Below are 72,089 nucleotides of genomic sequence, written 5' to 3'. Positions count from 1 at the left end.
AAATATTGTTATATATGATATTAATTGCATACACAAGAGAAACTAAACTTCCCATAACAACTTTATTTCTTCGAAGATTGAGAAAAAAACGTAAACAAGGCAACTTGTAATTTGGGAGACTGGGCGCATGTTGCGACCATGGTAATGACCCCGATTCATTTATACCAGCGACAACAAAACTTTGGATAATACTACCAGAACATCTAACGGGGATCGTTACAACATTTAAGAAATTGCCACACGGAAGGGGAAATAGTGGGACATACAAGGATTTAAAGTATGGAAACAGGCTATGTCCAATAATTCAGTCGCCTCAGACTTGGCTGCAGCGATCTTAACACGGATCATTAATGAAAATACATATTTTTTATACGAAAAGTTGTTTCTGTGGATATCATACCGAAGATGCCTTACATTTCATTTTTGTTCGTATAAACTACATGTACTATATTCTTCGAAATGAAATGTATTTTACCAACATGGTTACTCTTTACAAACAGTTCTATACGGAAATAATCGTATTTGAGTAAGGAAGATCAAATTAATGCAAATATTTGATTCTATTCAAAACTTCATATTAAAAACTGACAGATTTTCAATTAAGTAATAACATGATTAATATAAACTGCAAATATGTTTATCATATATACACATATAACTTGGCATGTACATTCGTTGTATACATTCAACCTTCACTGACGTATCAATTATATCATGGATCGGTATTAACATAAGCGATTCTCTTGCTTACCACTCCATTGTCATATTTTTGTGAAAATAAATATGTTTAAATCATCGAGGAACCTCAATGTATGTCAGCAGGTAGGCGGCCTCCGCAAACCCTCTGCCTGTGACTGCTGATAAACGCATGTAGTTGATAAACGCATATTGTCGAGGAACCTTTGGAAGTTATAATTTAGTCAGTCAGTGATGTCTTAGCAAGCTGGCATGCCGCTTTTGATGAAACTTCTTACTAAATGAATATATGCCGCACAAGGAAACTAATACTATTATAAAACTTATATACTGAACAACAAAAGTTCCCATGACATTGAATAAGATTTAATGCAAAGTTATGTTTTTTACCAAATCTGAAACAATTTCGGTTTGCAACAGATAAAAAACTCCTGTAAGTGTTCAAATGGTTTAATTTGCCATACTGACTCCAGAAAATGCGTGATTTCATAACAAATCATGAACATGCCAAAATGTAAATTTACAAATCAATAGCGTGTGTGTCCACCTCTGGTTGCGATGCAAGCAACGCATCTTCGTCTCATGGAATGGACCAGGCGTCGCACAAAGTCCTGTGGGATATCTGTCCATATCTGCTGGAGCATGTTTCGAAGTTCCTGGAGTGTCTGTGGGACACGTGGTTGACGTCGAAAGCGCCGATCCATCTCATCCCACATGTGCACGATTGGTGAGAGATCAGGGGAGCGAGCCGACCAGGGGATGACATTCACGTTGTTTTGTTGAAGGGAAACCTGAACAAGTCGAGCAATATGAGGCCGGGCATTGTCATGCTGAAAGGTAATGCCTGGGCCATGACGACGCAAAAACGGCAGAACAACATGGTCGATGATCTCGTCGCGGTAGGGCTGTCCATTAAGATTTCCCTCTACCACTATCAACCGGGTCCTCTGTCTTGCTGTAATCCCGCCCCTTACCATAACACTGCCGCCCCCGAACCGATCTTCTTCAATGGCACAATGATTCACGTAACGTTCACCTCGACGTCGGTACACTCGAATCCCCCATCGCTGTGGCTGAGGTGAAAACGAGACTCGTCAGTGAATAGAACTTGTCCCCACTGCATGGCCGTCCAGCGCAGGCGCTGTCTGCACCATTGTAGACGTGCTTGACGGTGGTTTCCTATCAAAATGGGACGTCTGGCGGGGCTTCTGGTGGCAATCGCTACACATCTGAGGCGACGACGTACGGTTTGTGAAGGTATTCGTCGAAGGCCAGGGATGTTTCTTGCAGTCACTGTTGCTGGCTGGAATCGATTTCGTAGATGTGTTGTTCGAATCCAGTTGTCTTGTCGATTATTGGTTACAGGTGGCCTGCCACTCCGAGGATGGTCTCTGACTGCATTCGTCTGTTGCCAACGTTGCCATAAACACCAAATGGTGTTTCTGTGGACGTTAAATTGTCTTGCAACATCACGTTGACTCGATCCTGCTTCAAGCATACCAATGGCTCGCAGACACTCATTTTCGGACAGGCGTGGCATTTCGTAATGTTGAATAATTGCGTAATTTTTTTGTTTTTCTGAGTAGTTGTTGTCAGCACGATACAAAACAATGTATATGGAATCCCGTTAACGCACATGTTTTTATACCCATTCTTGGGTTGTGAAATGCATGGGGCTTGCATAAAAGTCAACTTTTGCATGGAATGTATGCTTTTCTGTAGCAGTGACTTGATTCCATACATGTACTACAATACTGAAAACCAAACTTTACTTGTTTGAAAAATACACTAAAATATCGGTGTCACAGGAACTTTTGTTGTTGAGTATATATAAATAAAGTTCAGTGTCAGTAAAACACTAACTGCGACGACCCGTGTCATTGTGTTCCTCCATATATTGCGATTATTTAAGGACACGCCTTAATATACTTTGTGAATATGCGAGGCCATTCTTCAACAATCACTTACGTTATATACACATGAACAAAAGTTAGGCGCCGCCATATTCACAGTCTCTTGATTTCACGTGCGGGAATCAGAAATACGAAATATGATGATGTATGACTGAATTAGGCTTCCATAGTTTCATGAACCCAAATTTGTCTAGATACCACAAGGAAAGTGTGCTTTACGTTTTGCTGCAGTTCCACTACCCTATAAATAGTGAAATTCAAGTTTCAGACACGTGGTTGCATTTTGCTCCTGTGTGAGATTCCCCTTCCAATAGAGGTCGAAAATCAGCCATGGTGAGGAGAAAGTTAACGAACGCTGAAATATGGCAAGTGATAGGCACGAGAAATGCTGGCATGTCATGCAGGGCCATTGCAAGACAAATGGGTCGTCATCACAGTGTTATCACTCGTTTGATTGTCAAACATGGTCAAACCAATGATGTCAATAGCATATGTCTGGTAGGCCAAGAAAGACCTCTAACAGAGAGGATAGCGGCTTTTCAGGATAGTCAGACGGAATCTATTTGCCACTTCAACAGATTTAAGACTGCAGTGGATTACCCATCAGAGACTCTCGACGATGACCGTAAGGCGTCGCCTCAGAGCGGCTGGTTATAACGCCAGAAGCCAGTAAAACGTCCTCAACTGACTGAGAGGCGCATGCGGAATCGTCTGATATGGTGTCGTGCCCGTAGTCCATGGAACTTGGCCAACTGGAGAAGGATCCATTGGTCTGACGAGTGTCGAATGCTGCTACGAACTGTTGATGGTCGAATACGTGTTTGGAGGCAACGTAACACTCGTTTTTCGACAAGGAACATCCAGAAGACCTTAGCATGTGGCGGGGGTGGGGGTGGGATGGGGATGGGGGTGGGGGGATGGGGGGTGTTTAGCTCTGTTATTATATGGGGTTGTGTTTCCTTCGGCTGCAAACTTCCGCTGATGACAATTCGTGGAAACCTGAATGGCCAACAATACCAAGATGCCGTTCGTCGTCCAGTGGTAGTCCCTCTCTTGACAACCATCCTCTTCAGACAAGACCTGTTTACATGGACGACAATGCTAGACCACACATATCTCGGGCAGTTTGGGCTTATTTGCGTCAAGAAGCTATTGCCACTCTTCCTTGGCCGGCCTGTAGTCCGGATCTTAATCCGATTGAGCATCTCTGGGACATTCTTGGCCGGAAAATCAGACATCGTGTCACGGGTCACTAGGGGATGGTCGTAAAAATGATACACTTTTGAGGGGAGGGTCATGAGAAAATGGACATTAAATATTAAAATATAATGGGCTTTTGCATTTAGTCTTTTAAGGGTGAGTCACGAAGAACGCTGTACTAGGTTGGTTGGTTGGTTTGTTGTTTAACGCAGCACTCAGCAATATTCAAGCTACATGACGGCGGTCTGTAAATAATCGAGTCTGGACCAGACAATCCAGTGATCGATATCATGAGCATCGATCCACGCATCAACCAAGTCAGCGAGCCTGACCACCCGATCCCGTTAGTCGCCTTTTACGACAAGCATAGTCGCCCTTTACGGCAAGCATGGGTTGCTGAAGACCTATTCTACCCCGGAATCTTCACGGGTCCGCTGTGCAAGGACATCAGGAGGGTCATCTTTAAACACGACAATAGGGGAGGGTGTCTGTAGTGTATATCATGTGTATCATGTCTGTAGTATGTATCCTGTCCTGTAGTATATTGTTTCTTGTGTTATTGATTAATATGTAGTATATGAGGGATGAGGGGTAGTCTACAAACAGTGATTATTTAAAGCAATGGATCGTCACGCCCAAGACCTAGGTTCTATTCAAGTATCCCGCCAACAGGAAAATTAAAATAATATTTTATGTGGCCGAGTATCTATTGCAATAGTAATGTGCATGCATCTTAGGAAATGTCTTTTTTACGCGGACGTAAAAACTAAATTTATGTTTATGTTCCTGGGGACCGGGGATCAGCACCACAATACTTATAAGTGTACTGCTCGTGTCATCGTGCCCCGACGGCATGGGTTGTTGTTCATGCTATCATTCACCGGTTTTCCTATACTGCCTCAGCTGCTATTATTTACTGGCTGTCATGGCAAATAGGTAGAATATGGTTCACTGCAATGTTAAACAATTGTCAAAGTTCATTTGCCATTTAACTTTTCCCCAGCAGAATCAATTAGACAGCTGTTTTCTTTTAATAGAAAACGTGTGCAAACCGTCATTTCTTCTTCACAAACCGTGTTTCCGTAATTCCCCCGTACAGCATCTCGTGAATCCCGTGCGGCACGTTGAACTTGGACAAACACGAGCGAGTAAGTGAGCTTCCATAATGTGGGGCGAATAAAAGAACATTGGGAACAGGCGATTGTGACGCGAGGACAGGCCTGACGTTTACAGAGGAAACAGTATATTGACATACAGGTATATAACAGTATTGCCAACCTCCATGTTTTTAACAAGAGAGGCCCAAGCAAGGGCGGATCCAGCATTTCTAAATGGGAGGGGTCCAAAATATAAAAATTCCTCTCTCAGATAATTTCACTGCTACTAATACTACATTTGGTTTTCAAAACACACTCCCCCGCCCACACAAACACCCAACCCTGATCCGTCTATGCACAGGTTTGTTTAAAAGTAGGTGTGCATTTTATGATTTGGCAATTAGCCATTAGCCAATGGGCCATTAGCTTTACAGATCACCTGTAGCATTTCCGAATGCATAAATGTTTCGTAGCTTCAAATGTTTAGCAGGCGCATCTTTGCTCCTACCACCTGAACGCCGCGATATACCTGGAATATTGTTAAATGCGGCGTTAAACCCAACTCACTCCTACCACTTGATACACCTAACTCACTCACTCACTCACTCATCATTATCAACTGCAAAATCACGAACTGCAGTTGCCCTCTCGCACCTTTTACAGTCTACTGGTCTTGTGTTCCATTCATGTTTTATTGTATTATTAGTGTATTATTGTATGAATACAATGATATAGACTGTGTCATCGCTATATGGCTGAAATAAATGCCGATGCGACGTTAAATTTAAACTCACTTATTCACGCTATAGATTGTAAAGGTCAAGGTCATTCTTTTCTCTCTCTCTTCAGTGAACCGCCCTATTTATTAATAAGTGCCAACTGATGCAGCCATGTCTTTTTCACAGAAGTACACACACAACGGGAATCCCTATGTTATTCATATATTGTGGAGGGGGCACAGGTGGCCCAGTCGTCTAAGACGCCGCGATTCGCTGTGCAGAGTTGCGACCCCTGGACACGCCAGAAACTTATGATTGTGGGTTCGAATCCCGGTTCGCCCCGATTATGTTTCTAGGTTTGTCAGCACCATACCTGTGCTCGTGGGTTTCACCGAAGTGGTAAACGTCTGAGACCTGCATCACTTCGGGCTTTCCTCCCACATTAAGCTGACACGCCGCGATATAACTGGAATGATGTTAAAAGCGGCATTAAACACAACTCACTCATTCATATATTGTGGATGCTAGGCACCGGTTGATTGACCGGTTGATTGAGCAAGTAAACACTTTCCAAGAAGCATGACGTTGTGACATCACAAACGTATCGCCCCTGGCAGTTATTCACAATTTCTTTGACATTAATTTTTTTTTACATGATGTACAAATTGGTTCTTATAAAGGTCGGGATAATGAATGTTTGGGGAGATTTTTTATGAAATTATGTGCCGTCTTCACGGAAAAGATATATCCCAAAACATTCATATCCCTAACTATTTTTGTTCAGTATATTTCTCCAATTGTAATTACATGAGGCATTGTACACTTGTCTATTTTCTCAGAATACACATATTCACGTTTTCAGTATCGTAAATATGGACGAACTATTACCGACGTGACTTCACTCACGTTGTCATTAATTTTGAACAAATACTTAAAGGTATAATATTGTACATAGATATGCGTGTTTTGAGCGCAGCTACGATCTCCAAGTGTGCCCTACATTATACACGAGGTTTTCAGTAACGCGCCGTCCGGTCCCAAGTTGGACGTCTATTTGTTAGCCACATGAATGATTTTTTGTGGCTTGAGTGAATATGGTAGGACTTGTTGTGATATCACAAAATGGGTCACTTGTCACTACAGGATAAAAAAACCATCACTCGGGGTTACACGTTAACCCTGCCCCGGAGCCATCACGTGAGACAGTAATGTATGTTGAATGTATGTCATGCTTAGGGTCCGTCGACACAACCTTGTCTGAGCCAAAGAGACCGGTTGTGAGATTCAGAAGGTCGGGCGGTTTGTATGCTAGCAGTTACAGTGCTTATATCAGAGATACAATTTTAGGATCTTGGATCTTGCAGTCGGTACAGTTGGCAACAAGGAGCTGCAGTGGACATAGGTAGGTTATTAGGAGTTGCAGGTTTCTAGGATCTTATCACGTCTTGTGTTGCAGGTTTCTAGGATCATATCATGTCTTGTGTTGCAGGTGTCTAGGATCCTATCACGTCTTGTGTTGCAGGTGTCTAGGATCAGATCACGTCTTGTGTTGCAGGTGTCTAGGATCATATCACGTCTTGTGTTGCAGGTGTCTAGGATCATATCACGTCTTGTGTTGCAGGTGTCTAGGATCAGATCACGTCTTGTGTTGCAGGTGTCTAGGATCAGATCACGTCTTGTGTTGCAGGTGTCTAGGATCAGATCACGTCTTGTTGAAGGTTTCTAGGATCAGATCACGTCATGTGTTGCAGGTGTCTAGGATCAGATCACGTCTTGTGTTGCAGGTGTCTAGGATCAGATCACGTCTTGTTGAAGGTTTCTAGGATCAGATCACGTCTTGTGTTGCATGTGTCTAGGATCTTATCACGTCTTGTGTTGCAGGTGTCTAGGATCATATCACGTCTTGTTGCAGGTTTCTAGGATCATATCACGTCTTGTTGCAGGTGTCTAGGATCAGATCACGTCTTGTTGCATGTTTCTAGGATCATATCACGTCTTGTGTTGCATGTGTCTAAGATCAGATCACGTCTTGTTGCAGGTGTCTAGGATCAGATCACGTCTTGTGTTGCAGGTGTCTAGGATCAGATCACGTCTTGTGCTGCAGGTGTGTAGGATCAGATCACGTCTTGTTGAAGGTTTCTAGGATCAGATCACGTCTTGTGTTGCATGTGTCTAGGATCTTATCACGTCTTGTGTTGCAGGTGTCTAGGATCATATCACGTCTTGTTGCAGGTGTCTAGGATCAGATCACGTCTTGTTGCAGGTGTCTAGGATCAGATCACGTCTTGTGTTGCATGTGTCTAAGATCAGATCACGTCTTGTTGCAGGTTTCCAGGATCATATCACGTCTTGTGTTGCAGGTGTCTAGGATCAGATCACGTCTTGTGTTGCATGTGTCTAAGATCAGATCACCTCTTGTTGCAGGTGTCTAGGATCAGATCACGTCTTGTGTTGCAGGTGTCTAGGATCAGATCACGTCTTGTGCTGCAGGTGTCTAGGATCAGATCACGTCTTGTTGAAGGTTTCTAGGATCAGATCACGTCTTGTGTTGCATGTGTCTAGGATCTTATCACGTCTTGTGTTGCAGGTGTCTAGGATCATATCACGTCTTGTTGCAGGTGTCTAGGATCAGATCACGTCTTGTTGCAGGTGTCTAGGATCAGATCACGTCTTGTGTTGCATGTGTCTAAGATCAGATCACGTCTTGTTGCAGGTTTCTAGGATCATATCACGTCTTGTGTTGCAGGTGTCTAGGATCAGATCACGTCTTGTGCTGCAGGTGTCTAGGATCATATCACGTCTTGTGTTGCATGTGTCTAGGATCTTATCACGTCTTGTGTTGCAGGTGTCTAGGATCAGATCACGTCTTGTGCTGCAGGTGTCTAGGATCAGATCACGTCTTGTTGAAGGTTTCTAGGATCAGATCACGTCTTGTGTTGCATGTGTCTAGGATCTTATCACGTCTTGTGTTGCAGGTGTCTAGGATCATATCACGTCTTGTTGCAGGTGTCTAGGATCAGATCACGTCTTGTTGCAGGTGTCTAGGATCAGATCACGTCTTGTGTTGCATGTGTCTAAGATCAGATCACGTCTTGTTGCAGGTTTCTAGGATCATATCACGTCTTGTGCTGCAGGAATCTAGGATCAGATCACGTCTTGTGTTGCAGGTGTCTAGGATCAGATCACGTCTTGTTGCAGGCGCCAAGGATCATATCACGTCTTGTGTTGCATGTGTCTAGGATCATACCACGTCTTGTGTTGCAGGTGTCTAGGATCATATCACGTCTTGTTGCAGGCGCCAAGGATCATATCACGTCTTGTGTTGCAGGTGTCTAGGATAATATCACGTCTTGTGTTGCAGGTGTCTAGGATAATATCACGTCTTGTGTTGCAGGTGTCTAGGATCATATCACGTCTTGTGTTGCAGGTGCCTAAGATCATATCACTAATTGTTGCAGGTTTCCAGGATGTTATCACATCTTATAATGCATGTTTCTAGGATCATATTGCGCAGTGAGGATGGCGGGAACCACTTATACTAACGTCAAAGAAGGAAATACCTTTCTGGACCACATCACAGAGAAAGGGTTGGATAACAAGAGCATTATCAACAGGTTCGACAAAGTCAGTGGCGAGTACAATGAGGTAAAGTGCACGTCACCGACTAGTACTTTGAGCGGCACGAACAAGTATCTTCGGTATGGGGAATGTCCACCGTCTTTGGTGAATGTGTACTGTTATGTGTAAATAATGGTAATCTGGCCGTTAGAAATATATATTGCTATGTGAAACGTATTACAGCAGTACTGTGTACTGGGAAGACATACCATTATGTGTAAGTAAAATTGTCTGGTTATTTGTAATAACAGATGATGACTAGCTATATTCTATTTTTTAAATAAAGTAAATTAGGCATTAAGAAATCATGCTTTGGCATGTGCATGACCCTTGAGGATTCGTAATAAAATTGGTCTTCAGCTTGTCTTAAAAGGCGATCAACGGGATCGGGTGGTCGAGCTCGCTGACTTGGTTGATGCATGTCATCGTGTCCCATGTAATTTCGTAGATCGATGCTCATGCTGTCTGTCACTGGATCGTTTGATCCAGACTCGATTATTTATAGACCGCCGTCGTAAAGTTTGAATATTGCTAAGAGCGGGTTAAACAACAAACAAACATGTATATAAATCCCTGTAAGCGAATGCTAATAGTAGTCTTCGTAAATGAATGCATACCCTTTCGGTCCAAGCATGAACGCCTACTCTCTGTTATCCTTGTAAATGGCCTGTACCATTAACCCATGCTTGCCGTAAAAGGCGACTATGCTTGTCGTAAGGGGCGACTAACGGAATTCTGTGGTCAGGCTTGCTGACTTGGGTGATGCGTGTCATCCCAAACGCGTGGATGGATGCTCATGATGTCAATCACTGGATTGACTCGATTATTTACAGAGCGCCGTCATGTAGCTGGAATATTGCTGAGTGCGGCGTGAAACAATAAACAAACAAATAAACAAACCATGTGTGTCAGAACAACACGGATGGGTCATCTACGCTGAACATTCCATTGTGAAGTTTGTTTCAAAACAATGTACCTAGAGGTCGTTTTCATACCTCATTAGGGGCGGTCGGGTTTCCTAGTGGGTAAAGCGTTCGCTCGTCACGCCGAAGACCCGGGTTCGATTCCCGACATGGGTACAATGTGTGAAGCCCATTTCTGGTGTCCCCCGCCGTGATATTGCTGGAGTATTGCTAAAAGCGGCGTAAAACCACACTCACTCACTCACTCATATCTCATTATAGGCATTAAGGTCTGTGGATTTTATGGGTCCGAGGTCCCTTGCTGGAATCCTGGCGGAATTGCATCCCAGCGACCGAGAGAATGTCCGAGTGTTGGACTTGGCGGCAGGGACGGGATTGGTCGCGATTGAGGTAGAAACATGTAATATATGCAGGCGTAGACATGTGATATATGTACACAACATGAAGTATATCAACTAGAAACATGCTATTAATCTAGATATACAGGAGTAACATTAGGGATGTTGAATGTCAAGGTGAAGGCAAGTCCTCCTATGCTATATCTTATTATATGTAAATTCAGTCACGTAAACGTTAACCTTTGGTAGTTCAGGGCTCTGCTTTGTGTGAGAATTGGCTCAGGGTATAGCTGAAGGAGGTTATTGCAATTTGCCCCTGTAGGTAACTGGAAAGAGTAATGAAGACTCGTAAACGATTAGTTACGAAAGCCTAATGGTGCATAATTATTTTCTTAATTGAAATTTCTCATTTTAATTTTCTGCAAATTGTTTCTCGAAATTTCGAGGGTTTTTTTGTAACCTCGATTATCTTCTGTTAATTTCGATTACTTTTTCGTTATCTAAAGTTTATATTGAAAACTCGAAATTTCGAAAAGAAATCATCGAAGTAACGAGAAAAAAACTCGAAATTATTACCAATAATTGAAATAACGAGAAATTCAGATTTAAAAGAAATAAAGTTATCATACCAAAGTTGCACTATTAGGTTTTCGTAAGAAATACTAAAAGCTTCCTGATGATATACTACTTACCGTAAAATGTCCCTTAAATGCCCCTTCTCCTCCCGCTATTGAGTAGAACCCCTGAAACAACAAATGGTGGGCCTTTAACTGTCGTAAGGAAAGTATCTTTAACCAGCTAATTACGTTGAAATTTTCTATTGACTTAAGCCGGTAATATAACCTGTTTTAGGTACCAAATTGAAGATTTTTACAATGTCATCAGCAATATTTCAGCTGTGTTACGGCGGGTATAGGGGCTCATGAGCCATGAACCCACGTCGGGAACCCGCTAACCATGGGTCTAATCGACCGACCCTAAATGGTGATAGTTCCTATATATAACGAGCGTTACATATGTAATGTGACCAGTGGACGCTTGTTTCAGCTGAAGAAGAAGGGCTTCGTCAGTACTGATGGGCTGGAGCCGTCAGAGGGGATGCTGGCTGAGGCTAAAAGAAACAACTTATACGGACGCTACATCTGCGACATGGTTGGGGAAAACACCTTTGATATTGAAACTGGTGGGTGCGGTCTCTTGGGGTAGCAATTGCTACCATGCGCGGATAGAACACCCCATAATGCTGGTCAGGTCAGAGTCGGATGAGTTAATAAATGGTTAAACTGCATCAGATTACCCCACCTATTGATGGTGATAAAGACATAGTTGAGGTAGTAGGGGTTAACGTGCTGTAGCAGAATACTATATATATTGCTGATGGTATGGGCTGACCCAATGTATAATTTCTGGTGGTACGGGCGGAAGTGCTAAGCGTTAACGTGCTGAAACGGGATATTCCTTTATTGGTGAGAGTTTGGGAGAATGGTTAACGCGTGATGTATGTGCTGCTTTGTGGGAGAAATATTGCAGATGTTAAGTTAAATATTACCTCACTCACTATGCCTAATGAATTGGTGAATGTAATGGTCAGGACCGAACACAATACTGTATGGCTAATGGCTAATGGCTAATGGTAGCCTAGCAGAAAGGCGTTCGCTCGTCACGCCGAAGTCTCGGATTCGATTCCCCACATGGGTACAATGTGAGAAGCCAATTTCTGGTGTCCCCCGCCGTGATATTGCTGGAATATTGCTAAAAGCGGCGTAAAACCATTCTCACTCACTCATCGCAACACAAGGGTTTGTCAGTGTTGAAATAATACATGGCCACAGAACTAGGGTAGATTACTTCATGTATTTTTGGGTACGAAGGCAAAAATGAACAATGCTCGAATCCTAAATCTAACAATTTCTGTCAATAGAGAAAAAATTCAACAGTAGTCATATCATTTAATTATATTTATGGAAAATCAATCAAACTGTTTTCCGTGTGTTGATGGTTTTGTTTGGAAAGCAAATCTACCGTAGGGTTACGTCGGTGTCACGTTAAGAAATACCCATAATGTCTGGTATCAATTTCGTGCGTTGGGTTCAATGCCAAGACAATCATTATCTTGATTCCATAGTGTCTGAGGTGACCGTATATATTGTAAACAGGCTTTCAAGAGAACACAGAGGGCACGGGTGGCCCAGTTGTCTAAGGCGCCGCGATTCGCTGTGCAGAGTTGCGTCCCTTGGGCACGCCAGAAACCTATGATTGTGGGTTCGAATCCCGGTTCGCCCCGATTAGGTTTCTAGGTTTGTCGGCACCATACCCGTGCTCGTGGGTTTCACCGAAGTGGTAAACGTCTGAGACCTGCATCACTTCGGGCTTTCCTCCCACATTAAGCTGACACGCCGTGATATAACTGGAATACTGTTAAAAGCGGCGTAAAACCCAACTCACTCACTCACCCAAGAGAACACATGAATTGCCTTTGCATGTGGTTGTCATTTTTTAGCGAACATCTGGTAGCATCACTTTTTGACAGTGATTCATTAACTCGTGCTTTTGATACAGTCGGAATCGTACAATAGGCTCTGCTTCAGTAGATGTTTCTTGCTTTTGCATGTGTTTGAGACGGGTGCCACCGGTGGGACAGGATACGCTCACCTTTCACCATGTGAAAGTGACACATCCTCATGATATAGTCGGAATTGTACAGTGGACAGATATTTATTGCGAATATAGAAAAGGGTTTTGTAGCTTATATTCATGATGAAGTATTCCGTGTGAAAACACATGTTTATTTATTTTCTTCCAGATACCTATTCTGCAATTACTATGTCTGCGTTGAGTTTAGAGATTTTCAAGAAACTGCCAGTGAAAGCCCTAGAGGAGATGGCACGTGTCGTGAAGCCAGGTGAGCTACAAAAAACGTTGACCGGGTCGGGGCTCATCAGCCAGGACTTGATGTCCTATATATACTCGGACTACCTAGAAACAGTCTTTCTGGGGATTCCGGAAATGAATTGATATCTAGACCCCTCTGCTTGTCGTAAGAGATGACTGTAGACTGACCCGTGAACATCGGAATACTGATCAAAGCGACCTTCTTCTACGCTCAATCACTCACTTCTAATTTTTTAAATATATTAGGACATTTAGGCAAAAATGAGTTTTGTATTAGAATGTTACTTAAAGTTTAAAGCATCAATTCCCTTGTTCGCAAATTTCATGGTTTTTTTTTCTTGGAGCCTGTTTCTGGTTTGGCCAAACGTTTCAAAGCAGTATCAAGAAGTATACTGTCTACTCGACAATGGGCTCTTACTATTTGTAGATCCGTCCACCAGCATTGGTTTCTTTCAATGATACAGAATAAACTCTTGTTCTTACCGTGTGCAGTCCCAATGGTTCCTGAGGGAGAGGCAGACCCGTGAAGATTCCGGGGTAGATCAGGTCTTCTGCAACCCATGCTTGCTCTTAAAGGCGACTATGCTTGTCGTAAGAGGCGACGAACGGGATCGGGTGGTCAGGCTCACTGACTTGGTTGATGCATACCATCATATCCCAATTGCGTGGATCGATGCTCATGATGTCAATCACTGGATTGTCTGGTGAAGACTCGATTATATACAGACCGCCGTCATATAGCTGGAATATTGCTGGGTGCGGCGTTAAACAATAAACCAAACCAAAACCAAAGACTGTTGACTTCTGTTTGTGTGTCATCATGGCCCGATGGCGTGGGGCGCTGCTCGCGCTCAGTCACAGAATAGCCTGGTCAGATTCGATTATGTACAGGCTACCGTCATATAGCTTGATTATAACTGACCGTTCACAACGTACTCACTCATTCCTCATTCGCACAATACAGACCGCCTCCGTGGTCTAGTGGACAGCCATGTTGAACAGCGGCATGGTATGTCTCAAGCTCCTTCCCAGCGCGTTACACCTGCGTTACACTCTCGGTAACTCGCTGCCACCCGTGTGGGCGCGGCCATTACAAGAATCTTGAAATTTGCCCTCTCACCCCAAATGTAGTAACGTGTATACTTTTGTTTATGTCTTTGGGAATGCCATCATATTTCACTTTGAAAAGGTTTACGACTGACCATGTTTTCCAGGTGAATTTACTTTGTTGTTTTAATAATCAGATTGGTTCGAGATTGCAGACTAACGGAAAATCAACCAACTTCTCCCTTACATTCTCACTATATCAATTAAAGATGATAGTTTTAATGAAATAGAAATTCAAATTGACAAAGAAAGAAAGTAATTTATCAGCGGTAAGTGTATTCGGCGTCACGACAGTCGTCACTTGTTTGTAAACATAACGGTCATTCGGTTGCGAGTTCAACTCCAAGCATGGTTGGGGCCACCTATCATAGTGGGTAGTTTTGACTGGTGGCAGCGATAGTATAGAGAGCTCCGCGAACGGACCATCGCTGTGAGGAGCTTGGGTATGTCTGGTGGTCCCTACCAGCACGCTAGTGACCTTGACCTTTACCTTGACCAATTTGACCCACGAACACATTTCACCAACTATAAACGCTCCTAAATCTGTGACACTCTGTTTGTATTTGGGGATAATAACTAACTCGCGACGGTTATTTGTCTTGTACTAACATCTGGCTAAGTGTCGATCGAGTAATATACGCGTAACTAGGTATAAGAGACGTGTATTATATTTGAAAATTACATTGTGTCTTTTATGTATAGATGACAATATGGGTATGATATTGGTGAAAGCACGCACGCACGTCGCTTATATAAGTGCAATAATCTTGAATGCAATGTTAAAACTTACCTCACTTCACCTAACATTGTCTGGCACGGACTCTGTTTTTTACAAGACGACGTTATTTAGTTTAACTTTAAGACTGCGGCGTTCAACATTGGTTCACTTTCTCGTTGATTGTGTTTCTCTCTCTATAGGAGGTCACATCTTGATGACGCAGTATGACTTCGCCTTCGACAGCGAGGTTCTCAAGGCCAGTTTAAGTAACCTAGAAGATCGGGGCGTATGGAAGTTGATTGAAATGAGGCCAGTTCCTGACTTTACTAAGGGCAAAGACGGTCTTGTGTCGGTTCATCAAGTATTGAAGTGACAACAGGTTAAGTCAAAACAACACTCAGTAATGCATTACTCAATACTGTATTAAGTCTTAGCAACAGAAACTATGATGTGTTGATGTGTTGAACTGGAATAAACGGAGTAAAGTCAAAGTGGTATTTGTGAATTGTTGAACAGTTTCAGCAACATGATGTTGAAGAGAAACATCAAGTATACTTTCTGACTTACACCTGTACGAATAACATCAGTTTTGGTTCGATCCCCGGCCGCGTCATACCAAAAGACGTTAAAAGATGGTATTTGTTGTTACCCTGTCTGGTGCTCGGCAGTAAAGGTCTAAAACAAGAACTGGTCGGCTCGGAGTCAGTATACTGTGTCTGAGTGGGGTATTCATGTTAAACTTCGGCATGGTATCTCAGTGGGCAAGCTCTATCAATGGGCATCAGTCCGGACACACGGACGCGCACACACACACACGCACGCACGCACGCACACACACACACACGTAGCTTTATAAGTGCAATAACCTTGGACGCGACGTTAAACCCCATTTCACCTCATCTCACATCCGTTTCCCCCCTGACGAATATCTTATAATTATTGTTTATATATCTGCAATTGTGCCTTGATACATTTATTTTTCAAAAAAGGCGCAAATCGATAAAATTGTTCATGTCAGGAGATGTCACACTTTGCCTACATATAGTCGGGGGAAGGGCGGCCCTGTGATCTCTGTAGAGCTGCGTACAGGTTCCGATCAACCTGGGTTCGAATCCAAGATTAGTCCCGATTATGATCTGTTGTCTGTCTGCACTATACCCTTGCTCGTTTGTTTCTGCGGTCTGGTAAACCTGCATCACTCCGGGATTTACTGTCACACTGAACAGTCACGCAGTGATACAATAACTGAAATACGCTAGAAATCGACGTCAAACCCAATTTACTCCCTGATACAAGACCCGTGAAGATCCGGGTTAGAATTGGTCTTCAACAACCCATGCTTGTCGCAACAGGCGGCTCACGGGATCGGGAGGCCAGCTTCGCTGACTTGGTTGATGCATGTCATCGTACCCAAATTGCGTAGACGATGCTCATGTCCTCATTCACTGGATTGTCCCCATACTTGCCGTAAAAGGCGACTATGCTTGCCGTAAAAGTTGACTAACGGGATCGGGTGGTCAGGCTCGCTGACTTGGTTGATACATGTCATCGATCCCAATTGCTTCGATCGATGCTCATGTGGTCAATCACTGGATTGTCTGGTCCAGACTCGATTATTTTACAGACCGCCGTCATATAGCTGGAAAATTGCTGAGTGCGACGTTAAACAACAAACAAACAAAACAAACACTGGATTGTCTGGTCCAGACTCGATTATTTACAGACCGCCGTCATATAGCTGGAAAATTGCTGAGTGCGGCGTTAAACAACAAACAAACAAACAAACTGACGCATAAACGAGAATACTAAGGTTCCAGGCCGCTGATAGCAATAACAGCAACAGCACCAAGCTGATAATGGGTTCACTGTACTGAGAAGTACATACATACACTGTGACACAGACACGCCGACCTGTCCCCCTCATGGGTGTAGTGTTTCTGTTTCACACCGTACAACATGCATACACACGACACAAGCGTCAGACTCGGTAAAACCTACCTCACTTTGGGCCTTTCTCACACATTATTAGGGGCAGTACCGTTGTTCCCCCTCCGTTTAAGATGTAAACTTGTATACATAACATGATAGTTTCGTAAACAATTTTTTCCAGTGATGGGAATAAAAATAACAAACGATATTGTTAGGTACGGGGTATTCCTTGCCGTGGGCCGTATTGGCTCTCTTAGACTAATCCCAATTAGAATTCATCGTTCTCATTTGGAGCCAAACGGTTGGTTGGTTGTTGTTGTTTAACGCCGCACTCAGCAATATTCAACCTATATGACGGCGGTCTGTAAATAATCGAGTCTGGACCAGACAATCCAGTGATTGACAACATGAGCATCGATCCACGCAATTGGGATCGATGACATGCATCAACCAAGTCAGCGAGCCTGACCACCCAATCCCGTAAGTCGCCTTTTACGACAAGCATAGTCGCCTTTTATGGCAAGTATGGGTTGCTGAAGACCTATTCTACCCCGGATCTTCACGGGTTGGAGCCAAACGGACTGTACGGGCTGTACGACTCTATCCGTCGAAATCATCGCATGTCTCTTGCTTCAATTAGGTGAAACATTTCAATGGAAGGGACTTTGTATGGCAGTACTTCTCAAGGGGTATGCAATATCGGACGTCTAGACATTCCAGACTGTTCTTTTGTTCAATTTTCAATTTTGAATCGAGAAGTTTCAAATTGACAAAATTCTCTTCAAACCGAAGTCGCCAATTTCGCCCGCAATACCCTATGTGAAGCTTTTCGAGGTTGAATGATTGGAAAACACTGTTACTTTCCTGATATGGCAAGCGACGCTCTAGTCAGTGACCCCTAATGGGATGTCCTTAGATCTTTGTTGAGCGACTGCGAGAACTAAGATCTTATTTTCATACGATTGTTACTATACTAATAAAAGACATAAAACAATGAATGATAACCGAGTTCTAACCGAATATCGTCATCATCACCTCACTTGACCTCGAAACACATTCCTGGATCAGTAGGACGAAGGAAGTTTACAGGACCAACTGACCGTGACTTTGACCTTGACTTTCACGTTTGCTACAAGTATCACATGACATGTTTCTCCATTACCTGGGCAACTCGTGTCACTATGTGGAGATGATTTGTCACTGTAGGTTTCTACATTTGTCACCCCCAGGCTTAACTAAGAGCTGATGACACGGTGCGTCATCTTTCTACTTCTTCTGGACCGCCTCCGTGGTCAAGTGGTACAGCGTCCGCCCGGTGAGCGGCCGCGTCATACCAAAAGACGTACTTGTTACCCTGCTCTGCATTAAGGGGATAAAACAAGGACTGGTCGGCTCGGCGTCAGTATACTGTGTCTGAGTGCGGTGTTCATGTAAAGCTGCATCATGGTATCTCAGTGGGTTAGCACTATAAATCAGCATCAGTCCGGACTAGTACAAGCAGCCACGCACGCACACACACACACACGTCGCTATATACGTGCAATAATCTTGGAAGCGACGTTAAGCCCCATTTCGCCTTCTTCTTCTACCTTGCTGACGGGAAGAAGGGGAATGTTTTGGAGGATTTCCAGCAACATATGTCCAAGACCTGTTCGTTAAAATCAATATAATTTCATTTCATAAATACAAATCGAAATTGTGTACAATCCTAAATAACCCTTAGTTAGACTGCTGAATCAATTTGAAGAACGTAGTGAAGTTAATTAAAGTCCCCTCTCTTTCCGAAGTTGGGAAGTTACTTTTGCATACACCTGTGTAGTTTTTTTTCTAAATCCTTTATAAATTTTACAAATTGAAATATATGCTAAACATTTGCCTATTTTTAAAACTGTTGTTGCTTTTGCTTCCATTCACGCAAATCGTTATATCATCCACACTCATTCTTCTTGAAACGTTTAAAATCAGGCACAAAATGTCAGAAATTCCACGATCTAATTTGCACATATTTATTCCAGACAAATACGACGGGAATTTTACATTCAAAAGTGACAGTAAATTGTGTTTATCTGCATTTGGGGCAAGGGATAATCAAATATACCACATAACAGAAAGAACGGATATGTCAAATCAAATAAATGCATCAATCATAAATCACTCTATCTAAACATGTCAGTTTATCAAAATAAGTTATTGCCCCTGCTGAATTTGGGTATGCCATATGTCAGCTCCCTGCATGACAGTCGCCACACGCCGTCTCAGTGTCAGGAGAAATCAATATTACTCGACGAAACAAGGTTTGGAAAGGTCGCATGATAAGTAGTACAATGGTCAGATTGGTGCATGAAAGTAAAACAATAAAATGATCATCTTTGAAAATATTTAAAAATCCACAAGGCCTAGACAACTGAAACATGATCAGTGTATACAGGGCCGTAATGTGGTTGTAAATGCAATGAAATGAAAAGCAATTATTTGAATTCTTCAGAATTGAACAAAAAAGTATATAAATTGCATTATCTCCTCAGAAACGTCAAAGTTGTTTTAGATTGTTTCGTTTCTTTGTTATTTAACGCCGCACTCAGCAATATTCTAGTCATATGACGGCGGTCTGTACATAATCGAGTCTGGACCATACAATCCAGTGACTGACATCATGAGCATCGATCCACGCGATTGGAATACTATGACATGCATCAACCAAGTCAGCGAGGCCTGACCATCCGATCCCGTAGTTGCCTCTTACGACAAGCATTGTCGCCTTTTACGGCAAGAATGAGTTGCTGAAGACCTATTCGAGCCCGAATCTTCACGGGTCGTGTGTATTGTGATTCCATTCACCCAGGCTTCTAATTCATGACCCATTCGTGACCAACTCGTGTTATTCCGGGATAGGCCGAATAGCTTCTTGCAGGTTACGGAAAGTGGCGAGTGGTGACGAATGATTCATGACCGACGTTATTTTTACATCCTGCCAGCATCGTCACCACGTCAGCCAATCAAAATACATAAAATTAGTCATGTAGCGAATGGTATTTGCATCACAATAATGATTCCATAAAGTCAGTTTAAAGTGGTGGGCGTCTGGAGAATAAATGAATTTAATAGCCTTTCCAGGCTATTGTACGATTCCGACTATATCATAAGCATTTGTTTATGAAGCGTTATCAACTAGTGATGATACAGGGTTTTTTCGAAAAGGTGAGCGAATCCTGCCCCACCCGTGGCTCCTGCAACAAACGTAATGTAATTATAAGTAAAGTGTTTATCTGTTATTCCTGACATCATGTTGGTCACTGGCGTGTCAAATTTGGAAATGTCCTCCACATGTGTACCATAAAGTGAGTGAGTGAGTTTGGTTTAACGCCGCTTTTAACAGTATTCCAGTTATATCACGGCGTGTCAGCTTATTGTGGGAGGAAAGCCCGAAGTGATGCAGGTCTCATGACGTTTACCAGTTCGGTGAAACCCACGAGCACGGGTATGGTGCTGACAAACCTAGAAACATAATCGGGGCGAACCGGGATTCGAACCCACAATCATAGGTTTCTGGCGTGCCGAAGGGACGCAACTCTGCACAGCGAATCGGGGCGCCTTAGAAGACTGGGCCACCCGTGCCCCTGTGTACCATAAACTTTTTGGAAGCTTTACTAAGGCCTTGAATGCTGGAACCCGGACATTTGGTCTAGAGTCGTGTGACGCTCTTGGACATCTTCGTAGGAAGATCATGCTCTGTAGATAATCGAGTCTGGACCAGACAATCCAGTAATTGATATCATGAGTTTTTATGTAGGGGAAACAGACTTTTGATGACAGCTGGCTTGCACAGAATGGGTTGACTCCATTTCTGTTTCCTCTTTTTGTGCATTCTAACAATGGCAACACCACACACTGACTTAACCCACTCTAAAAGACATTCAACAGGTTCGTCTTCCCTTTTGGCCCATTTTTTTTCTTTTGCATATGCTTCGACAGCATCAATAGTGTGAGTTATGATTCCAATGGTAGAAGGCTGCTCATGATATGTTGGCCCATATTTGAATAACAGACGGAGGATGTTATTGTCAATAATACAGAGGTTACCTGTGCTTATAGGGCTTACGCGTTGGTATCGGTTTGATGAACCTTGGAGTGCACAGGTAGTGGACTCTTCATCATGAGCTGTCACCACGATCTGCAACAATTTCCTATAACTGAACAACCCGAATAAAATTGTTGTTGGTTCCTGAAATTTGAAATAATCTGGAACATTTTGTAAAACTGATTTTTGACTGAGAATGTTACTTAAATTTAAGGCATCAGTTCACCTGTTTGCAAATTTCAAATTCAAAGCATGCGGTCTTTGTCTGATGTAGGGGAGGCTGTTTCTGCTTTGGCCAAGCGATATCAAGAACTATTCTTTTTAGGCGATAGTGTCGGCTCTTACTGTTTGTAGACCCACGCATCAGCAAAAGTTGCTGGAATCGTTTAATTTCTTTCAGTGACACGGGGTATACTCTTGATCAGCCCCAGTGGTTCCTGAAGGAGAGGCAACAAATCTTCCAAATGAACGGTATCATTTGGGTTTTTTGCCTTTCTTGTGACCATGGCTGCGTCGTCTTTGGGATGTCGGAAATAGACACAGTGCATTGATATTGGTAGTTTCGTTGCCAGCAAGACGGCCAACCTCTTTTATTTTGTCATTATATCCATATGGCATCGCTGTATTCAACAGTCGAATCCAATGATGTTTTCTGGACATTCTATAAGGTCGATTGCATATAGGCGATCAGTTTTATGGTATATTTTCTCTAACATCCTAATTTTCATTCAAGGATGGAATGATTTTCAGAATTGAAATGCTGGTAGGCATAGTTTGGAAACATTTCTGTTGGTGAACGATCTGTGACAGTTCACATGTGTCTCTACAACATAAATGTAATCTACAAAGGGTACAATGCCTCATACGACTTGTGCAATCAGATCAGTTCATCCACCCTTGTAGTAACACTATTTCGAAGTCCCATCCCCGTGAAGACGAGATTACTGATTCAGTTTTTCTACGTTTAGTAGAGGGCATATCTGCAAGTTTCTCGACTTGTTCATCATTTCCAAATTCGTCACCGTCCTGACCAAAGGTACTGTCGGAATCATCAAAATTCTTATTGAAAGATCGTTTGAGACATGAAAACCATCAGAAATATAAGACTTCGCAAGCTCCGACGTTCATACAGTTTGGCCCTCACTCTATGAAGGTTCATACTCCAATAAACTCACACAAAGTGAAAGTCAATTCTTAAATCGCAGCACATCACGATTTGATGGCCGACTCGCAACGGTTCATAATAGTGATTGAGGTCAGAGTCGTGGTACCCTTTTGCGTGGGGTTGTTTGTCGCCAATTTGAATGGGCGATTTGTCTGTCCCAGGTTTTGTCTAACATTTCGCTTTGTTCGTTTTTTGGCGTTATCGCAGCACTCAGCAATATTCAAGATATACGACGCCGGTCGGAAAGTAATCGAGTATGGACCAGACAATCAGTGGCTTTGTAAGCTGGTTCTAGGGCCAATGTGCGCTGCGACAACTTGTGATAACTAGAGACGGAACCAAACTTGACTGGTATCCGTTTGCTACAAGCACATATTTTGTGACGAGAGTTAATTTAGAATAGCAAGACTTGTTCAGTCGTTAACTAAAACGTGAACTGACACAATGCAAGGCAACCGAAAACACTCCATGAACAATAGTGTTCCGCGTCAATGAAATAATGAAAACCACTTTATTTGTCAACACTTGTCAGTTACTTGTCAGTTATGCCCACAACAAAAATGTCCAAACTGCGACATTCAAATTCAACAAATAGTTTACATGCAACCCTAGACTTCAATGTAACAAAGTCGGACGTGAAGAAGGAAGATGGAAAAGAATTCCGAGAGAAGAAAGATTCTGCAAATGTTACTCTTACACATCAAACATTAGCACTGTGGAACATGAAATTTAAAACATTTATTGTTTACTTGTCCGCTATGCAACAGCAATATATAAATATGTTCTAGAAGTTAAATTTCATTTTTGTTCACATACAATTCTTTATATGTGACAATGTGACGCTAAAGCTAGGAAATTGGGGGCACATCTATATTTAAGTGTAATATTAAGAAAAGATAGGATAGAAAAACGTTAAGAATAATTTTGCATAAAGTCGTTGTAACGTTATTGTGAATACGTACAAAACGTGAATGTTTGTACTGTTTTAATTTAATATGTCATAATTGTATCGTATTCGCACTAGTACAGCATAGTGGTGTCATGGACTGGGTGTCGTGATGTGTATATTCAATAGTATCTATACATCTTCCCGAGGCAAGGGAGTTAACTGACTATAAAAGTCCAGTTTCAACCCTTGCCGAACTAGGCTGGTATTATGGAGTTACATTTTGGGTGGACTAACGAGTCTATGCATAGTCCAATCAAAATCGCGCAAAGAAATCGAAATCCGGTTCGTAAACTGTCGTGCAGATTTCGGTCGAGTGCATGATTTGCAAAGCAATTGCACCGACAACTCGTTGTCAACAGATATTTTCCAAACCTTTTCATGTTTTTAATCAAGTTGCTCGCGTAATTTGATGTTTTTTGCGATGTAAGAACCGTTTTATCACGATATAGATCTTGATGATCGATCAGATCGTCTTGAGTGAGCGCCGCCATTTTGTTTGAAACAAATGCAAGTGATGGAATCGGACTGGTCCATAGGAGAGGCTTAGAAGGGACATAACCGATAATAGCCACTAGTGGCGCTACAATCGAGCCCAGGATTTCCAGCCTAGTTCGGCAAGGGTGGAAACTGGACTTTTAAAGTTAGTTAACTCTCTTGCCTTGGGAAGATGGTATCTATAGGGACATCGTTATGATCAATACTTCAGTTGTTATGAAATAACACTATGTATTATGTGAACTATGGGCTGGATGGCCTACATTCGGAATTAGTATTGTTTGAATGAAGTCGTCGATACAAAACTCAAAATATATCTACAGTACACGGACATCTTTGTAACAAGCGAAGAAGACATATTTAGCAGCATCAAAGTATTGATTTTAAATTACTCATATCAACATTTTTCCTCACAGTTTTATGACACATAATTGAAATACTCCAAATAGATGCACTAAGCATCTACCAATCAGTTGCAATACAGACATTTAGCCCGTTGTGCAGACTTTAGGGTGTGGATTTAGGCTCATTCCTTTTCTTCTTCTTTTGTTCACACATATCAATAGACATGTTTCATCTCTCCTTATTGCTTTGTCCTTCATGAATCTGTCCGTTTATTGTAATCAGTCATCCCAGCTATTAATTACTTGAGTTATTAGGTTTACCGCATGATGATCGTTTTGTCAAGACACTAAAGACATTACACTGACTTTCCAAGAAGATGCTGATTATGGTGGCTGGTTTTGTACATGATAATTGTTGGTTCCTGACAACTGTACTGCAGTGGTATTCACAGCTATTTGTGAGATAAGTTTTTAACCTGGAATGCCCAAGTTGTGGTGACATATTCTAAACAAAGTCCTTTGAAACCTGGGTAACTCGAAGTTGTCTGTGAAACCTAACATTCGTGCTTTATATGCTGGTGGGGTAATATGAGGCTTAGTTACACCAATCTTTCATTGCAGATATTGCAGCAGCTCGACCAACATTCCATGCGGTCACAGGTTGTGTCATAACAAGCTAGATAAATGGTCATGACACGAAGTCGACCTGGAACATATTAATCGCACAACCAGATTTGATGCAACCATCAAAAGAAACTGATGCCTTCCACATGAAAAAATTAGAATAAGAATTGCTCACCTGTAAATGCACAACACATCCAGGTTTAGCTACGCCAAGAACAACATGGGATGTTCCCTTGGATGCAACTGCGCTATGTCATGCCTAGACAGAAACAGACAATAGGTGATATAATTTCACAGCCCCTGACTCAGGGATAATACTACAAGTATGTTTTTAGTGTTTTTTTCCGCTCAGTTAATATACTAGTGAAATGCTCGGACAAACGTGCAGTATATCTACAATTTTGAGAGAAACTATGTCCATTTTAATTGAAATCTGGTTGGCGTCTCCATCTGGTTGGTGGAGAAAATAGCTTTTAATATATCATTTGTTTTATTGTTAGGGATCAATTTACCACAGGAGTCAGTGAATAACGTACATCACTGAAAAGACAATGTAAAAAGCTTTCATGTGACCATACATGACCATGTTGAAGAAATATGTTAGATCTTGACTTTGGAAACAGGTCGACATGGCGGCCATCTTGAAATTCCATTGAAAGTTATAGAGAAACATCATTTTTCTTTATGATTTTACTATTTTGGTGTTTTTAAGCAATGTGGCAATGATCCCACTCATCAATTACATTAACATAATCTACCACCATATCTCAATAAGCAATCTTCGTCACAATTGGGGGGATGGGGTAACATTGTATACAATATCTCAGGCCCCATGTAATATATTTTCATTTTGTTTTCTATATAGGATAGCACAATGGTTCAGGTAGATTTTGATACACAGTTATGGTGGTTTTATTGTCATCTCTCAATGGAATTTTTGTTTTACCTACTCACAAAATTTGAAAATGAAGTAAAAAAAATACAACATGTTTTCACTGAAAATTAGAATAACAGTTTTAATGTAACAAAATGTTTGCTAAATTCAGATAACCGAACATATAACCCCCTGAAAATTCACGCACACACTTGCAAGATTACTACCCCTTGGAAATCGTGTGAATCGTCCTTCATACAATAGCAAAAGTGGTTGTCCAAGATCAGTCGCTATGACGATACGATGACTCGTGCATTTGTTATCATCGTGATATGTTACAATATAGGTCTGCCTACTACCACTGAATACCATATGTGTATAAGTCCATCGGGAACTGTATTCTAGCTTCTAGCACTGTTTCAACCAAAGTGATGTCATATAAAAAATTAATGTAAATATAAAAATAATAACGAACAAGCGACCTAGTGCAGTGTTCAGGTCAGCACACGTATAGGCAGGTTGTGCTACGTTTACTAATTTTTTCGCACTAGGTCGGCATTGCTATTCAAATGCTGTTTACCACGCTTCACTTCCTACGCAGTCACCGTGTAATACATTCAGTTTAGGGGTGATCCAGTGATTCACAAGGGAATATATTGCCAGCCTCCGGAGCTTCTTTGAGCTGCTTTCAAATGATAGATTTCTTTACTGTTGCATGAAGAGACTGTTTATTAAAGTTCGTGATAACCAAGGTAATACTGAACCAACAGCCTGTGCATGCCTTCCACCCCTACACTGGTGTGGACCGTCCCGGAGCTTTTTGCTGTTTAAACAATTAACCTTATAACCTTCCCAGCAGTTCATTCTGGTTGCACAACACTTCACACTGTCTGGTATGAACGCAGACAGTTGAGGCTACCTTTCATTCCAAAACAGGACCAAATACCAGCTACCTAGCGTTCGTTGGGGTGTTCATGATCAGGGATTTCACAGTCAGGTAGGAGTCGGGTAGGGGTGACGACCAGGTACCCAACGTTCGTTGGGGTGTTCATGATCAGGGATTTCACAGCCAGGTAGGAGTCGGGTAGGGGTGACGACAAGCTACCCAGCGTTCGTTGGGGTGTTCATGATCAGGGATTTCACAGCCAGGTAGGAGTCGGGTAGGGGTGACGACCAGGTACCCAACGTTCGTTGAGGGTTTCATGATCAGGGATTTCACTGCCAGGTAGAAAACAAGCGGCCCAAACACCATGGTTCAATGTCAGTATTGTCAGTGAATGATACAATGTCTTTCGGTAGTAGTGAGAGAGTATGGTTTTACGCTGCTTTTAGCAATATTCCACCAATATCATGGCGGGGGACACCAGAAATTGGCTTCACACATTGTACCTATGTGGGGAATCGTACCCGGGTCATCGGCGTGACGAGTGAACGCTTCAAGCACCAAGCTACCCCACTGCCCCCTTTCGAATTCAGTAGTAAATGAGGGTATTGAAAGCGGTTATAGGGCATTTTTGCGTCAAGTGTTATTTACCTGGCACACACACTCAAATGTAAGCCTTGCGTTCATATTATTTATCAGGGTGTGTGTATATATATCACCCATATCTCATCATAGGTATGCACTATGTTGTGTTATACATATATCGATTGTTGTGAGATAGGTATGCAGAACGTTGTAACAAATATACCGATTGTAGTGAGACAGGTACCCGCAATACAGTGTGACACATATACCAATTGTTGTGAGACAAGTACCCACAATACAGTGTGACACATATACCGATTGTTGTGAGACAGCTACCCACAACACTGTGTGACACATATACCGATTGTTGTGAGACAGGTACCCGCAATACAGTGTGACACATATACCGAGTGTTGTGAGACAGGTACCCGCAATACTGTGACACACATACCGATTGTTGTGAGACAGGTACCCGCAATACAGTGTGACACATATACCGAGTGTTGTGAGACAGGTACCCACACAATGTGTGACACATATACCGATTATTGTGAGACAGGTACCCACAACACTGTGTGACACATATACCGAGTATTGTGAGACATGTACCCGCAATACAGTGTGACACATATACCGAGTGTTGTGAAACAGGTACCCGCAATACTGTGACACACATACCGATTGTTGTGAGACAGGTACCTGCAATACAGTGTGACACATATACCGATTGTTGTCAGACAGGTACCCGCAATACAGTGTGACACATATACCGATTGTTGTGAGACAGGTCCCCGCAATACAGTGTGACACATATACCGAGTGTTGTGAGACAGGTACCCGCAATACTGAGACACATATACCGATTGTTGTGAGGTAGGTATGGAGAACGTTGTGACACATATACCGATTGTTGTGAGACAGGTACCCACAAAACTGTGTGACACATATACCGAGTGTTGTGAGACAGGTACCCACACAATGTGTGACACATATACCGATTATTGTGAGACAGGTACCCACAACACTGTGTGACACATATACCGAGTATTGTGAGACATGTACCCGCAATACAGTGTGACACATATACCGAGTGTTGTGAAACAGGTACCCGCAATACTGTGACACACATACCGATTGTTGTGAGACAGGTACCTGCAATACAGTGTGACACATATACCGATTGTTGTCAGACAGGTACCCGCAATACAGTGTGACACATATACCGATTGTTGTGAGACAGGTCCCCGCAATACAGTGTGACACATATACCGAGTGTTGTGAGACAGGTACCCGCAATACTGAGACACATATACCGATTGTTGTGAGGTAGGTATGGAGAACGTTGTGACACATATACCGATTGTTGTGAGACAGGTACCCACAAAACTGTGTGACACATATACCGAGTGTTGTGAGACATGTACCCGCAATACAGTGTGACACATATACCGATTGTTGTGAGACAGGTACCCGCAATACTGTGACACACATACCGATTGTTGTGAGACAGGTACCTGCAATACAGTGTGACACATATACCGATTGTTGTCAGACAGGTACCCGCAATACAGTGTGACACATATACCGATTGTTGTGAGACAGGTACCCGCAATACAGTGTGACACATATACCGAGTGTTGTGAGACAGGTACCCGCAATACTGAGACACACATACCGATTGTTGTGAGACAGGTACCCGCAATACAGTGTGACACATATACCGATTGTTGTGAGACAGGTACCCGCAATACTGTGACACACATACCGATTGTTGTGAGACAGGTACCCGCAATACTGTGACACACATACCGAGTGTTGTGAGACAGGTACCTGCAATACAGTGTGACACATATACCGATTGTTGTCAGACAGGTACCCGCAATACAGTGTGACACATATACCGATTGTTGTGAGACAGGTACCCGCAATACAGTGTGACACATATACCGAGTGTTGTGAGACAGGTACCCGCAATACTGAGACACACATACCGATTGTTGTGAGACAGGTACCCGCAATACAGTGTGACACATATACCGATTGTTGTGAGACAGGTACCCGCAATACTGTGACACACATACCGATTGTTGTGAGACAGGTACCCGCAATACAGTGTGACACATATACCGAGTGTTGTGAAACAGGTACCCGCAATACAGTGTGACACATATACCGATTGTTGTGAGACAGGTACCCGCAATACTGTGACACACATACCGATTGTTGTGAGACAGGTACCTGCAATACAGTGTGACACATATACCGATTGTTGTCAGACAGGTACCCGCAATACAGTGTGACACATATACCGATTCTTGAGAGACAGGTACCCGCAATACAGTGTGACACATATACCGAGTGTTGTGAGACAGGTACCCGCAATACAGTGTGACACATATACCGAGTGTTGTGAGGTAGGTATGGAGAACGTTGTGACACATATACCGATTGTTGTGAGACAGGTACCCACAAAACTGTGTGACACATATACCGAGTGTTGTGAAACAGGTACCCGCAATACAGTGTGACACATATACCGATTGTTGTGAGACAGGTACCCGCAATACAGTGTGACACATATACCGATTGTTGTGAGACAGGTACCCGCAATACTGTGACACACATACCGATTGTTGTGAGACAGGTACCCACAATACAGTGTGACACATATACCGATTGTTGTCAGACAGGTACCCGCAATACAGTGTGACACATATACCGATTGTTGTGAGACAGGTACCCGCAATACAGTGTGACACATATACCGAGTGTTGTGAGGTAGGTATGGAGAACGTTGTGACACATATACCGATTGTTGTGAGACAGGCACCCACAAAACTGTGTGACACATATACCGAGTGTTGTGAGACAGGTACCCACAAAACTGTGTGACACATATACCGAGTGTTGTGAGGTAGGTATGCAGAACGTTGTGACACATATACCGATTGTTGTGAGACAGGTACCCACAATACAGTGTTACACATATACCGATTGTTGTGAGGTAGGTATGCAGAACGTTGTGACACATATACCGATTGTTGTGAGACAGGTACCCACAAAACTGTGTGACACATATACCGAGTGTTGTGAGATAGGTACCAACAATACTGTGTTACACATATACCGATTGTTGTGAGGTAGGTATGCAGAACGTTGTGACACATATACCGATTGTTGTGAGACAGGCACCCACAAAACTGTGTGACACATATACCGAGTGTTGTGAGACAGGTACCCACAAAACTGTGTGACACATATACCGAGTGTTGTGAGGTAGGTATGCAGAACGTTGTGACACATATACCGATTGTTGTGAGACAGGTACCCACAATACAGTGTTACACATATACCGATTGTTGTGAGGTAGGTATGCAGAACGTTGTGACACATATACCGATTGTTGTGAGACAGGTACCCACAAAACTGTGTGACACATATACCGAGTGTTGTGAGATAGGTACCAACAATACTGTGTTACACATATACCGATTGTTGTGAGGTAGGTATGCAGAACGTTGTGACACATATACCGATTGTTGTGAGACAGGTACCCACAAAACTGTGTGACACATATACCGAGTGTTGTGAGATAGGTACCAACAATACTGTGTTACACATATACCGATTGTTGTGAGGTAGGTATGCAGAACGTTGTGACACATATACCGATTGATGTGAGATAGGTACCCACAATACTGTGTGACACATACCGATTGTTGTGAGACAGGTATCCACAATACTGTGACACATATACCGATTGTTGTGAGACAGGTACCCACAATACTGTGTGACACATATACCGAGTGTTGTGAGATAGGTACCCACAATACTGTGTTACACATATACCGATTGTTGTGAGGTAGGTATGCAGAACGTTGTGACACATATACCGATTGATGTGAGATAGGTACCCACAATACTGTGTGACACATACCGATTGTTGTGAGACAGGTATCCACAATACTGTGACACATATACCGATTGTTGTGAGACAGGTACCCATGAAACTGTGCGACACATATACCGAGTGTTGTGAGATAGGTACCCACAATACTGTGTGACACATATACCGATTGTTGTGAGGTAGGTATGGAGAACGTTGTGACACATATACCGATTGTTGTGAGACAGGTACCCACAAAACTGTGTGACACATATACCGAGTGTTGTGAGACAGGTACCCACAAAACTGTGTGACACATATACCGAGTGTTGTGAGATAGGTACCCACAATACAGTGTTACACATATACCGATTGTTGTGAGGTAGGTATGCAGAACGTTGTGACACATATACCGATTGTTGTGAGACAGGTACCCACAAAATTGTGTGACACATATACCGAGTGTTGTGAGATAGGTACCAACAATACTGTGTTACACATATACCGATTGTTGTGAGGTAGGTATGCAGAACGTTGTGACACATATACCGATTGTTGTGAGACAGGTGCCCAGAAAACTGTGTGACACATATACCGAGTGTTGTGAGATAGGTACCAACAATACTGTGTTACACATATACCGATTGTTGTGAGGTAGGTATGCAGAACGTTGTGACACATATACCGATTGATGTGAGATAGGTACCCACAATACTGTGTGACACATACCGATTGTTGTGAGACAGGTATCCACAATACTGTGACACATATACCGATTGTTGTGAGACAGGTACCCACAATACTGTGTGACACATATACCGAGTGTTGTGAGATAGGTACCCACAATACTGTGTTACACATATACCGATTGTTGTGAGGTAGGTATGCAGAACGTTGTGACACATATACCGATTGTTGTGAGACAGGTACCCACAAAACTGTGTGACACATATACCGAGTGTTGTGAGATAGGTACCCACAATACTGTGTTACACATATACCGATTGTTGTAAGGTAGGTATGCAGAATGTTGTGACACATATACCGATTGTTGTGAGACAGGTACCCACAAAACTGTGTGACACATATACCGAGTGTTGTGAGATAGGTACCAACAATACTGTGTTACACATATACCGATTGTTGTGAGGTAGGTATGCAGAACGTTGTGACACATATACCGATTGATGTGAGATAGGTACCCACAATACTGTGTGACACATACCGATTGTTGTGAGACAGGTATCCACAATACTGTGACACATATACCGATTGTTGTGAGACAGGTATCCACAACACTGTGTGACACATATACCGATTGTTGTAAGACAGCTACCCACAACACTGTGTGACATATATACCGATTGTTGTCTACAGGTACCAAAAATACTGTGTGACACATATACCGATCGTTTATAGGTACCGTTATATGAGATTGGACATTGATGACTGTGGCGTAAACCAACAAAACAATCAAGAAAGACGTCATCCTGAAACATGGGGATAGAATGGTCAGACTCTGTGACTTGGCTGATGGCACGTCACCTTAACCAAGTGTCACGGATTGTTGGTCATGCTTTCAGTCACTAGTTAGTCTTGACCGGAAGTGACATCATAACACCGCAAATGACAACTTTGTTAGCTAAGTGAAGGAATGTGTGAAGGTCGATTAACGCGGCAGTCTGCAATACTCCATCAATATCTCCCGCTATTCCAATCTGGGTCAGACAAACTTGTGATTGAAAGCATGAACAATGCCAGTTGATAAGGTGCTGAGCAATAAGCCTAGTCACAGAGTCTGACCATCCGATCCCCATATGAAGTTTTTTTTTCTTTTTGGGTTTGTTTTTTTACGCTGCAAACATCAATATTCTAGCGGTATGACGATGGCCTGTGGATAATCAAGTCTGGGCCAGGCGGGGTCCAATGGCACGAAATCAACAATTTCACCAAACCTGAACACTGGATCCAAGTTTGTCGACTCTCACGGCACGCAACAGATGGCAAGGATAATCTAATGATGCTTCAGAACGGATGGAAGTAACTACATGATTATGACATTGCAGTATATATAAAAGCTGTGACCATGAATACAAATTAATGAGATAATAATGCCTGATGTTGTAGAATATAAGGTTACTAAAATACATATGACAACAATATATTACACCTGATCTGACCAACCAGCGTTCTGATAACGTACATGGTGTTCGTCTTTGTAAATGTGGGTATATTGCCAGGCGCAGATATCTGGGATGGAGAATACACGCTTTACTGAAGAGGAAGAGGCTGAGGGAAGAAGATGCTTTCAATACCTGGTAGAGAAGGGTCTTGATAATGCTGCTATTATCAAGAGGTTTGACACCATAGCTGAGAAATACGACAAGGTACAGTTGACATACAATAATATTAAAATACTAGCTCTGTAAGTTCATTGAGAACAGGGTCGGTCGGGTAGCCTAGTGGTTAAAGCGTTCGCTCGTCACGCGGAAGACCCGGGTTCGATTCCCGACATGGGTACAGTGTGTGAAGCCCATTTCTGGTGTCCCCCGCCGTGATATTGCTGGAATATTGCTAAAAGCGGCGTAAAACCATACTCAGTCAGTCAGTCATTGAGAACATCGCAGAACACCAAGCACGAACGGAGTAAGTGTTGGGTACAAGTACGAACTTCAATGCTGTGTGTAGGGCGGACACAATATAACCAGGGCTTGTCAATGGCTCAAGGAGGCACTCAAATGGTACAGGAGGCCGTATAAGGTACAGCGGAGTGTTCCGTAACAAAGACAACATATATTTATAGATCACCACTCCATTGTGCATGATATCCTTAAAAACGGTTTGTCAAGGCACAGAGTGATATATATACGAGACTTCAAATGTATCTTTCCATTTTCCCATATCAAACATGATTGTATTTGTGGTTTTCACTGTGATCACATTATGTTTTGTTAACTCATATATTTGTTCAGATGCAGGGTATAATTGGCAACAACTTGCCGAAATGGATGGGAGAGAGTCTAGCGGCTCTGTATACCCGCAACCGACAGACTGTCAAGATCTTGGATGTAGCTGCAGGAACTGGATTGGCCTCTCACGAGGTAAAATGCGACCTGTTGTGGAAGGAGTTACATGAATGTAAAGACCTCTGTTGATGCAGGTGAAATGGGGTTCAACGTCGCGTCCAAGATTATTGCACTTATAAAGCGACGTGTATGCACGTGTGTGTGTGTGTGTGTGTGTGTGTGTGTGTGTGTGTGTGTGTGTGTGTGTGTGTGTGGCTGCTTGTACTAGTCCGGACTAATGCCGATTTATAGTGCTAGCCCACTGAGATACCATGCTGCAGTTTAACATGAATACCCCACTCAGACACAGTATACTGACTCCGAGCCGACCAGTACTTGTTTTAGCCCCTTTATGCCGAGCGCCAGACAGGGTAGCAACAATACCATCCTTTAACATCTTTTGGTATGACGCGGCCGGGGATCGAACCCCGAACCCCCTTCTCCGGGCGGACGCTCTATCACTAGACCACGGAGGCGGTTCTCGGTGGATGAAGGGAATTTGTTTGGTCACAGTCTCATAACAGGCCCCTTGGTTTATGTGACATGACGAACCAAACAATTTAATTTGACACCCACAACTTACTTGTCGGCCATCCGGCATGTTTGTTTTGCGTTTTTACGGTTATCATTGCAAGGCATCGCTGATCTACAGTAACAATTCCAGTAGCACGTAGGTGAGCTATTTGAGTCTCATGATTCTCTTTGGGGCACGGGTGGCCCAGTCGTCGAAGGCGCCGCGATTCGCTGTGCAGAGTTGCGTCCCTTGGGCACGCCACAAACCTATGATTGTGGGTTCGAATCCCGGTTTCTCCCCGATTATGTTTCTAGGTTTTTCTAGCCCCGAAGTGGTAAACGTCTGAGACCTGCATCCCTCAGGTTTTCCTCCCACATTAAGCATACACGCCGTGATATAACGGGAATACTGTTAAAAGCGGCGTTAAACCCAACCCACTCACTCATTCATGATCCTCTTGGCTTTATTATGCATAAGAGCAAACTGGCAAATGTAAATACATCCATATGATCAGTATATGTTGTCTGATGTGGGAGCCAATGTCTTGTTTCTTACTAAACTGACGGCCAAAAGAAACTAAATCAACGCAAAATACACCAGCCAAACACGACACGGTGGGTTTTTTTTTTAGGAATTGCAAAAAAAGCAAAAAACATATGCCGCTTGGGCGGCTGAAACTATACCTGCAATAAGGGTAAATAAATAATACGGACGTCATGTCAGACACTCACACTCATAAAATGACACCACAAAAATACCACGACTGACACCCGGACAACGCGAGCGGGCCCTGGGTACGATACAGATGGGAGCCACCCATGCCCACATTGATAGAACTTTTGGTTGTTCTCGTGTTGTCGTAACAAACCTGATGCAACGTTACAGACAGATCGGGCAGACATCAGACAGGCCAAGAACAGACAGGCCCAGGGTAACTATGCCCAATGAAGACCGGTACTTTGTATCTCCGGAATCGATCCCTGACATTGGCGTCATCAGCGACGAATGCCTAAGTGGATATGGTTAGTCGACAGACAGTGGCCAGGCGACTCTAGGGCTCACGGGCTTACAGACCTTACAGAGCACCGTTATAGACAGCGCAACATCGTCGTCAGAGATTGATGTGGGCCCATACTGTACGTCGTTGGTAGAGACGTCGTCTTCCCTGATGAAAGCCGGTTCTGTCTGTTCACAGCTGATGGGAGGAATTTTGGGGCAGGAGAGAACACCAATGGTCATCGTTAACGGAGATTTTACAACTCAGCGTTACACGGATGACATTCTTCGTCAGATTTCTTCGTCCTACCATTTCTACAACATCTGCTACGTGGTGTGCTTTATCAGCATGGCAACGCCAGACTCCATACAACCCGAATCGCACAGAACTTCGTTGCAGCCAACAAGACATGTCACCCATCGAACACATATGGGATGTCATGGATCGTCGTGTTCGACTGCGACCACATCCTCCAGTCAACTGACAAGAACTGATCCAGGCAATCCAAACATAATGGCGACGTATCCCACGTGACGTCATCAGACGACTGACTTTTTCTCTACGCCCGAGACTTTTTCCTTGTCTTGTAGCTGGGGGTGGTCATACACGCTATTAATGTGATGTGTCATTGAACTTAAGCGATTTTAGATATGAGTGCTTTTTGTCCAGTACGTTGAAGGCTTGTTTGTGCTACTCCACCTCAATTCGGGCAACTGTCATGTCAGTATTGGATGTTTTATGACTGTCATTTCCCCGATTTCGTTGAGATTATGATCTTTTCAATCTTTTTACTTCATGCATCTACATGTTGTGGTTTTTATACAAGAGTGATTCACAACTATTGTTTGGCCGTCAGTTTATGAGTGAGTGTGTGAGTGAGTATGTTTTTACGCCGCTTTTAGCAATATTCCAGCAATATCACGGCGGGGAACACCACAAATGGGCTTCACACATTGTACCAATGAAGGGAATCGAACCCGGGTCCTCGGCGTGACGAGCGAACGCTTTAACCACTAGGCTACCCGACCGCCCCCCGTCAGTTTATGAAAAGTCGGACCATATCGGCATATGAGAAAGAAGAAGAAAACAGTTTCGCCCCAATCTTAGTCCTTGTCATTTTATGTGCTGATTAAACCTGAACTGTGGCATGCTGACAAGATAAAATTATAGAGTTCGTTTATGTCCCAGATGCGGAAACACGGATTCCTGCACATTGATGGTCTGGAACCGTCTGTCGGGATGCTTGAACAGGCTAGGAAAAAAACCTTGTATGAGCGATACATATGTGACATTCTTGCTGACAACACCCTGGATATTTCTGATGGTGAGAGTAGGAACGGTTGCATTAGACACGGTTGTAAGACAAGAAGTAGACAACATATACTGGTAGCACGGACAGCCGAGGTTAACAGAGATATGGGATAGAATAGATGTCTCTTTGTGAAGGTAGTGTCAGTTGATGTAGACGTGAATAACGCAGATATACCTGATATAAGGAGACTACCGATGAATTTGCCTTTGACGTTTGTGATAGAATATTTGTTAACATGATAAATATAACATGTTTCCCATCGTTAAAGTATCAAACACAATATCGCCAATGTCTGAAAATTAAGACATGTTTCAAATCACATTCATGTAAGTTTTGAGAACAATCTGTCACCTGATTCTTGCTTAGTATGTGTATGATAATTTTTAGAACAACAAACAAACACCCAAATATCGAGACTTGGCCATACATTTGTCCGTGGCATGACATGGTTGTTTCAAAACAGACAATCATTTTGTGATTTCAGAGCCACCAGAACGAAGGCCCCAATGCCCTTCCATAACCAGATATCACCTGCATGTGTCTTTGTTTTTTGCAGAAACATACACTATAGTAACAGTGGTCGGTCTCAGCTCCGAAATATTCAGTACACTGCCCATCAAGGCATTCGAGGAACTGGTGCGTGTCACGAAATCAGGTGAGAACAAATTGTTATGGATTTTTACCGATGGGCGTAAAAACAACATATATTAAGACATACTGAAGGATTCATGTAAGTCATCGATCTACTGTTTTTCATCAATGCTGCCTTCTGACCCGTCAAGATCCGGGTTAGAATAGGTCTTCAGCAACCCATAATTGCCGTAAAAGGCGACTATGCTTGTCGACTAACGGGATCGGGTGGCTGACTTGGTTGATGCACGTCATCGATCCCAATTGCGTGGATCGATGCTCGTGATATTAATCACTGGATTGTCTGGACCAGACTCGATTATTTACAAACCGCCGTCCTATAGGTGGAATATTGCAGAGTGCGGCGTTAAACAAGAAACCAACCAACCAACCAACCAACCAACCAACATCACATTGATTCCATCGTGTAAGCCAAATGCAAAGCATACAACCGTTCGATGTGTCCTGATATGCTATGAAACTGAAACTAATTGCAACCTTTCTTACATGACGGTAGGTTGATGTTAAATTCTGCATTTATGTCATGCTAATCATTATTTGAACATTAACTGTTTTACATTAAATGGGGCTTAAACATCGTGTAAGCCAAATGCAAAGCGGACGACCATTCGATGTGTCCTGATATGCTATGAAACTTGTCGTCTGGTCCAGACTCGATTATTTATAGAGCTTATTATTAAACAATCTTTCCTGCCTTCTAGGTGGCCATATCTTGATGAATCACTTCGACTACATCTTCGAGAGGGATGTCCTCCGTGCGAATCTCTCCAGCCTAGAAAACTGTGGGCTATGGAAACTGGAGGACAAGCAAATTATGCCCGAGATCAAGAAGGGGATTACCGGTCATCTGCATATCTATAAAGTTCTGTAGTCCTACACCAGGAGGAAACAAGGTGATGACCGGTCATCTTCATCTCTATCAAGTTCTGTTGTCCTACATCAGGAGGAAACAAGGTGATGACCGGTCATCTGCATGTCTATCACGTTCTGCAGTCCTACACCAGGAGGAAACAAGGGGATATCTTGTCATCTTCATGTCTATCACGTTCTGCAGTCCTACACCAGGAGGAAACAAGGTGATGACCGGTCATCTTCATGTCTATCAAGTTCTGTTGTCCTACATCAGGAGGAAACAAGGTGATGACCGGTCATCTGCATGTCTATCACGTTCTGCAGTCCTACACCAGGAGGAAACAAGGTGATGACCGGTCATCTGCATGTCTATCACGTTCTGCAGTCCTACACCAGGAGGAAACAAGGTGATGACCGGTCATCTTCATGTCTATCAAGTTCTGTTGTCCTACATCAGGAGGAAACAAGGTGATGACCGGTCATCTTCATGTCTATCACGTTCTGTAGTCCTACACCAGGAGGAAACCGGGTGATGACTGGTCATCTTCATGTCTATCACGTTCTGTTGTCCTACATCAGGAGGAAACAAGGGGATATCTTGTCATCTGCATGTCTATCAAGTTCTGTTGTCCTACACCAGGAGGAAACAAGGTGATGACCGGTCATCTTCATGTCTATCACGTTCTGTTGTCCTACATCAGGAGGAAACAAGGGGATATCTTGTCATCTGCATGTCTATCAAGTTCTGTTGTCCTACACCAGGAGGAAACAAGGTGATGACCGGTCATCTGCATGTCTATCACGTTCTGCAGTCCCACACCAAGAGGAAACAAGGTGATGACCGGTCATCTGCATGTCTATCACGTTCTGCAGTCCTACACCAGGAGGAAACAAGGGGATGACCGGTCATCTGCGTGTCTATCAAGTTCTGCAGTCCTACACCAGGAGGAAACAAGGTGATGACCGGTCATCTGCATGTCTATCACGTTCTGCAGTCCCACACCAGGAGGAAACAAGAGGATGACTGGTCATCTTCATGTCTATCACGTTCTGTAGTCCTACACCAAGAGGAAAGTCTATTGTATTTAATAATCATTACCCATACTACTGTTCAGCCTTTTCTTTCGCTCTATTAAAATGATGGTGAAAAGATCCCTGTTTAAGTAAGACTTACTTACTTGCATGCGTCGATCTAGTTTACTACTGACTACCTCCGAGTGTGTGCATGTGTGGGTGGGTGCATGTGCGTGCATGCGTGCTTGCGTGTGTGTGTTATAAACAATATCGCCATTCTCATAGCTCATTCTACATTAAAAATAATCATATTCACATAGTCGACAAACATTTATTTGATAAAATGGTCCACATGACACTGACTAACGTATAACAACGTGACCAAATCAAGGTGAATGTGTTCAACACAGACCTCTATATTCATAAGATCAGAAAACCAGGCTGACACAGTACCAGATTGAATCCAAGATAAAAGCAAAACTTGATGGGTTTAGACCAATGTAAGACAAAGCTATCAAATTGGCATGTACGTAGTCCGTCATGATCCGCAGAAAAAGCTGCAGTTCAGAAAAATTTCGAAGTCATAAAATGTATGAAAGAAAATCATACAAATGTTTAAATGCAAGTGTTCGCCGAATATATCACGAGTAAATTCTTTGAAAGGCATTAAGTAACGTAGAGCTTGGCTAAGTTGGCATTACTTAGAAGCATCCTTACTTGATAACGGTATAAGTATCTGTACCGAAACGTCGCTTTTACAGTAAAAAAAGTTGTTATCCATAAATTGTATCTACTTGGTCATCCGCCAACTTCTAAGTAATGCCTAGCAAATGATGTATCCGTCATCGACCTTGTGACTTGGCAATCAACACCATCAAGAGCCTCGCCCGACCAATCTTGACGGTCCAACGGTAGAAGGACCTATACCGAAACGTCGCCTTTACAGTAAGTAAAGAAGTTGTTATCCATAGCTTTTGTCACCTCTGGTATCACGAGTATATTTTATTCGGCATAATATTTAAGTGGTTTCATGTGAGCCACCAAACCGGCAAAAACACTGGGAGTCCCCGAAATGTTAATCAAGTCATTCAAACCCCACTTTATTTGTCTTCTAACTGTAAGTCTTTTGTATATGTATACACCTCTCGTCCTCTCGTTGCCACTTAGCGAGAGACCCACATACTTTCCGGGTCTGATCTTCAGCAGTCCATGCTTATTTGTTGGCTGTTGGAGATAGCCTTTTCATTTGGAGATAATTGACATGTAAACACACCTGTTATGTACATTTCGATATTGTTGTCATCCTTTCCGTTTAATTGTTTACGTGATGTTCAGAGAGGACCTTGAATTTAACGCAATTAAGAGCAATATTATATCATGTTCTATTAAAACCAACACATAATTCCTAACTTTACACATAGGACTCCTCGTATTGACGTTTTATCCTCCCACATCCATTTACCTTGATAAACACAGTTTGAGGAAGGGAATTTATGGATGTCAACTTCTTTATTTATTTCACTTCATTGACCCAAATATTCTCGCGGGTCAGCAATGCCATCAAAGCAGGCTCGAACTCTGAAATGATAGCCCCGTGTCACATCCCTGTAAGGCTGACTGTACACCTATATAAGACTGACTGTACACCTCTTAAGACTGACTGTACAGCCCTTAAGACTGACTGTACACCCCTTAACACTGACACTACAACCCTTTAGAGTGGCTGTACACCAATAACAGACTGACTGTTCATGCCTGTAAGGCTGACTGTACACTCATGTAAGGCTGTCTGTACACCCATATAAGACTGCCTGTACACCTCTTAAGACTGACTGTACACCCCTTAAGACTGATTGTACACCCATGTTATATTGACTGTACAACCCCGTAAGACTGACTGTAGACCATTTAGACTGTCTGTGCAACCATGTAAGACTGACTGTACAACCCTTAAGACTGACTTACACCCATGTAATATTGACTGTATTACTCTGTAAGGCTGAATGTACACCCCCTAAGACTGACTGTACACCCCTGTAAGACTGACTGTACACCCCTGTAAAACTGACTGTACACCCCTGTAAGACTGACTGTACACCCCTGTAAAACTGACTGTACACCCCCGTAAGACTGTGACTGTACACACCTGTAAGACAGATTTACATCCCTTAAGACTGTCTGTACACACCTAAAGACTGACTATACAACCATGTAAGACTGACTGTACAACCCTTAAGACTGACTGTACACCCATATAATATTGACTGTATTACTCTGTAAGACTGACTGTACACCCCTAAGACTGACTGTACACCCCTGTAAGACTGACTTTACAACCCCGTAAGACTGTGACTGTACACACCTGTAAGACAGATTTACATCCCTTAAGAATGTCTGTACACACCTAAAGACTGACTGTACATCCCTGTAAGGCTGACTGTACACTCATGTAAGGCTGTCTGTACACCCATATAAGACTGCCTGTACACCTCTTAAGACTGACTGTACACCCCTTAAGACTGATTGTACACCCATGTAATATTGACTGTACAACCCCGTAAGACTGACTGTAGACCATTTAGACTGTCTGTGCAACCATGTAAGACTGACTGTACAACCCTTAAGACTGACTTACACCCATGTAATATTGACTGTATTACTCTGTAAGGCTGAATGTACACCCCCTAAGACTGACTGTACACCCCTGTAAGACTGACTGTACACCCCTGTAAAACTGACTGTACACCCCTGTAAGACTGACTGTACACCCCTGTAAAACTGACTGTACACCCCCGTAAGACTGTGACTGTACACACCTGTAAGACAGATTTACATCCCTTAAGACTGTCTGTACACACCTAAAGACTGACTATACAACCATGTAAGACTGACTGTACAACCCTTAAGACTGACTGTACACCCATATAATATTGACTGTATTACTCTGTAAGACTGACTGTACACCCCTAAGACTGACTGTACACCCCTGTAAGACTGACTTTACAACCCCGTAAGACTGTGACTGTACACACCTGTAAGACAGATTTACATCCCTTAAGAATGTCTGTACACACCTAAAGACTGACTGTACATCCCTGTAAGACTGACTGTACACCCCTTAAGACTGACTGTACAACTCTGTAAGGCTGATTGTACAACTCTGTGTGTGTGTGAGTGTGTGTGTGTGTGTGTGTGTGTGTGTGTGTGTGTGTGTGTGTGTCCTTGTTTATCGCCGCACTCATAGTCTAGTTATATGACTGAGGCCCCTAGAATATCGAGACACACAGAGACACACATACACACAGACGACCCGTGAAGATCCGGGGTAGAATAGGTCTTCAGCAACCCATGCGTAGCGTAAAAGGCGACTATGCTTGTCGTAAGAGGCGACTAACTGGTGGTCAGGCCCGTTCATTTGGTTGATGCATGTCATCTAAGCCACACAGCCACAGCCACACACACCTACGCACACATAGCCACACACACAGCCACACACACAGCCACACACACATACACACACATACACACACATAGTCACATACACAGCCACACACACAGCCACACACACATACACACACAGCCACAGCCATACACACACACAGCCACACACACACATACACACGCAGCCACAGCTACACGCACAGCCACACACACACAAACACGCACATACATACACACATAGCCACACACACAACACACACATACACACACACAAACACACACATACAGCAATACACACACAACCACACACATACAGCCACACACACAGCCACACACATATACACTCACAGCCACACACACACACACACAGCCACACACACATACACACACAGCCACAGCTACACAGCCACACACATATAGCCACACACACACACAGTCACACAGCCACACACACACACACACAGCCACAGCCACACACACAGCCACACACACATACAGCCACGCACACACACAGCCACACACATAGCCACACACACATACACACACATAGCCACACACACACACAGCCACACACACATACAGCCACGCACACACAGCTTCACACACACAGCCACACACATAGCCACACAGCCACACACACACACACACAGCCACACACGTACAGCCACAGCCACATACACACACACACACAGCCACAAACACAAACACACACACACACACACACACACACACACACACACACACACACACACACACACACACACACACGCATGGTACATACAAGGTAGGTAATGGTGACATTTTCAGGGATCATGTGTAATGCCTGCTTCATTCAAGGAAACTACTTCACATTTTCAGTGGTAACAGATAGTCCCTGAAACAATCACACTTTTTAATACATATTCCCTGTATAAATATTTTATTTCTCCCACCATCAGTTAGAAATTTAGTATATTAGTTTTTAAGCAATGTTCATTTAGTAGAGAAAAATATATGATAAACGTCATATATATCTCACAAACTGCACAAACGCTAATTGTGTTCTATCTAACGCCGCACAGCTGTGCTCATGACTAAAACGTGTGCATAGATCATCACGCTAGTTGATAGGTATCTGGTAACGTGTATGTTCAAAGAACTCAAGGCATCAAAAGCGTTTTTCAACAATCTTGTATCTGACATACAATGTACAGGGCAAGGGAGAACGAATATAATTATGAAATGTTATATCAGTGATTATATAAGCACTAGTTTAGGCATAGGTATATTCCCTGAAAACTTCAAGGACTGCAATTATTACCTGATTGTGTAAGGCACCCTGAAGTATTGCGGGGTTATACATTAGCTATGTCCCAGCTATAATAGCACGGGGACTCCGATGTAGGGCTTGCCTTCGACGTGGCAACCGAACGCTTTAAATAACCGCTTAGCTTCCCCACCCGCCTCTTTTCCTTAAAGGGGGTGGCCCAGTCGTCTAAGGCGCCGCGATTCGCTGTGCAGAGTTGCGTCCCTTGGGCACGCCAGAAACCTATGATTGTGGGTAAGACAGACTGTACATCCCTGTAAGACAGACTGTACATCCCTGTAAGACTGACTGTACATCCCTGTAAGACGGACTGTATACCCTTGTAAGACAAACTGTACATCCCTGTAAGACTGACTGTACATCCCTGTAAGACAGACTGTACATCCCTGTAAGACAGACTGTACACCCCTGTAAAACTGACTGTACACCCCCGTAAGACTGTGACTGTACACACCTGTAAGACAGATTTACATCCCTTAAGACTGTCTGTACACACCTAAAGACTGACTATACAACCATGTAAGACTGACTGTACAACCCTTAAGACTGACTGTACACCCATATAATATTGACTGTATTACTCTGTAAGACTGACTGTACACCCCTAAGACTGACTGTACACCCCTGTAAGACTGACTTTACAACCCCGTAAGACTGTGACTGTACACACCTGTAAGACAGATTTACATCCCTTAAGAATGTCTGTACACACCTAAAGACTGACTGTACATCCCTGTAAGGCTGACTGTACACTCATGTAAGGCTGTCTGTACACCCATATAAGACTGCCTGTACACCTCTTAAGACTGACTGTACACCCCTTAAGACTGATTGTACACCCATGTAATATTGACTGTACAACCCCGTAAGACTGACTGTAGACCATTTAGACTGTCTGTGCAACCATGTAAGACTGACTGTACAACCCTTAAGACTGACTTACACCCATGTAATATTGACTGTATTACTCTGTAAGGCTGAATGTACACCCCCTAAGACTGACTGTACACCCCTGTAAGACTGACTGTACACCCCTGTAAAACTGACTGTACACCCCTGTAAGACTGACTGTACACCCCTGTAAAACTGACTGTACACCCCCGTAAGACTGTGACTGTACACACCTGTAAGACAGATTTACATCCCTTAAGACTGTCTGTACACACCTAAAGACTGACTATACAACCATGTAAGACTGACTGTACAACCCTTAAGACTGACTGTACACCCATATAATATTGACTGTATTACTCTGTAAGACTGACTGTACACCCCTAAGACTGACTGTACACCCCTGTAAGACTGACTTTACAACCCCGTAAGACTGTGACTGTACACACCTGTAAGACAGATTTACATCCCTTAAGAATGTCTGTACACACCTAAAGACTGACTGTACATCCCTGTAAGACTGACTGTACACCCCTTAAGACTGACTGTACAACTCTGTAAGGCTGATTGTACAACTCTGTGTGTGTGTGAGTGTGTGTGTGTGTGTGTGTGTGTGTGTGTGTGTGTGTGTGTGTGTGTGTGTGTGTGTGTGTGTCCTTGTTTATCGCCGCACTCATAGTCTAGTTATATGACTGAGGCCCCTAGAATATCGGTACACACAGATACACACATACACACAGACGACCCGTGAAGATCCGGGGTAGAATAGGTCTTCAGCAACCCATGTTTAGCGTAAAAGGCGACTATGCTTGTCGTAAGAGGCGACTAACTGGTGGTCAGGCCCGTTCACTTGGTTGATGCATGTCATCTAAGCCACACAGCCACAGCCACACACACCTACGCACACATAGCCACACACACAGCCACACACACATACACACACAGCCACACACACATACACACACATAGTCACATACACAGCCACACACACAGCCACACACACATACACACACAGCCACAGCCATACACACACACAGCCACACACACACATACACACGCAGCCACAGCTACACGCACAGCCACACACACACAAACACGCACATACATACACACATAGCCACACACACAACACACACATACACACACACAAACACACACATACAGCAATACACACACAACCACACACATACAGCCACACACACAGCCACACACATATACACTCACAGCCACACACACACACAGCCACACACACAGCCACAGCTACACAGCCACACACATATAGCCACACACACACACAGTCACACAGCCACACACACACACAGACACATACAGCCACGCACACACACAGCCACACACATAGCCACACACACGTACACACACATAGCCACACACACACACAGCCACACACACATACAGCCACGCACACACAGCTTCACACACACAGCCACACACATAGCCACAAAGCCACACACACACACACACAGCCACACACGTACAGCCACAGCCACATACACACACACACACAGCCACAAACACACACACACACACACACACACACACACACACGCATGGTACATACAAGGTAGGTAATGGTGACATTTTCAGGGATCATGTGTAATGCCTGCTTCATTCAAGGAAACTACTTCACATTTTCAGTGGTAACAGATAGTCCCTGAAACAATGACACTTTTTAATACATATTCCCTGTATAAATATTTTATTTCTCCCACCATCAGTTAGAAATTTAGTATATTAGTTTTTAAGCAATGTTCATTTAGTAGAGAAAAATATATGATAAACGTCATATATATCTCACAAACTGCACAAACGCTAATTGTGTTCTATCTAACGCCGCACAGCTGTGCTCATGACTAAAACGTGTGCATAGATCATCACGCTAGTTGATAGGTATCTGGTAACGCCTATGTTCAAAGTACTCAAGGCATCAAAAGCGTTTTTCAACAATCTTGTATCTGACATACAATGTACAGGGCGAGGGAGAACGAATATAATTATGAAATGTTATATCAGTGATTATATAAGCACTAGTTTAGGCATAGGTATATTCCCTGAAAACTTCAAGGACTGCAATTATTACCTGATTGTGTAAGGCACCCTGAAGTATTGCGGGGTTATACATGAGCTATGTCCCAGCTATAATAGCACGGGGACTCCGATGAAGGGCTTGCCTTCGACGTGGCAACCGAACGCTTTAAATAACCGCTTAGCTTCCCCACCCGCCTCTTTTCCTTAAAGGGGGTCGCCCAGTCGTCTAAGGCGCCGCGATTCGCTGTGCAGAGTTGCGTCCCTTGGGCACGCCAGAAACCTATGATTGTGGGTTCGAATCCCGTTTAGCCCCGATTATGTTTCAAGGTTTGTCAGCACCATACCCGTGCTCGTGGGTTTCACCGAAGTGGTAAACGTCTGAGACCTGCATCACTTCGGGCTTGCCTCCCACATTAAGCTGACACGCCGTGATATAAGTGGAATATTATTAAAAGCGGCGTAAAATCCAACTCACTCACTCACTTTTCCTTAAACGTCCATTTTATTGAAATCATCTGAACAGCAGCACGGGACTAAACAAATAAAAACTTGATTAGCTCCAAGTAAATGTGTATGTGACATGTCAAGTAGCACTACATTTCGACTCAACTATAATGGATTCGTGGGAACAGTTGAAAATAGTTTACTTAGAAACCAAAACAAATGTTAGCACATTAGGTGTGACATTCAGCAGAAACACGTGTACATCTGTTACTGACGTACAGTTAGATATCTGCCATTTTCGTATTTATCACACATACATATGGTTAACTACAGATATAATTATGTAAAATAATATGCATTAATTTTTTCCAATTCTGCATACGATCAAATTGCAACTAAAACACGGTCCACCATGATAAAATATATTATTTAAAGAAAACGATATGCACGCACGTACGTCATTGCCTAGACTATGTAGCCAGCATGTGTTAGATTGTAACTCAATGGAGTAATTATTAAACGCCAATGCAAGAGAATAAGGGTCAAACTAGCTGTGAAAATTATATAATTGGATAACTGAAAATCAGTAACGTAAGACAAATGACACACATTTTCGTAGACTACCTACTCCAGATTTGATTTAAAAGACGTTAAAAGATGGTACTTGCTGTTACCCTGTCTGGCGCTAGGCATTAAGGGGCTAAAACAAGGACTGGTCGGCTCGGAGTCAGTATACTGTGTCTGAGGGGGGTATTCTGCGGCATGGTATCTCAGTGTGCTAGCACTATAAATCGGCATTAGTCCGGACTAGTACAAGCAGCCACACACATAATCTTGGACGCGACGTTAAACCCCATTTCATCTCACCTTGATTTATTAGGTTTACCGCATGCTGATCGTTTTGTCAAGACACTAAAGACATAACCCTGACTTTCCAAGAAGATGCTGATTATGGTGGCTGGTTTTGTACATGATAATTGTTGGTTCCTGACAACTGTACTGCAGTGGTATTCACATCTATTTGTGAGAAAAGTTTTTTCCCCTTTTAATGTAAAACAGTTAATGTTCAAATAATGATTAGCATGACATAAATGCAGAATTCAACATCAACCTACCGTCATATAAGAAAGGTTGCAATTAGTTTCAGTTTCATAGCATATCAGGACACATCGAACGGTCGTCCGCTTTGCATTTGGCTTACACGATGGAATCAATGTGAAGTTGGTTGGTTGGTTTCTTGTTTAACGCCGCACTCTGCAATATTCCACCTATATGACGGCGGTTAGTAAATAACCGAGTCTGGTCCAGACAATCCAGTATTTAATATCACGAGCATCGATCCACGCAATTGGGATCGATGACATGCATCAACTAAGTCAGCGAGGACTGACCACCCGATCCCGTTAGTCGACAAGCATAGTCGCCTTTTACGGCAATTATGGGTTGCTGAAGACCTTTTCTACCCCGGATCTTCACGGATCCAATGTGATGTAATAAGATGGTTGCCGCGCGGCATCTTCCAGCTTAGTCTGTTATCATGATCAGGGATTTCACAGCCAGGTAGGAGTCGGGTAGGGGTGACGACCAGCTACCCAGCGTTCGTTGGGGTGTTCATGATCAGGGATTTCACAGCCAGGTAGGAGTCGGGTAGGGGTGACGACCAGCTACCCAGCGTTCGTTGAGGGTTTTATGATCAGGGATTTCACAGCCAGGTAGGAGTCGGGTAGGGGTGACGACTAGCTACCCAGCGTTCGTTGGGGTGTTCATGATCAGGGATTTCACAGCCAGGTAGGAGTGGGGTAGTGGTGACGACCAGCTACCCAGCGTTCGTTGGGGTGTTCATGATCAGGGATTTCACAGTCAGGTAGGAGTCGGGTAGGGGTGACGACCAGCTACCCAGCGTTCGTTGGGGTGTTCATGATAAGGGATTTCACAGCCAGGTAGGAGTCGGGTAGGGGTGACGACCAGGTACCCAACGTTCGTTGAGGGTTTTATGATCAGGGATTTCACAGCCAGGTAGGAGTCGGGTAGTGGTGACGACCAGGTACCCAACGTTCGTTGAGGGTTTTATGATCAGGGATTTCACTGCCAGGTAGGAGTCGGGTAGGGGTGACGACCAGGTACCCAACGTTCGTTGAGGGTTTTATGATCAGGGATTTCACAGCCAGGTAGGAGTCGGGTAGGGGTGACGACCAGGTACCCAGCGTTCGTTGAGGGTTTTATGATCAGGGATTTCACAGCCAGGTAGGAGTCGGGTAGGGGTGACGACCAGGTACCCAGCGTTCGTTGAGGGTTTTATGATCAGGGATTTCACAGCCAGGTAGGAGTCGGGTAGGGGTGACGACCAGGTACCCAGCGTTCGTTGAGGGTTTTATGATCAGGGATTTCACTGCCAGGTAGAAAACAAGCGGCCCAAACACCATGGCTCAATGTCAGTATTGTCAGTGAATGATTGAATGTCTTTCGGTAGTAGTGAGAGAGTATGGTTTTACGCTGCTTTTAGCAATATTCCACCAATATCATGGCGGGGGACACCAGAGATGGGCTTCACACATTGTACCTATGTGGGGAATCGTACCCGGGTCATCGGCGTGACGAGTGAACGCTTTAAGCACCAAGCAACCCCACTGCCCCCTTTCGAATTCGGTAGTAAATGAGGGTATTGAAAGCGGTTATAGGGCATTTTTGCGTCAAGTGTTATTTACCTGGCACACACACTCAAATGTAAGCCTTGCGTTCATATTATTTATCAGGGTGTGTGTATATATATCACCCATATCTCATCATAGGTATGCACTATGTTGTGTTATACGTATATCGATTGTTGTGAGATAGGTATGCAGAACGTTGTAACAAATATACCGATTGTAGTGAGACAGGTACCCGCAATACAGTGTGACACATATACCACTTGTTGTGAGACAAGTACCCACAATACAGTGTGACACATATACCGATTGTTGTGAGACATGTACCCGCAATACATTGTGACACATATACCGATTGTTGTGAGACAGGTACCCACAAAACTGTGTGACATATATACCGATTGTTGTGAGATAGGTACCCACAAAACTGTGTGACACATATACCGAGTGTTGTGAGATAGGTACCCACAACACTGTGTGACACATATACCGAGTGTTGTGAGATAGGTACCAACAATACTGTGTTACACATATACCGATTGTTGTGAGGTAGGTATGCAGAACGTTGTGACACATATACCGATTGATGTGAGATAGGTACCAACAATACCGTGTTACACATATACCGATTGTTGTTAGATAGGTACCAACAATACTGTGTTACACATATACCGATTGTTGTGAGGTAGGTATGCAGAACGTTGTGACACATATACCGATTGATGTGAGATAGGTACCAACAACACTGTGTGACAAATATACCGATTGTTGTGGGACAGGTACGCACAACACTGTGTGAAACATATACCGATTGTTGTGAGACAGGTACGCACAACACTGTGTGACATATATACCGATTGTTGTGGGACAGGTACCAAAAATACTGTGTGACACATATACCGATCGTTTATAGGTACCGTTATATGAGATGGGACATTGATGAATGTGGCGTAAACCAACAAAACAATCAAGAAAGACGTCATCCTGAAACATGGGGATAGAATGGTCAGACTCTGTGACTTGGCTGATGGCACGTCACCTTAACCAACTGTCACGGATTGTTGGTCATGCTTTCAGTCACTAGTTAGTCTTGTCCGGAAGTGACATCATAACACCGCAAATGACAACTTTGTTAGCTAAGTGAAGGAGTGTGTGAAGGTCGATTAACGCGGCAGTCTGCAATACTCCATCAATATCTCCCGCTATTCCAATCTGGGTCAGACAAACTTGTGATTGAAAGCATGAACAATGCCAGTTGATAAGGTGCTGAGCAATAAGCCTAGTCACAGAGTCTGACCATCCGATCCCCATATGAAGTTTTTTTTTCTTTTTGGGTTTGTTTTTTTATGCTGCAAACATCAATATTCTAGCTGTATGACGATGGCCTGTGGATAATCAAGTCTGGGCCAGGCGGGGTTCAATGGCACGAAATCAACAATTTCACCAAACCTGAACACTGGATCCAAGTTTGTCGCCTCTCACGGCACGCAACAGATGGCAAGGATAATCTAATGATGCTTCAGAACGGATTGAAGTAACTACATGATTATGACATTGCAGTTTATATAAAAAGCTGTGATCATGAATACAAATTAATGAGATGATAATGCCTATTGATGTAGAATATAAGGTTACTAAAATACATATGACAACAATATATTACACCTGATCTGACCAACCAGCGTTCTGATAACGTACATGGTGTTCGTCTTTGTAAATGTGGGTATATTGCCAGGCGCAGATATCTGGGATGGAGAATACACGCTTTACTGAAGAGGAAGAGGCTGAGGGAAGAAGATGCTTTCAATACCTGGTAGAGAAGGGTCTTGATAATGCTGCTATTATCAAGAGGTTTGACACCATAGCTGAGAAATACGACAAGGTACAGTTGACATACAATAATATTAAAATACTAGCTCTGTAAGTTCATTGAGAACAGGGTCGGTCGGGTAGCCTAGTGGTTAAAGCGTTCGCTCGTCACGCGGAAGACCCGGGTTCGATTCCCGACATGGGTACAGTGTGTGAAGCCCATTTCTGGTGTCCCCCGCCGTGATATTGCTGGAATATTGCTAAAAGCGGCGTAAAACCATACTCAGTCAGTCAGTCATTGAGAACATCGCAGAACACCAAGCACGAACGGAGTAAGTGTTGGGTACAAGTACGAACTTCAATGCTGTGTGTAGGGCGGACACAATATAACCAGGGCTTGTCAATGGCTCAAGGAGGCACTTATATGGTACAGGAGGCCGTATAAGGTACAGCGGAGTGTTCCGTAACAAAGACAACATATATTTATAGATCACCACTCCATTGTGCATGATGTCCTTAAAAACGGTTTGTCAAGGCACAGAGTGATATATACGAGACTTCAAATGTATCTTTCCATTTTCCCATATCAAACATGCTTGTATATGTGGTCTTCACTGTGATCACATTATGTTTTGTTGAATCATATATTTGTTCAGATGCAGGATATAATTGGCAACAACTTGCCGAAATGGATGGGAGAGAGTCTAGCGGCTCTGTATACCCGCAACCGACAGACTGTCAAGATCTTGGATGTAGCTGCAGGAACTGGATTGGCCTCTCACGAGGTAAAATGCGACCTGTTGTGGAAGGAGTTACATGAATGTAAAGACCTCTGTTGATGCAGGTGAAATGGGGTTCAAAGTCGCGTCCAAGATTATTGCACTTATATAGTGACGTGTATGCATGTGTGTGTGTGTGTGTGTGTGTGTGTGTGAGTGTGTGTGTGTGTGTGTGTGGCTGCTTGTACTAGTCCGGACTAATGCCGATTTATAGTGCTACCTCACTGAGATACCATGCTGCAGTTTAACATGAAAACCCCACTCAGACACAGTATACTGACTCCGAGACGACCAGTCCTTGTTAATGTTAGTCCCTTAATGCCGCACGCCACACAGGGTAACAACAAGTACCATCCTTTAACATCTTTTGGTATGACGCGGCCGGGGATCGAACCCCGAACCCCTCTTCTCCGGGCGGACGCTCTATCACTAGACCACGGAGGCGGTTCTCGGTTGATGAAGGGAATTTGTTTGGTCACAGTCTCATAACAAGCCCCTTGGTTTATGTGACATGACGAACCAAACAATTTAATTTGACACCCACAACTTACTTTTCGGCCATCCGGCATGTTTGTTTTGCGTATTTACGGTTACCATTGCAAGGCATCGCTGATTTACAGTAACAATTCCAGTAGCACGTAGGTGAGCTATTTGAGTCTCACGATTCTCTTGGGGGCACGGGTGGCCCAGTCGTCGAAGGCGCCGCGATTCGCTGTGCAGAGTTGCGTCCCTTGGGCACGCTAGGAACCTATGATTGTGGGTTCGAATCCCGGTTCGCCCCGATTATGTTTCTAGGTTTTTCTAGCCCCGAAGTGGTAAACGTCTGAGACCTGCATCCCTCGGGTTTTCCTCCCACATTAAGCATACACGCCGTGATATAACGAGAATACTGTTAAAAGCGGCGTTAAACCCAACCCACTCACTTATTCATGATCCTCTTGGCTTTATTATGCATAAGAGCAAACTGGCAAATGTAAATACATCCATATGATCAGTATATGTTGTCTGATGTAGGAGTCAATGTCTTGTTTCTTACTAAACTGACGGCCACAAGAAACTAAATCAACGCAAAATACACCAGCCAAACACGACAATGTTCTATGCAGAAAGTTATACATGTCCAAGACACTGTGTGGTTTTTTTAGGAATTGCAAAAAAAGCAAAAAACATATGCCGCTTGGGCGGCTGAAACTATACCTGCAATAAGGGTACATAAATGATACGGACGTCATGTCAGACACTCACACTCATAGAATACCACCACAAAAATACCACGACTGCCACCCGGACAACGCGAGCGGGCCCTGGGTACGATACAGATGGGAGCCACCCATGCCCACATTGATAGAACTTTTGGTTGTTCTCGTGTTGTCGTAACAAACCTGATGCAACGTTACAGACAGATCGGGCAGACATCAGGCAGGCCAAGAACAGACAGGCCCAAGGTAACTATGCCCAATGAAGACCGGTACTTTGTATCTCCGGAATCGATCCCTGACATTGGCGTCATCAGCGACGAATGCCTAAGTGGATATGGTTAGTCGACAGACAGTGGCCAGGCGACTCTAGGGCTCTGGGGCTTACAGACCTTACAGAGGACCGTTATTGACAGCGCAACATCGTCGTCAGAGATTGATGTGGGCCCAGACTGTACGTCGTTAGTAGAGACGTCGTCTTCCCTGATGAAAGCCGGTTCTGTCTGTTCACAGCTGATGGGAGGAATTTTGGGGCAGGAGAGAACACCACTGGTCATCGTTAACGGAGATTTTACAACTCAGCGTTACACGGATGACATTCTTCGTCAGATTTCTTCGTCCTACCATTCCTACAACATCTGCTACGTGGTGTCCTTTATCAGCATGGCAACGCCAGACTCCATACAACCCGAATCGTACAGAACTTCGTTGCAGCCAACACGACATGTCACCCATAGAACACATCTGGGATGTCATGGATCGTCGTGTTCGACTGCGACCACATCCTCCAGTCAACTGACAAGAACTGATCCGGGGAATCCAAACATAATGGCGACGTATCCCACGTGACGTCATCAGACGACTGACTTTTTCTGTGCGCCCGAGACTTTTTCCTTGTCTTGTAGCTGGGGGTGGTCATACACGCTATTAATGTGATGTGTCATTGAACTTAAGCGATTTTAGATGTGAGTGCTTTTTGTCCAGTACGTTGAAGGCTTGTTTGTGCTACTCCACCTCATATCGGGCAACTGTCATGTCAGTATTGGATGTTTTATGACTGTCATTTCCCCGATTTCGTTGAGATTATGATCTTTTCAATCTTTTTACTTCATGCATCTACATGTTGTGGTTTTTATACAAGAGTGATTCACAACTATGGTTTGGCCGTCAGTGAGTGTGCGAGTGAGTATGTTTTTACGCCGCTTTTAGCAATATTCCAGCAATATCACGGCGGGGAACACCACAAATGGGCTTCACACATTGTACTCATGAAGGGAATCGAACCCGGGTCCTCGGCGTGACGAGCGAACGCTTTTACCACTAGGCTACCCGACCGCCCCCGTCAGTTTATGAAAAGTCGGACCATATCGGCATATGAGAAAGAAGAAGAAAACAGTTTCGCCCCAATCTTAGTCCTTGTCATTTTATGTGCTGATTGAACCTGAACTGTGGCATGCTGGCAAGATAAAATTACAGAGTTCGTTTATGTCCCAGATGCGGAAACACGGATTCCTGCACATTGATGGTCTGGAACCGTCTGTCGGGATGCTTGAACAGGCTAGGAAAAAAAACTTGTATGAGCGATACATATGTGACATTCTTGCTGACAACAGCCTGGATATTTCTGATGGTGAGAGTAGGAACGGTTGCATTAGACACGGTTTTAAGACAAGAAGTAGACAACATATACTGATAGCACGGACAACCGAGGTTAACAGAGATATGGGACAGAATAGATGTCTCATTGTGAAGGTAGTGTCAGTTGATGTAGACGTGAATAACGCAGATATACCTGATATAAGGAGACCACCGATGAATTTGCCTTTGACGTTTGTGATAGAATATTTGTTAACATGATAAATATAACATCTTTCCCATCGTTAAAGTATCAAACACAATATCGCCAATGTCTGAAAATTAAGACATGTTTCAAATCACATTCATGTAAGTTTTGAGAACAATTTGTCACCTGATTCTTGCTTAGTATGTGTATGATGATTTATAGAACAACAAACAAACACCCAAATATCGAGACTTGGCCATACATTTGTCCGTGGCATGACATGGTTGTTTCAATACAGACAACCATTTTGTGACTTCAGAGCCACCAGAACGAAGGCCCCCATGCCCTTCCATAACCAGATATTACCTGCATGTGTCTTTGTTTATTGCAGCAACATACACTATAGTAACAGTGGTCGGTCTCAGCTCCGAAATATTCAGTACACTGCCCATCAAGGCATTCGAGGAACTGGTGCGTGTCACGAAATCAGGTGAGAACAAATTGTTATGGATTTTACTCAAGAGCGTAAAAACAACATATATTAAGACATACTGAAGGTTTCATGTAAGTCATCGATCTACTGTTCTTCATCAATGCTGCCTTCTGACCCGTCAAGATCCGGGTTAGAATAGGTCTTCAGCAACCCATGCTTGCCGTAAAAGGCGACTATGCTTGTCGACTAACGGGATCGGGTGGCTGACTTGGTTGATGCACGTCATCGATCCCAATTGCGTGGATCGATGCTCGTGATATTAATCACTGGATTGTCTGGACCAGACTCGATTATTTACAAACCGCCGTCCTATAGGTGGAATATTGCAGAGTGCGGCGTTAAACAAGAAACCAACCAACCAACCAACCAACATCACATTGATTCCATCGTGTAAGCCAAATGCAAAGCATACAACCGTTCGATGTGTCCTGATATGCTATGAAACTGAAACTAATTGCAACCTTTCTTACATGACGGTAGGTTGATGTTAAATTCTGCATTTATGTCATGCTAATCATTATTTGAACATTAACTGTTTTACATTAAATGGGGCTTAAACATCGTGTAAGCCAAATGCAAAGCGGACGACCATTCGATGTGTCCTGATATGCTATGAAACTTGTCGTCTGGTCCAGACTCGATTATTTATAGAGCTTATTATTAAACAATCTTTCCTGCCTTCTAGGTGGCCATATCTTGATGAATCACTTCGACTACATCTTCGAGAGGGATGTCCTCCGTGCGAATCTCTCCAGCCTAGAGAACTGTGGGCTATGGAAACTGGAGGACAAGCAAATTATGCCCGAGATCAAGAAGGGGATTACCGGTCATCTGCATATCTATAAAGTTCTGTAGTCCTACACCAGGAGGAAACAAGGTGATGACCGGTCATCTTCATGTCTATCACGTTCTGCAGTCCTACACCAGGAGGAAACAAGGGGATATCTTGTCATCTGCATGTCTATCACGTTCTGCAGTCCTACACCAGGAGGAAACAAGGTGATGACCGGTCATCTTCATGTCTATCAAGTTCTGTTGTCCTACATCAGGAGGAAACAAGGTGATGACCGGTCATCTTCATGTCTATCACGTTCTGTTGTCCTACACCAGGAGGAAACAAGGTGATGACCGGTCATCTTCATGTCTATCAAGTTCTGTTGTCCTACATCAGGAGGAAACAAGGTGATGACCGGTCATCTTCATGTCTATCACGTTCTGTAGTCCTACACCAGGAGAAAACAAGGTGATGACCGGTCATCTTCATGTCTATCAAGTTCTGTTGTCCTACATCAGGAGGAAACAAGATGATGACCGGTCATCTTTACGTCTATCACGTTCTGCAGTCCTACACCAGGAGGAAACCGGGTGATGACTGGTCATCTTCATGTCTATCACGTTCTGTTGTCCTACACCAGGAGGAAACAAGGGGATATCTTGTCATCTGCATGTCTATCAAGTTCTGTTGTCCTACACCAGGAGGAAACAAGGTGATGACCGGTCATCTGCATGTCTATCACGTTCTGCAGTCCTACACCAGGAGGAAACAAGGGGATATCTTGTCATCTGCGTGTCTTTCAAGTTCTGCAGTCCTACACCAGGAGGAAACAAGGGGATATCTTGTCATCTGCATGTCTATCAAGTTCTGTTGTCCTACACCAGGAGGAAACAAGGTGATGACCGGTCATCTGCATGTCTATCACGTTCTGCAGTCCTACACCAGGAGGAAACAAGAGGATGACCGGTCATCTGAATGTCTATCACGTTCTGCAGTCCTACACCAGGAGGAAACAAGAGGATGACCGGTCATCTTCATGTCTATCACGTTCTGCAGTCCCACACCAAGAGGAAACAAGGTGATGACCGGTCATCTGCATGTCTATCACGTTCTGCAGTCCTACACCAGGAGGAAACAAGGGGATGACCGGTCATCTGCGTGTCTATCAAGTTCTGCAGTCCTACACCAGGAGGAAACAAGGTGATGACCGGTCATCTGCATGTCTATCACGTTCTGCAGTCCCACACCAGGAGGAAACAAGAGGATGACCGGTCATCTTCATGTCTATCACGTTCTGCAGTCCTACACCAGGAGGAAACAAGGTGATGACCGGTCATCTTCATGTCTATCACGTTCTGCAGTCCTACACCAGGAGGAAACAAGGTGATGACCGGTCATCTTCATGTCTATCACGTTCTGCAGTCCTACACCAGGAGGAAACAAGGTGATAACCGGTCATCTTCATGTCTATCACGTTCTGTAGTCCTACACCAAGAGGAAAGTCTATTGTATTTAATAATCATTACCCATACTACTGTTCAGCCTTTTCTTTCGCTCTATTAAAATGATGGTGAAAAGATCCCTGTTTAAGTAAGACTTACTTACTTGCATGCGTCGATCTAGTTTACTACTGACTACCTCCGAGTGTGTGCATGTGTGGGTGGGTGCATGTGCGTGCATGCGTGCTTGCGTGTGTGTGTTATAACCAATATCGCCATTCTCATAGCTCATTCTACATTAAAAATAATCATATTCACATAGTCGACAAACATTTATTTGATAAAATGGTCCACATGACACTGACTAACGTATAACAACGTGACCAAATCAAGGTGAATGTGTTCAACACAGACCTCTATATTCATAAGATCAGAAAACCAGGCTGACACAGTACCAGATTGAATCCAAGATAAAAGCAAAACTTGATGGGTTTAGAACTTTAGACCAATGTAAGACAAAGCTATCAAATTGGCATGTACGTAGTCCGTCATGATCCGCAGAAAAAGCTGCAGTTCAGAAAAATTTCGAAGTCATAAAATGTATGAAAGAAAATCATACAAATGTTTAAATGCAAGTGTTCGCCGAATATATCACGAGTAAATTCTTTGAAAGGCATTACTTAGAAGTAACGTAGAGCTTGGCTAAGTTGGCATTACTTAGAAGCATCCTTACTTGATAACGGTATAAGTATCTGTACCGAAACGTCGCTTTTACAGTAAAAAAAGTTGTTATCCATAAATTGTATCTACTTGGTCATCCGCCAACTTCTAAGTAATGCCTAGCAAATGATGTATCCGTCATCGACCTTGTGACTTGGCAATCAACACCATCAAGAGCCTCGCCCGACCAATCTTGACGGTCCAACGGTAGAACGACCTATACCGAAACGTCGCCTTTACAGTAAGTAAAGAAGTTGTTAACCATAGCTTTTGTCACCTCTGGTATCACGAGTATATTTTATTCGGCATAATATTTAAGTGGTTTCATGTGAGCCACCAAACCGGCAAAAACACTGGGAGTCCCCGAAATGTTAATCAAGCCATTCAAACCCCACTTTATTTGTCTTCTAACTGTAAGTCTTTTGTATATGTATACACCTCTCGTCCTCTCGTTGCCACTTAGCGAGAGACCCACATACTTTCCGGGTCTGATCTTCAGCAGTCCATGCTTATTTGTTGGCTGTTGGAGATAGCCTTTTCATTTGGAGCTAATTGACATATAAACACACCTGTCATGTACATTTCGATATTGTTGTCATCCTTTCCGTTTAATTGTTTACGTGATGTTCAGAGAGGACCTTGAATTTAACGCAATTAAGAGCAATATCATATCATGTTCTATTAAAACCAACACATAATTCCTAACTTTACACATAGGACTCCTCGTATTGACGTTTCATCCTCCCCAATCCATTTACCTTGATAAACACAGTTTGAGGAAGAGAATTTATGGTTGTCAACTTCTTTATTTATTTCACTTCATTGACCCAAATATTCTCGCGGGTCAGCAGAGGCATCAAAGCAGGCTCGAACTCTGAAATGATAGCCCCGTGTCACATCCCTGTAAGGCTGACTGTACACCTATATAAGACTGACTGTACACCTCTTAAGACTGACTGTACACCCATTAAGACTGACAGTACAACCCTTTAGAGTGGCTGTACACCAATATAAGACTGACTGTTCATGCCTGTAAGGCTGACTGTACACTCATGTAAGGCTGTCTGTACACCCATATAAGACTGCCTGTACACCTCTTAAGACTGACTGTACATCCCTTAAGACTGATTGTACACCCATGTAATATTGACTGTACAACCCCGTAAGACTGACTGTAGACCATTTAGACTGTCTGTGCAACCATGTAAGACTGACTGTACAACCCTTAAGACTGACTTACACCCATGTAATATTGACTGTATTACTCTGTAAGGCTGAATGTACACCCCCTAAGACTGACTGTACACCCCCGTAAGACTGACTGTACACCCCTGTAAAACTGACTGTACACCCCTGTAAGACTGACTGTACACCCCTGTAAAACTGACTGTACACCCCCGTAAGACTGTGACTGTACACACCTGTAAGACAGATTTACATCCCTTAAGACTGTCTGTACACACCTAAAGACTGACTATACAACCATGTAAGACTGACTGTACAACCCTTAAGACTGACTGTACACCCATATAATATTGACTGTATTACTCTGTAAGGCTGACTGTACACCCCTAAGACTGACTGTACACCCCTAAGACTGACTGTACACCCCTGTAAGACTGACTGTACACCCCTAAGACTGACTGTACACACCTGTAAGACAGATTTACATCCCTTAAGAATGTCTGTACACACCTAAAGACTGTCTGTACATCCCTGTAAGACTGACTGTACACCCCTTAAGACTGACTGTACAACTCTGTAAGGCTGATTGTACAACTCTGTGTGTGTGTGTGTGTGTGTGTGTGTGTGTGTCCTTGTTTATCGCCGCACTCATAGTCTAGTTATATGACTGAGGCCCCTAGAATATCGAGACACACAGATACACACATACACACAGACGACCCGTGAAGATCCGGGGTAGAATAGGCCTTCAGCAACCCATGCTTAGCGTAAAAGGCGACTATGCTTGTCGTAAGAGGCGACTAACTGGTGGTCAGGCCCGTTCACTTGGTTGATGCATGTCATCTAAGCCACACAGCCACAGCCACACACACCTACGCACACATAGCCACACACACAGCCACACACACATACACACACAGCCACACACACATACACACACATAGTCACATACACAGCCACACACACAGCCACACACACATACACACACAGCCACAGCCATACACACACACAGCCACACACACACATACACACGCAGCCACAGCTACACGCACAGCCACACACACACAAACACGCACATACACACACACATAGCCACACACACAACACACACATACACACACACAAACACACACATACAGCAATACACACACAACCACACACATACAGCCACACACACAGCCACACACATATACACTCACAGCCACACACACACACACACAGCCACACACACATACACACACAGCCACAGCTACACAGCCACACACATATAGCCACACACACACACACAGTCACACAGCCACACACACACACACACACACACACACACACAGCCACAGCTACACACACAGCCACACACACATACAGCCACGCACACACACAGCCACACACACAGCCACACACACATACAGCCACGCACACACAGCTTCACACACACAGCCAAACACATAGCCACACAGCCACACACACACACACACACAGCCACACACACGTACAGCCACAGCCACATACACACACACACACAGCCACAAACACACACACACACACACACACACACACACACACACACACACACACACACGCATGGTACATACAAGGTAGGTAATGGTGACATTTTCAGGGATCATGTGTAATGCCTGCTTCATTCAAGGAAACTACTTCACATTTTCAGTGGTAACAGATAGTCCCTGAAACAATCACACTTTTTAATACATATTCCCTGTATAAATATTTTATTTCTCCCACCATCAGTTAGAAATTTAGTATATTAGTTTTTAAGCAATGTTCATTTAGTAGAGAAAAATATATGTTAAACGTCATATATATCTCACAAACTGCACAAACGCTAATTGTGTTCTATCTAACGCCGCACAGCTGTGCTCATGACTAAAACGTGTGCATAGATCATCACGCTAGTTGATAGGTATCTGGTAACGCCTATGTTCAAAGTACTCAAGGCATCAAAAGCGTTTTTCAACAATCTTGTATCTGACATACAATGTACAGGGCGAGGGAGAACGAATATAATTATGAAATGTTATATCAGTGATTATATAAGCACTAGTTTAGGCATAGGTATATTCCCTGAAAACTTCAAGGACTGCAATTATTACCTGATTGTGTAAGGCACCCTGAAGTATTGCGGGGTTATACATGAGCTATGTCCCAGCTATAATAGCACGGGGACTCCGATGAAGGGCTTGCCTTCGACGTGGCAACCGAACGCTTTAAATAACCGCTTAGCTTCCCCACCCGCCTCTTTTCCTTAAAGGGGGTGGCCCAGTCGTCTAAGGCGCCGCGATTCGCTGTGCAGAGTTGCGTCCCTTGGGCACGCCAGAAACCTATGATTGTGGGTTCGAATCCCGTTTAACCCCGATTATGTTTCAAGGTTTGTCAGCACCATACCCGTGCTCGTGGGTTTCACCGAAGTGGTAAACGTCTGAGACCTGCATCACTTCGGGCTTTCCTCCCACATTAAGCTGACACGCCGCGATATAACTGGAATACTGTTAAAAGCGGCGTTAAATCCAACTCACTCACTCACGTTTCCCTAAACGTTCATTTTATTGAAATCATGTCACAGCAGCACGGGACTAAACAAATAAAAAGTTGATTAGCTCCAAGTAAATGTGTATGTGACATGTCAAGTAGCACTACATTTCGACTCAACTATAATGGACTCGTGGGAACAGTTGAAAATAGGTTACTTAGAAACCAAAACAAATGTTAGCACATTAGGTGTGACATTCAGCAGAAACACGTGTACATCTGTTACTGACGTACAGTTAGATATCTGCCATTTTCGTATTTATCACACATACATATGGTTAACTACAGATATAATTATGTAAAATAATATGCATTACATTTTTCCAATTCTGCATACGATCAAATTGCAACTAAAACACGGTCCACCATGATAAAATATATTACTTAAAGAAAACGATATGCACGCACGTACTTCATTGCCTAGACTATGTAGACTATGACTATGACTATGACTATGTTAGATTGTAACTCAATGGAGTAATTATTAAACGTCAATGCAAGAGAATAACGGGCAAACAAGCTGTGAAAATTATATAATTGGATAACTGAAAATCAGTAACGTAAGACAAATGACACACATTTTCGTAAACTACCTTCTCCAGATTTGATTTAAAAGACGTTAAAAGATGGTACTTGTTGTTACCCTGTCAGGCGCTAGGCATTAAGGGGCTAAAACAAGGACTGGTCGTCTCGGAGTCAGTATACTGTGTCTGAGTGGGGTATTCATGTTAAACTGCGGCATGGTATCTCAGTGGGCTAGCACTATAAATCGGCATCAGTCCGGACTAGTACAAGCAGCCACACAAACACACACACGTACATGCACGTCGCTATATAAGTGCAATAATCTTGGACGCGACGTTAAACCCAATTTCACCTCACCTCACCTCACCAGATTTGATTTTTCTTCTTCCTGTTTCATACAGGGGATTAACCATATTTCATCTCGGTGAAAGTTTCATTTTCTGATATGAAACACCAATCTCTTCTGTAAAGTACATTATTAAATGTACAATCAATTCAGGTTAAATGCTTGAATGGGACGAGTTGGTCATGAATGTATCAATGAGGTCATCCATGCATTTTTGTTTACATACCCGTGGCAGACTCATATGGGGTCACATGTTCTACCACAACAACGTGGCCTGTGGTATGTCTGAATGACTAATGGGGCGGTCGGGTAGCCTAGTGGTGAAAGCGTTCGCTCATCACGCCGAAGACCCGGGTTCGATTCCCGACATGGCTACAATGTGCGAAGCCCATTGGTGGTGTCCCCCGCCGTGATATTGCTGGCATATTGCTTAAAGCGGCGTAAAACCATACTCACTCACTGAATGACTAATGGTTGTAGATTCTCAGTGCCTGTCGCACTGCTTGTCAACATTACAGTCAAAGAATCTTTGGCCTGCTTTTTGCCGGGGGCAGGACTGTGGGTTGAATTTGGTTCTATTTTGTAGAATAAACCTGTTTCATGACAGTTGAAAATATCACACGGATTGTAGTCACTTCTTCTACTGAAACGGATAGGGATTCGCCATGGACTTTATGCATCTTAATTCCATTTCTCTGCTTGAAGCGATCGAGCCAGCCAGTGTTGTATGACAACTTTTCAATGCCTACTTTAACATCTAACACCTTCGCTTGAGCTATAAGAAGTTCGTCATTTAACATCTTAATCTTTCTGACCGCCTCCGTGGTCTAATGGTAGAGCGTCCCCCCGGTGAGCGGAAGGTCCGGGGTTCAATCCCCAGCAGCGTCATACCAAAAGATGTTAAAAGATGGTACTTGTTGTTACCCTGTCTGGCGCTCGGCATTAAGGGGCTAAAACAAGGACTGGTCGGCTCGGAGTCAGTATACTGTGTCTGAGTGGGGTATTCATGTTAAACTGCGGCATGGTATCTCAGTGGGCTAGCACTATAAATCGGCATCAGTCCGGACTAGTACAAGCAGCCGCACACACACATACACGTGCATGCACGTCGCTATATAAGTGCAATAATCTTGGGCGCGACGTTAAACCGCATTTCACCTCACCTCACCTCACCTCACCTCACCTCACCTCACCTCACCTCACCTCACCTCACATAATCTTTCTAACACCTGAAAGCCACAAGAACGGTGCATTTTCTAAATCTTCTTGTTGTTTTGTTTGTTTGTTTGTTGTTTAACGCTGCACCCAGCAATATTCCAGCTATATGACGGCGGTCTGTAAATAATCGAGTCTGGATCAGACGATCCAGTGGCTGATATCATGATCATCGATCCACGCAATTGGGATACGATGACATGCATCAACCAAGTCGGCGAGCCTGACAACCCGATCCCGTCTTCTTGTTGTGGCTTTCGACAGTGGGATGTGCTGGTGTATATGTGTAATGAAAGCACCTTCTTCAAAGCCGTTAACGTTCGCATCATGCCAGTAGTCAGTGTCATGCCAGTTGTGAGCATGTTAGTCAGTCGTCAAAAGGATATACACATATACATCAGTAATATGTCCAATTTATTCAGTTTCTGGGCGTCACCGTATCCATCCATCTTTATGTTTATCATCAAATTTTATATAATTCAATACTGGAGACAATGCATGAACCCTTGAGAACAGTCGGCCAATAGAAACTTCAGGATTTACAGCGCACTTATACGTGCCCAATTGGCTATACAAATCACAAAATATATTTACAACCATATACATACATTGATAATTGTCCAAATCACCTCTCTATTTATTGTTTCGTCAAGAATACTTTGAAAAAGGAATTCAGATCGAAACAACTGTAGAGGTTAAGGAGCCAAGGTGGCGACTACCCTCCCGGTTTTGTTTCTAAACTGCAATCGTTCATTTAAGAACGCTTGTAAATATGGACGTTAAATAAGTGCATTTTGCAATTTATATGCGCATTGCAACATGTTCTAACAAGCGTGATATCTTTTGCTATAACCTCGAAATGACTCACTGTTGTATTATTCATACGTCCTGTAATCCAGGGCATGAACCATCATTTAATGCAGCAGATGGTAAAACACTCATGAACACACTGGTTGTCACAAGCGAAATATATAGCGAGACTTATAACAGTGAGTCAGTATGGTTTTACGCCGCTTTTAGCAATATTCCAGCAAAATTCCAGCGGCGGGGTCACCAGAAATGGGCTTCACACATTGTACCCATGTCGGGTATCGAACCCGGGTGTTCGGCGTGGCGTGCGAACGCTTTAACCACTAGGCTACCCGACCGCCCGAGACTTATAACAACGAACAAATAGGACCAGCGTATAAATTAAAAGGTTCTGTCATTTACACCAAGTGAGTGAGTGAGTTGGGTTTAACGCCGCTTTTAACAGTATTCCAGTTATATCACGGCGTGTCAGCTTCATGTGGGAGGAAAGCCCGAAGTGATGCAGACGTTTACCACTTCGGTGAAACCCACGAGCACGGGTATGGTGCTGACAAACCTAGAAACATAATCTGGGCGAACCGGGATTCGAACCCCCAATCATAGGCTTCTGGCGTGCCCTAGGGACGCAACTCTGCACAGCGAATCGCGGCGCCTTAGGCGACTGGGCCACCCGTGCCCCCCATTTACACCCAGAATTAGATAGGTATTGTTGGGTCATCTTAGCCTTACAGTGTTATGAGGCAGTGATAAGTGATCAAACCCCTGAACATATAGCCGATTAAAACAGTTTTGTTCAATTGCATTTATTTAACTAGTAGGTGGGTATGAGCTTTATCGTCCTGAAAGACAATACGTGGACCAGCATGGCACGCCAACGGCACAACGATTGGCGCCAGTGTGTTTTCTAAGTAGTGCCGTCCAGCCGCCCTTCCGTGAACAATATGCATTGGCGATCTGGCAGTCAAGGTATTATAGGCACGACATTATAGTATCTATTTACAAAATTAGCATTGAATTGTAATATTTTTTAATTTATATATAATTAAGTGGGATATATTACAGAGTGTGACCGTCAGGACGGCTTTGGAAACATAAGCAAGGAAGAATACAGTGTTGTTAGGGGAACGTTCCATACATAGATGTAGATATGTAAACAAACAACTCGGGTCAACAGGAGTATCACCCTGCATAGTGAGTTTCATGGGACTAGGGTTTATAATAATATCACATTGCATAGTGAGGTACATAGTACTAGGGTTTATAATAGTATCACATTGCATAGTGAGGTACATAGTACTAGGGTTTATGATAGTATCACATTGCATAGTGAGGTACATAGTATTAGGGTTTATAACAGTATCACATTGCATAGTGAGGTACATAGTACTAGGGTTTATAATAGTATCACATTGCATAGTGAGGTACATAGTACTAGGGTTTATAATAGTATCACATTGCATAGTGAGTTACATAGGACTAGGGTTTATAATAGTATCACATTGCATAGTGAGGTACATAGTATTAGGGTTTATAACAGTATCACATTGCATAGTGAGGTACATAGTACTAGGGTTTATAATAGTATCACATTGCATAGTGAGGTACATAGTACTAGGGTTTATAATAGTATCACATTGCATAGTGAGGTACATAGTACTAGGGTTTATAATAGTATCACATTGCATAGTGAGGTACATAGTACTAGGGTTTATAATAGTATCACATTGCATAGTGAGGTACATAGTACTAGGGTTTATAATAGCATCAGAACTGTCAGAAATAGGGCGCTACTAGTCAGGTACCTTTCGACCTATCTGGTATAGACAGTTCGGGGAATTGCGATCCTAATTCCTGGAAATCACTGACGGGAGGTCCTAAAAGGGAAATGTCAACAGAAATGACCAGAGACGTAGGAAGGTTATTTCGGGGGTAAGATTGGTGACCAGATTCTGAGGAAGGGAGGTTGTGACGTAGAAACCCGAGTTTTAACATGAGAGCAGACCCCACAGTTAGTCAGCCTGGTGCGCGCCCGTCCTCGTCTTGTTGCCATTGACTTTCGAGCCAGAAACGAATCGTAGGCACTAGATGTTTTACTTAGACTGAAGCTTGCGGCCGAAGACTCTTTTACAAAATGGCAAATAGAGTGGGTTGGACCAGCAACACATAACAAACAACATTATCTTGTAGTTTCTGGGGGAACTACGGTAAGGCTCCACGGTCCGCCAGGGACTGGCCCTGTACCTCTCGCACATCCCCGATCGTCAGGACGGACGAACGAGGTTATACGTAGTTCAGGTAAAAATGCGGCTGTTAATCCAGGTGTCGGTACTTGGCCAGAACACAAACGTAAAGATACACAAGATACCGTAAAACTACCAACAAATTAACCTTGGACAAAAGTGACCCCGCCCCATATCATTACAGACCCACCCCCTAATCTGTCGACCGCCTCCGTGGTCTTGTGGTAGAGCGTCCGCCCGGAGAGCGGAAGGTCCAGGGTTCGATCCCGGGCCGCGTCATACAAAAAGACGTTAAAAGATTGTACTTGTTGTTACCCTGTCTGGCGCTCGGCATTAAGGGGCTAAAACAAGGACTGGTCGGCTCGGAGTCAGTATACTCTGTCTGAGTGGGGTATTCATGTTAAACTGCGGCATGGTATCTCAGTGAGCTAGCACTATAAATCGGCATCAGTCCGGACTAGTACAAGCAGCCACACACACACATACACGTGCATGCACGTCGCTATATAATGCAATAATCTTGGACGCGACGTTAAACTCAATTTCACCTCACCTTAAAACTTGGCATGGGGCAAAATAAATCTGAGCACCATATACTAGTATACAAGAACATATTTTATACGGTCGGTGCAATAAAATAGTTTCCCCAAAACAGTTAATCAACACGAACATGTTAAAACAATATGAATAATTTTGTTGCTGTTTTACATCTTAAACGATGTTCTAGACTACCTACCCCCATACATCCTACATTTTTAGGGCGGTCGGGTAGCCTAGTGGTTAAATCGTTCGCTCGTCACGCCGAAGACCCGGGTTCGATTCCCGACATGGGTACAATATGTTAAGCCCATTTCTGGTGTCCCCCGCCGCTGGAATATTGCTAAAAGCGGCGTAAAACCATACTCACTCACTCACTACATTTTTGACAGCAATGTCTTTCCGTAGTAAATGAGCGCAGGTGCCTACTCAGGCCGAAACTAGGCCAAGCCGCATTCCGCTTGTGATGAAGCGGCACGTAGGCACTGTCTCCCTCTCATTAATGCGGTAAACTTTCAAATATATGTCAAGCATTCCAGAGTTTAAATATAACTATACTTGAAAAACTAGAGAGATGTTAGAACTAGTAGACCAAACACGACAAAACACATCTGTAATCCCAGAAAAACTAGAGAGATGTTAGAACTAGTAGACCAAACACGACAAAACACATCTGTAATCCCAGAAAAACTAGAGAGATTTTAGAACTAGTATACCAAACACGACAAAATACATCTGTAATCCCAAAGCTTATGGTCCACATGCCCAGAAGAACCAGGAGGAAAACTAATTAAATGTAGAGAAGAAGCTTATACATGAAGAGACATCATCTGAATATGCCTATATATGTAAATGTTACAACACTCTACCTATCTACACAAACTATTAACAAAATTGGCCTAAGGTCATGGAGACAAATTCAATAGATATCATACCACCACGAACACTTTCTGTGGTCATCATTGCTTCATTGTGTCGAAAAGGATCCCTGAAAAATCACTAGGCGTGGAGTAAGTAACAAACATCCACCCAGTAGAGTAGGAGATGTGCAAATAAATATATATCTACCTATAGGCTGGAACCCATTGATAAAATACTCTAGCGAATGTAATTCTGACGATGTGTGATATCAAAAACTACTTTTGATATTTAAAACATCACCAATTCGATTAATATATGATAAAATACATTAGTTGATATTATTAATGTATTTATTGATGTGTAATAAAATGCGATATAATATATGCGATACAAATATTTCATGATATGGTAAAATCAAATTTGTGATAAAACTTCATTCTTTGGTATCAATAAATGAATTATTGATATCACAAAGTAAGATATTACAAGAAAAATGGCTCCTTACATATTGTTCTTATTGGGTTGTATTGAGTTACGCTATTACATCAGGCTTATAGTGTTAATTGCTAGTCTGTTTCTGCACCCACATGTTTTTCATCTAATAATAACGGGCGACTATAACTAACACGACCTGCGTTTATTTATCTCTCTATTGTTATCATCGTTAACTTACTTACTTACTTACAATAGGAGATTTTACGTGCGCTTTCCGACTGAAGCGTATTTCGCATCGTTATTTAACTTCTAAGTGCATGTACTTATACTTAAACATCGAACTGATTACATCATCTTAACCCATTTACATTATGTGCTGTTTTTACAACGATGATTGATTCCATAACATAGAAAATCGTTACTCTAATTATTACCGTGTAACGGTTCACTCCTTGTTGTCAGGCGTGCCACTTTAACAAATACGTCAGGCGTAACAGTTTTCATGTCGTGGCTGGAATATAATATAATTTTTCAATTTGAAGTTTATACGATATACGGCTTTTCCATTGGACGAGAGGTCGGTCACATGACCGCGAAATTGGCGTTCATAAGTGTATGAATCTAGAACCATTATTCTTGGTCTCAGCGTTTCAGTATACATTGAGAAATGTCAGAGAGCGTGACTGCATTCATTCAGCCCCGACGTTCATACAGTTTGGCCCTCACTCTATGAAGGTCCATACTCCAATGAACTCACACAAAGTGAAGGTCAATTCTTAAATAAAACGTCAACGCCAGAGAATACTAAATCTCTAGTAACTGCCAAAACTGATTACATGACGGGAAAATGTATTATATTATATTATATTTTACGAATTCTGTGTTAGTATTTAGTCATTGGTTGTGATACATTTGTTTAAACAAATTCATGACGTTTTTCACCTACGAGGCCTGAACAATCATATCCTATAGAAGGAGCTTCGTGTAAAGTTTTGCTGACCTCAAAAGCAAAAAACACAATTTCAAAGAAAATGTTAATGTACAGTTACCTGATGTTAAGTAAAAAGCAAATACGTCTTCATGTGCTCAAAACATTAATTACCTTTCTTTGTGCAGGGATCCTTATTATATATTATGCAACAAGTACTTATGTAACAACTGTATGTCGTCATTAACCCATACCATAACCCTATCACCTGTGGTTGTCGTCATTCCCCTGGTCATCAGTGTGTAATTAGTGGTATTCCCCCTCTGTCCCTGCCTGTAATGTGCCTGTTCGGACGATGGCGTCTGGTATATACGAGTAGCAATCAGTGGTTCCTATTTGGCATTTTCTCTTCTTCGGGGTAAGGGGCGGTCGGGTAGCCTAGTGGTTAAAGCGTTTGCTCGTCACGCCGAAGACCCGGGTTCGATTCCCGACATGGGTACAATGTGTAAAGCCCATTTTCTGGTGTCCCCCGCCGTGATATTGCTGGAATATTGCTAAAAGCGGCGTAAAACCATACTCACTCACTCACTCACTCTTCGGGGTAATTATTTAATCAACGATTTGGTTATTAATTTAGATGTGATCATTGATGTGTAGAATGTATTATTGCATTCGGGTAAGATTGAACAGATTAGAGGCGTAGTGGAATATATGCCAATGGATGTTAAGTCAACAAACCTACAGATTACAGATAGAACGTCAAAAGTGTGTGTCAGATTTCATGATGCATAATTGTTTCTCCTGGATAATTTGTTTCTTCTGCAAGCGCTATGCAACGTTTCAACATAAAAATATATGAATATTAACACATAAAGCGCTGCGTGTGAAGATACATTTATATACGTTTGACTAGGTAAACGATTTCAACACTTTTTACACGGTAACATTTAGATTTATTCAAACGACAGTAGCATTGGAATTGAAAGCACTAGAAAAAAGCGAGTTTCGTATAATTTAGAAACATATTTGTCGATTTCTGTCAATATTCAAGACCGCATTTTCAGTTCAGTTGTTTCACCACCATGTATACCGACATAAATAATTCTTATAACGTCACTCTATTGTTCCAACCAGAGACCATATACCGGTATATGGACTCTGTTCTAACCGTCTATTATTTCCGACCAACAATTTTTGCCAAACACATGTGGCTGAAACCCTATATCAACATGATGTAAATGTCCATACAATC

General features: G+C 43.1%; 3 protein-coding genes across 4 annotated transcripts; all 3 read left to right on the top strand.

Annotated features, from left to right (window-relative positions):
* The first annotated feature begins 4,918 nt into the window (after positions 1–4,918).
* LOC124146796 (methyltransferase-like protein 27) lies at positions 4,919–15,712 on the top strand. 2 transcript variants are annotated; one of them, XM_046517251.2, is made up of 7 exons: positions 4,977–5,066; positions 6,973–7,027; positions 9,125–9,270; positions 10,428–10,556; positions 11,552–11,687; positions 13,308–13,406; positions 15,422–15,712. In XM_046517251.2, the coding sequence occupies exons 3-7, from the start codon at positions 9,145–9,147 to the stop codon at positions 15,592–15,594; spliced, it is 663 nt and encodes a 220-aa protein (XP_046373207.2). In that variant the 5' UTR covers positions 4,977–5,066; positions 6,973–7,027; positions 9,125–9,144; the 3' UTR covers positions 15,595–15,712. The 2 variants fall into 2 exon arrangements, with proteins under 2 accessions (XP_046373206.2, XP_046373207.2); XM_046517250.2 differs by lacking the exon at positions 6,973–7,027 and having other exon boundaries at positions 4,919–5,066.
* An 11,049-nt stretch (positions 15,713–26,761) lies between these two features.
* LOC124146794 (methyltransferase-like protein 27) lies at positions 26,762–39,485 on the top strand. Its single transcript, XM_048400868.1, has 6 exons — positions 26,762–26,828; positions 33,274–33,420; positions 34,006–34,134; positions 36,798–36,933; positions 37,478–37,576; positions 38,274–39,485. Exons 2-6 carry the CDS (start codon positions 33,289–33,291, stop codon positions 38,441–38,443), a joined length of 666 nt encoding a protein of 221 aa, XP_048256825.1. The 5' UTR covers positions 26,762–26,828; positions 33,274–33,288; the 3' UTR covers positions 38,444–39,485.
* A 9,828-nt stretch (positions 39,486–49,313) lies between these two features.
* On the top strand, positions 49,314–57,614 carry LOC124146795 (methyltransferase-like protein 27). Its single transcript, XM_048400861.1, has 6 exons — positions 49,314–49,354; positions 51,950–52,096; positions 52,680–52,808; positions 55,493–55,628; positions 56,173–56,271; positions 56,960–57,614. The coding sequence occupies exons 2-6, from the start codon at positions 51,965–51,967 to the stop codon at positions 57,127–57,129; spliced, it is 666 nt and encodes a 221-aa protein (XP_048256818.1). The 5' UTR covers positions 49,314–49,354; positions 51,950–51,964; the 3' UTR covers positions 57,130–57,614.
* Positions 57,615–72,089: the final 14,475 nt, after the last annotated feature.

The sequence above is a fragment of the Haliotis rufescens genome, unplaced genomic scaffold (assembly GCF_023055435.1).
Source record: "Haliotis rufescens isolate VD_foot unplaced genomic scaffold, xgHalRufe1.0.p SCAF_1, whole genome shotgun sequence".
In the NCBI taxonomy this organism is placed as follows: domain Eukaryota; kingdom Metazoa; phylum Mollusca; class Gastropoda; order Lepetellida; family Haliotidae; genus Haliotis; species Haliotis rufescens.
This window is presented reverse-complemented; position numbering and strand designations above follow the sequence as displayed.

Excerpts from the sequence above, each read along its gene's own strand:
- LOC124146796 (XM_046517250.2), top strand. The coding sequence starts at position 9,145 with ATGGCGGGAACCACTTATACTAACGTCAAAGAAGGAAATACCTTTCTG. Across the intron at positions 10,557-11,551 it reads CGGGATTGGTCGCGATTGAG|CTGAAGAAGAAGGGCTTCGT; the intron begins GTAGAAACATGT and ends CGCTTGTTTCAG. Across the intron at positions 11,688-13,307 it reads CACCTTTGATATTGAAACTG|ATACCTATTCTGCAATTACT; the intron begins GTGGGTGCGGTC and ends ATTTTCTTCCAG.
- LOC124146794 (XM_048400868.1), top strand. The coding sequence starts at position 33,289 with ATGGAGAATACACGCTTTACTGAAGAGGAAGAGGCTGAGGGAAGAAGA. Across the intron at positions 36,934-37,477 it reads CACCCTGGATATTTCTGATG|AAACATACACTATAGTAACA; the intron begins GTGAGAGTAGGA and ends TGTTTTTTGCAG. Across the intron at positions 37,577-38,273 it reads GGTGCGTGTCACGAAATCAG|GTGGCCATATCTTGATGAAT; the intron begins GTGAGAACAAAT and ends CCTGCCTTCTAG.
- LOC124146795 (XM_048400861.1), top strand. The coding sequence starts at position 51,965 with ATGGAGAATACACGCTTTACTGAAGAGGAAGAGGCTGAGGGAAGAAGA. Across the intron at positions 52,097-52,679 it reads TAGCTGAGAAATACGACAAG|ATGCAGGATATAATTGGCAA; the intron begins GTACAGTTGACA and ends ATATTTGTTCAG. Across the intron at positions 56,272-56,959 it reads GGTGCGTGTCACGAAATCAG|GTGGCCATATCTTGATGAAT; the intron begins GTGAGAACAAAT and ends CCTGCCTTCTAG.